The sequence below is a fragment of the Bolinopsis microptera genome, chromosome 8 (genome assembly GCF_026151205.1).
Source record: "Bolinopsis microptera isolate Bmic1 chromosome 8, MBARI_Bmic_1.0, whole genome shotgun sequence".
Classification (NCBI taxonomy): Eukaryota; Metazoa; Ctenophora; class Tentaculata; order Lobata; family Bolinopsidae; genus Bolinopsis; species Bolinopsis microptera.
This window is the reverse complement of record NC_087079.1, coordinates 5,719,715-5,791,803: the sequence shown is the minus strand read 5'-3', so window position 1 is coordinate 5,791,803 and position 72,089 is coordinate 5,719,715. Positions and strand designations below refer to the sequence as shown.

Genomic DNA, 72,089 nt, shown 5'->3' with positions numbered 1-72,089 from the left:
TAAGTCACGTGACCTCGTTACTAACTATAACGCGGTAAGTCACGTGACCTCGTTACTATCTACAACGCGGTAAGTCACGTGACCTCGTTACTATCTACAACGCAGTAAGTCACGTGATTTCGACTTGAAAAACCTTGCATTTTCTCCACCGCGGTGCGCACTTTTTTTCCTTAATTATCAGTCTAAAAACGAACCACAAAATTCGCGGCACTTTTTAATATTGACAAATTATGCTTGCGACGTGAATAAAAACTCTTGATTATATAATATTCAATATTGATAAACTGTAAAACTACCGCGTAGCACGGGGGTTTGAATTTACTTACCTAACCAACACTTTGTACCCCCACAGAAGGATCACACCGAACACACACTGACGATAGATAACGCAGTGAACATCATCAGTATCAAGTACTCTATAGACCACCGGATATTAGCCGTGCAGAGGAGCAACCAGTCTGTAGACTTCCTTAACATCCAGGAAAGTGAGTGTTTTGTATAGTTTGATAAATGTGACATTTAAAAAAACGTGTTGTGGGTTTTTTGTAAGTAATGCCAAATTTAGAGAAACAGTGAAAATGACGATGGTCCCCAATTCTATACTTTTTATTTCACAGCTTCACACGTCATGTTAAATAATATGTTGAATATTAATAATATGTTATATGTTAAATAATATGTTACAAGATATTATCCAGATACGGAGTTCAGTCAGTGTTGCAGAAGAGGGTCAGGGAATATAATAGGATTTAACTGGACCTGCCAGAACGAGATAGTCTTCATCAATCATCAGGCTATTGAGTTTTATCAGATTAATGGTAAGTTGTGCAATGTGCACTGTACACTATGCACTGTACACTATGCACTGTAAGTGCGCACTGCTGTGGTAATCCTGATGCACTTCCCTATAATTACTGTTGTTGCTCTTGCGGTTATGACCTGATGTCTGAGGCAAGACTTCGTTTTCCCAGGGTTTCAGCAAATATTGATTGTGCTTTAAGACCTGAACAAAGCTGTAGTTAAAAAGCTCACAACCGCTTACCTTGTAATACAGATTATATAAATAAAACAACAATTTTAAATAATCAAACCCCAACCTGACCATTTCAGCAAAACAAGGCAAAGTTCGTCACATCAAATCGTACTCAATAAACGTTAACTGGTTCGTGTACTCGCCCCAGTTCTGTGTTCTGGTGGTGTCCTCTACTCTGTGTGGTAACATTCTCCACCCTTTCTACTTCAAGACTCCACAACATGGCACCAGTAATATTCACAGACTGCCCAAGTTCCAGGTTAGCTATAAGTAAGGGGGCCGGGGGGGGGGGGGGGGGTGTCATCACCACTCCCAAATTCCACGTCCGTACATGTGTGTTAGGTAATAGGTTTGTGGGGGAGAGTAATATTGCGGTAATAAAAATGTGAGAGGGACTCGTGAGAATGTGCTGTTCTGTCGAGTTACGACTTTCGAGTTTCGAGTAGGGGTATTTGATTCGATCATATTTACTCTAGTAAATGTTAACGTGGATTCCATTATATAGAATATCACACAAACACTTTCCAATGAACAGCAGCTATACTATCTGGATTATCCTAACCATAATTAAATCAATGAACTACCTAATCATCAAATGAATTAAATGACTAAACTAATTATAACTAACAAACCATTATATCAGGTTGAACTACCCCCAGCCGGACCCAACCAGCGTTCCCAACTCCTAGAAAGGCAAGTGTCCATTATAACTCTGCACGGTAAGCTGTTCCTAGCTATAACCAAGAGTCCTCAGCTCGGCCAGGAGAGTTACAAGACCACGGAGATTTGTCTGTACGTCTTGGCTACCGAACAAATCGTCAATAAGGTCAGTTTTTTTCTAGTAAATTAATTTAACGGTAATTGCTTTTGTTAGTTAAAAAAGAATATTAAAACAATCCACGTCTAGTAGGTTAACATTATGTAATCCTGTGATAAATTTGATCTAACAACATTGGTTGACGTGATGATGGTAATTTTAAAAGGAAGTGTATTTGACTTGTAGTTCTTCTTTTACTGATAAGAAACCTTGTTAATGACATTGTTTATTGAGAGTGGTATGTACCCGCTGTCCTTGTACTAGGAGACCAAGTTTTGATTTCTTATCATTAAATTAATGTGTAATATTATATGTACAAATTCACCTTCGGATCATTCTTTAATCATTAAACATATTTGTTTTGTTTGACAGAAAATATTGATTATAATTTTAGTGTTTTTCTGGTATTTTTACCAACTCTTAATTTAGAACCCATTTTGTTGTAGCTCTTTTCACCCGACTGAACAACAGGTATAACATAAATCTCTGCTTCTAATAGTTCAACAATACTACACCCCAGGTGGCTACCCTGCAGCTAGGTATCACAGGAAGATTCGCCCTGAACTGTGTTGACAACATGATAGTAGTCCACCATCAGAACTCTAAATCTAGCATGTTGTTTGATGTGTGCTGGAGTCCCACCTCTAACGAGAGTAATAATGTTCTGCCTCTCTCTACTACCAGGACTCCTGCTTTAAAGATTCCTAACTTTAACCTCAAAACTGAGGGTGAGAATTAGATTCCTAACTTTAATCTCAAAACTGAGGGTGAGAATTAGATTCCTGACTTAAACCTCAAAACTGAGGGTGAGAATTGGATTCCTAACTTTAACCTCAAAACTGAGGGTGAGAATTAGATTCCTAACTTTAATCTCAAAACTGAGGGTGAGAATTAGATTCCTAACTTTAACCTCAAAACTGAGGGTGAGAATTAGATTCCTGACTTTAACCTCAAAACTGAGGGTGAGAATTATATTTAACCTCAAAACTGAGGGTGAGAATTATATTTAACCTCAAAACTGAGGGTGAGAATTATATTTAACCCCAAAACTGAGGGTGAGAATTATATTTAACCTCAAAACTGAGGATAAGAATAAATTTGACTTTAAAAAAAATGTAACGTAGAAACAACTTAGATTTGTAATTAACTAACGGTTCTCCGCTCACCAGGTCAGGTAGTGACATTCCGCCCTATTCTGCAGCCAATGAGTATAAGTCAGTTTACCCACGAGGAGAAACCTTGTGAGCTATATTCCTCCACTTGGGTGGTATTTCAGCCTGGAATCATCATTGACGCTAAACAAGGTAAAACAGAAATTAGTTGGTTTGTGTCACGTTGTGTGACAGAATCCCTCAATACAATGGTTAGCATTGTAATACATAGTGCCGCATGTCATGATTACTTGTTGTTGGAATTACTATTGTACAGCAACTGAGCAACTTCTCCTCGAAAAAATAAAACTATTTATTGCGTTATTACGTCACACAAACTTTAAAGAACACCACGTTTTGAGCTGACAAATTTTCCAAACTGACATTTTATTAGTCACCACTATATAATACATAATAATAGTCATTTAGTCATTAGTAAATAACAATACGAACCTAGAGAGGGATAACAACAAAGTATCCCACGCTGAACATGTCGACGCTAAATGCGCGACAGTTAAACCCAACACATCATACCCGACCCAGGATAATACCTGATACAACACTTAACCACCTCCCCTCTTCAGGGTTGCTATGGGAACTGAAACTGTCCGTCTCCAAGCTATCAATGCACATGGTGTGCAGTAAACCCTCGTTGATAAAACTGCTGCTCCACCGTCGGAACTACAAGAACACTATATTCAGCACTCTGCGCTCTCTTATCTTGACTCAGAGCACCCCGTTGAGTGTGCTGGGAGATATATTCGATATCTTGAACAGTGTTATTGACGATGTACTTATCAATCAGGTACTGTTGAACTTCGTAGTGTTGTGCGCTGGATGTTTTGTGGTAATTTCAACATTTCAGCTGTTTAAAACATTAACGCGTTATTTAAAGTGCCTTTAATAATTAGTTTGTTCTCTCTTTTCACAGTTCCAATAGCAAACGTCTCCAATAACATAATATCTAGAAATACCTCCTGACTCTCATGAACCCCAAAACACTACCTAACCTGCCCCACCCGACAGGACGAGATGTTAGAAGAAGTGTTCAGCCCCCTCCTCACCAAAGAAGAGCTGTCCCCCAGCTACAAGATCTCCGTTATAGTAGAATACATCCGCTCTCTCCGTCTCCACAAGCTCCGCATCAGCTACTACTACTACGAGATAATAATCCAGATCCTGATCCGGTGTAACCAACTCTTCAAACTACACCAGCTCGTTCAGTTCCAGGTTCTGGGTGACTCCGCACCTCTTGCCTGCCTCCTCCTCTCTCTTGACAAGACGTATGAGCCTGCATTCCTGCTCGGTATTGACATGTTAAAGCGGCTGAATGATACGAGCGGTATTGTGGAGGCACTGCTGCAGAAGAACGATGTGACGGCAGCTATACAGTACGCGTGCGCGCAGAATAAGGAGGATACGTTGGACTGCGCTAAGTTCCTCCAGTCTGCGGCAGATAGTGGGGATAATGTGCTGTTTTATTCTACCTACAAGTTCTTTTCCACGCGCAATGAGCGACTCCGGAAGAGCGCCGAGTTTTTACCGGAGGACGGGGTGGATGAATTTGTTGCTCTTTATAAATCACTTTTTAATGAGTTGTAGAGCATTTCCCGCCTAGATTAGCTGGCTTAATTACGCGGGATTTATTTTTATTTTTTTATTAAATCTTTTGAAAATAAGACCGTACAAGTGATGATTATTGTTCTGTAGAAAGTGATCACAGAACATCTCCACTATTATCCAGGTTTACCCCCCCCCTTCCCCTCCTCCTTCCCCTCCTCCCCCCGTACATATTAACATTTACTACTATTTTCATTCAACAATACCTGGCATTATCCTCAACGGGATGAGCTTGGTTTGAAGAGAGTCACCAGTTACAGGGGAAACATGGTTTTGTTTTGTTATAACCCCACCTATAATGTCTCAGCAGTGCACAATGCTTGTACTCCGGGTGTTACTGGTACTTTCGACTAATAAAACGTGCAGCACAGTTGTATTGAGTGCTGTTAAACGTGGCTAAGCGCTGTTAAACGTGGACATTATTACCCTTCAAATCAATGATTACGCACTCCGTCAGTCGGCTCCATAATAACGAACATTGTACTTTGTATTCTTGTGTAAATTTGTATTGATCCCGTTTGATGCGACAAGGAAAAATTCTCTTATCAGACAAAGGAATTTACTCAACGGTTCAATGTTACAACATCGTATTCATGATCTGATAAGAGCATTTTTCCTTGTCGCATCAAACGGGATCAATACAAATTTACACAAGAATACATTGCAACCATGCGACTCATAAACAATACTCCAATCCGGATTTTACATTGTACTTTGGTTTCCTAAAAACTAGACAACCTTCCTGTTTCCAAGAAATGGCGTGTGTCGGGTGAAAAGTGTTCTTATCTACCCACATAATACTACACACAGTTTGGAAACTTCAGTCTTTCCATTAATATTCCGCATTAAATCTGGCTCCATTTTCTTGGTTCCTGGCACGATACTGCGTATTTTGCTTCCGGTTTCACAATATAAGTTATATACATTTTAACATCGTCGCTCTGATTATTCATCATGGAAGTATTATCTTAGTTTAATGTTACATTTTACATAATATTTGAACGTTATTATTAAAATAACTCGTCAAGTCCAATAGTGCTGAGGATAAACCCTAGATAAAAACAGCGGCTGCTGTAGCTAGGTTATATCACATAACCTAGCTACAGTAGCCGCTAGCGTGTCACTATAAACTCTAATACTCAACAGCAAGTTTACGAAATAATACAAGTGTCGTGTTACGAGTTACCTCAACTGACTTAGGGCACTCATCTCTCTCTCTTTGACAAGACCTAGAGAGAGAGAGAGAGAGAGAGAGAGAGAGCTAGAGAGAGAGAGTTGCAGTTACAAATTCTCTAGTTACAAATTCTCTAGTTACAAATTCTTTAGCTTCAGCGTTCTTTGATGTGTTCTGCAGATTGATTTCTAATTTTACTTGACGGTTCTAGTTTCAGATATCTTGTAGAATTTCATACTGCTTACTTATTGGTAGTGATGATTGTAACGTTGTTATTATCACGTGTTCAAGTCTAGATAACTTTTAAATAATATTTTAGCTTTTAAGTTATACTCTGACTGGTTCACCATCTCCACCGACAGTAATTAAACAGGATATATAAGATATAACATTAATTTTGTCAACAGCAACTGCAGCACTAAACTACACCTCGGTTCTTCGCAAACCTGTGCTCACCCACTTCAAGGGCTTGCACTAATTTGCATACGTCACTTTATACGAAGCACCTGTCGCCAAATGGTTCGTGTTTTAACAGTTTAACAGCAGAATATTCAGAAAGGAATGAGAAATATGCTGCATAGTTTAGTGTAGTGGCTACAGACAGACAACTTACAAACAAACCGTGTGGTGGTAATGTTACAACTATTTTAACTCCGCGATGTAGTTATCCTAGTGTTGTCACTACTGTAACCCGTATCATCCACACAGCCTGTTACACTATAGGATGACCTAGTAATGTTCGGAATCCTATTTATTTATCTTGCTCTCTCTCTCTCTCTCTCTCTCAGCAAAACATCCCCGGAATGGGAGGAATTTGCATTGGTTGGATGCTCCCCCGTTTCCCATCACGTTTGTTGCTTCTAAGATAAGTTCCTGGTTTCACTGGTGATTGGTAAAAATGACGTTAGTAAAATTTGTTTTAAAGTTGTCTGTCAAAGTTTGGGTAGCTCTGTCTGGGTTGTTCTTTATGGGTCGCTCAACACTTGTATCATTGTGCAGCTTCGCGTCTTTTTTATGGGGCTTTTACCATCTCCGTCAGTTCCCAAGTTTTACGGTTTTATTTTCCAGAAAAATTCTTTACAGTGCGGTTGTGACATTGGAGTTTTTTTTGGCTATTCGGGTTTGATTTTTATGTTTCTATCTTGTTGAGTATGTTTTTTTCGGAATTCGGGCCTTGTATCGATGATTTTCAAGAGATTGGTCTACAATAAATGTTTTAACTACAGTACTGAGATTTATTTTGATTTGGAATATTTGTGTTAGATAAATTGCTAAATTTTTCCAACTTGTTTGCGAGACAGTAAAAACTAAAACACTGTGAAATGTGAAATATTTATTGATTTAGATGATATTGAACGTTGTTTGATAAGACTGTTTACACTTTCAAAGTATACCATGCTATTATTCAAACTTTAAAGATATTATTTCAGTTCAACATCCGCATAAATAATAAATATATAATAGTATAATACAAGTTTACATTAATTTATGAATTGAAACAATATCATGAAGCTGAACCTCTTATAAATCTAACTAATTATACCATTAGTTTATTAATCAGTTAATTAATCAGTTAACACTTATTGTAACAGATTCCCAATTACTAGTCCATGACATGATGAATCTACGTTAACAAGTTGCCAACCACGTCGCAAGTATGGCTGACAATGACATCTTCATGTCCTCAAGATGGTTCAGTCCGTACATTAGTTCAGTGGAGATGGAAGCCAAGATGAAGGGGGAGGAATACGCGGGAAAAGATGGGGTCTTCGGGGTCAGAGTGTCCAAATCTAATCCTTCGTAAGTGTTGGGGGTCATAGTGTCCAAATCTAATCCTTCGTAAGTGTTGGGGGTCAGAGTGTCCAAATCTAATCCTTCGTAAGTGTTGGGGGTCAGAGTGTCCAAATCTAATCCTTCGTAAGTGTTGGGGGTCAGAGTGTCCAAATCTAATCCTTCGTAAGTGTTGGGGGTCAGAGTGTCCAAATCTAATCCTTCGTAAGCTGCTTTGTGGTAATTATTGTTTAGAAGTTTTGAAACTACAATTGTCTCAGTCGCTAATATATATTTTTTGATACGACCCGAATGAATTGGTTCTTTACAATGGCCAGTAGTGCTAGACAAGACAGCGCCTCTATCTAAAAGAGGATCATGATTGTTTTATGAACTTATTGATCCCACTACTTACTATACGTTACCCACTACACTACCCTACATAAAGAAATGTCTTTATACCACGTACAAATAACTCCTTTATAATAATCTCAACACATTAGCGGCCAGGTAGCGCAGTTGGTTAGAACGCCTGTCTTACAATCGTTAGGTTGCGAGTTCGAAACCCACTGACTGCCTGGTCGTGGGGTGAGCGTCGTCGACGTTCAGCTAAGGATCATGAGTGGTCTATGCAGCCCCCCGGTCTACTCAGCCGAATACTCGAGAAATCGGGTGTGAGGGTTAAATGAGGAGCTGCACATTGCAGCAAAGTCTCGGACAAAGAAAGTATGGTACACACTACCTTAACCGTCACTGGCCAAAAAGATCCTTCGGCTTCCTGTAATTGGCTGGTTGCACTTGTGTAACATTGTGGCTGTTGGAATACACCGAAGTAAAATAAGTGTCTAGATAAAAATTAACCTCACCCTCATATATCTACAGAGACTTCGTGTTATCAGTGTGGAGGAACAACGCCATGACCAACATTAAGATCCTGAACCACGGAGACTACTACGACCCCTCCATCGGGGAGAAGTTTGCTAGCTTGTCAGATCTTGTGTCTTATTTCTACAAGAATCCTAACGAGTTGAAGGAGAAAAACGGGGATTGGATTCATCTGAGATACCCACTAAACTTTGACGAGCCAACTGAGGTATGTGCCTGAATTTTATAGTAGGGTATGTAGTGAATGTACATATTATGTCTTATAGAATGGTATGTATGAAGTATGTACTTAGGTATGTTCATACACAATATAATTATGATCGCCTTCTACATCAGTAATACGATTTGGGGATCGCTAACATTGATCTTGACCACTGAAAATCATAATATCTTGTTCTAAACTTTAATTGCTGAATTCCAGGGAGGCCTACTATAAATTACATCTAGGTTTTCGCACGTATATTAAAGGATGTGATTTAATACTCACTGCTGGTTGCCATTTATCTAAAATACCTACAAAACCTTACATCTGACACTGTCGGGTCACATTAACCAGCTCTTAAATACTTGCAACAATATGTAGATTGAAGTATAATCATTACAAATGCTGACCATGAAGGAGGAAGCCAGTCAATCAGTGCACGATAAACTGACGTTAAATTCCATCTTTAATATCATCACCTCAACGTCTGATATTCATTGCACCTCCTTTTTTTAGATCAAAGGAGACACAAATTTACGAAAACATACATCAACTTAGTGGCTCGGTCCTGTAAAACATAACCGTCGCCACGCCCTAAGTTTTTACTCTCGATTAGTGGCTACCACCAAACGTCAATCTCTTCCCAGGAGCGGTGGTTCCACGGCAGTATTTCTAGTGTCCAGGCGGAGAAGCTCCTCCAAGATTCCAAGGCAGACGGCAGTTTCCTGGTGCGACGCAGCGCCTCCAAGATGGGCTCATACGTGATCTCGGCGCTGGTGAAGCAGGATGTGTTTCATATCATGGTTCACTGCACCGAGAATAAGTACCACTTACAAGGTGTGTTACAGTGTTAAACCTTTCATTATTATTGGTACTGCTTCATACTTTACACTGCATATTTACATAATTCCATTACTTCTTAGAAGATGTCACCAAACCCTTCAACCCCATTACTTGGAGTATTTAACACCCTATTTAACACCCTAATTAACGCCATAATTAACACCCTAATTAACACCCTAATTAACACCCTAATTAACACCCTAATTACCAGGTGGTGAGAAGTTTGTGTCTCTGGAAGCGCTGATAGAACACTACAAGAAGTGGAGCATGGTGGATAACAGTGGGGTGGTGGTGTCTCTAACCACTGCGCTCAACTCTACCCGTGTCAATCTCTCCTCCTTTAAGAAGCGTAAGGACGCGCTGGAGAGTTCCGGAGTCGGGGAGAAGAAGAAAGATGGTTTTACTGAGGAGTTCGAGTATTTACAGCAGCAGGTTATTCCTTTGAAAGTGTGGTGGTCTTGAATATTTGTCCGAATTAAAGTTTACTAGCAGGAACCCGTATAACCCTAAAATGATGTCAAGACTCAAGAGACTAAAATAATTATTATCTATTTAATTCGCGTTTTTGACACCACTTGGGGGTCCAAATTTGGGGCTCTAAAACTTCTATTTCTTGGCCAATTTTTATTTTTTCATGCTGATTTGGAGGCCATCAAAGCATTTGGCCCAGTCAAAAAAGTTTCAGTTGTATATATTTTACGGTTTTTGCGGAAAGTAGCGTTAAAGTTGATGCCGTGGTGTCAGTAAAATGGCACGGATAAACATATATCGTCTCGCTTTATATATAGTAAGATTTCATGAAAAAGTAAGATTGTAGAACTAAGATCTCTAAGGTTGGCTCTCTTAGGGCATAATTGTTAAGTTGTTAGCTCCCATTATTTATCTCATATCTTTGTAGGAGATGAGGCAAACCAAAGACCGCAAGCAAGGACAAAGAGTCGAAAACAAAGCCAAGAACCGTTACAAGAACATTTTGCCGTACGACGAGAGTCGAGTTAAACTCCAGATTGGGAAAGAGGAAGACGGAAGTGATTACATTAATGCTAATTGGGTTAGAATTCCTGATAACCCTAATACGTAAGCAAATTATTATATTTTAACGGTTAAATACTATTATTAATTAAGTATCAAGTATTATTAATAAGCACTATTAGCGTGATTACAATTGGTTTGAATATGCGAATTGTGGTGATAGTGATAACTGATAATTACTTACTTTATACATTAGGATGCATTAGGAAACAATCAGAAATTTGAATGAAAGAACTACATTAGGATGTGTCAAACAATAATAGTTGTCTGTTTTATATCACCAATGTTCCATACCAATCACAGGTTACTAGTAATCAATAACCATTCCTTTTGTGACTAGTTGTCGAACTAAAAATAGATTTAAAAAATGTATAAATTCCTTATTTCTAGGTATATAGCGACACAGGGTACATTGAGCACAACTGCAAAGGACTTCTGGCAAATGGTTTGGGAGACAAAGGCTATCGTAATTTTCATGGTTACCAAAGAGGTATGAGATTCGATTTATTAGATCTGGGCTTCATTTGTTTGTCACATGTTTTGAATCTGATTAGTTTACATAATATAATATTCAGTTTTCTCGTTAACATTTAAATGAGCTACTAATGCACATGATGTTAAGAATCTATTTATGTTAAGAGTCTATTTTTAAATTCATGTATGTGTTTATTTCTTTAGTTCTTTATTCAATCATTAACTTATTCACTAATTTATTCATTTAACTATTTATTTATAATTATCCACTAAGAGTAACTGTAAAATTAGGTGGAGCGTGGAAAGAACAAGTGTTACAGATATTGGCCCACCAACACAGCTGAACCAGATACATACGGCAACATTACCGTCAAGTTGGACAGTGAAACACACGATGATACCTTCATCATCAGGAGAATGACTATTACACATATCAAACAGGTTAGACTGATATGTTATCAACTTATTTCTAAGACTATACATAGATTTTATTATTTTTCAGTGACTATCTATTTTACTTCCGGGTCACCCTCATCCGAAAAAAAAGCTAACGTTAGAAATAATAGAGTTTTGCTCCTTTTGGGAGTACTTATTGGAGTGTTGACTCCCCGATTGTTCAGCCGAGAGACAAGAGATCGCTGTTACATTACCAATATGTAGCATGGCCGGATCATGGCGTACCCAAAGACCCGGCGCCCTGTATCGACGGAATCAATAACATTGGCAGAGAACTTGATATTCACGAGAGTAGACACAAACATAGACCTCCTATTATTGTGCATTGTAGTGCGGGTAAGTTGCACTTCTTGTTTTATACCGAGAAGTATTTAGACTTCGAGACTTCTAAATCATAACTAAACAGAATGAGAGTTGGACTTTCTGTTCCATTTGTTCCGCGGAACAATATTTGACGAAAGTCGATTATCTTGAGATCCTACTGATAAATTTTCTTTAAACTTTCCAGATAGTTGTATGGCTATGAGACGGATATTCTGTGCGATTTTGGGCGAATTTCTATGTGCCAAACCTGAGATATGACTTCAAACACAAGAAAATATCTCAAAATGGCGGTTTCTAGCGGAACGCAGGCACATATTTCGAGATCCTACTGATAAATTTTCTTTAAACTTTCCAGATAGTTGTATGGCTGTGAGACGGATATTATGTGCGATTTTGGGCGAATTTCTATGTGCCAAACCTGAGATATGACTTCAAACACAAGAAAATATCTCAAATTGGCGCGTTCTAGCGGAACGCAGGCACATATTTCGAGATCCTACTGATAAATTTTCTTTAAACTTTCCAGATAGTTGTATGGCTGTGAGACGGATATTATGTGCGATTTTGGGCGAATTTCTATGTGCCAAACCTGAGATATGACTTCAAACACAAGAAAATATCTCAAATTGGCGCGTTCTAGCGGAACGCAGGCACATATTTCGAGATCCTACTGATAAATTTTCTTCAAATTTTCCAGATAGTTGTATGGCTATGAGACGGATATTCTGTGCGATTTTGGGCGAATTTCTATGTGCCAAACCTGAGATATGACTTCAAACACAAGAAAATATCTCAAAATGGCGGTTTCTAGCGGAACGCAAGCACATATTTCGAGATCCTACTGATAAATTTTCTTTAAACTTTCCAGATAGTTGTATGACTGTGAGACGGATAATCTGAGCAAGTTTGGGCGAATTTCTATGTGCCAAAATTGAGATATGACTTCAAACTCATGAAAACATCTCAAATTGGCGGTTTCGGAACGATATTTGACGAAAGTCGATTATTTCGAGATCCTACTGATAAATTTTCTTCAAATTTTCCAGATAGTTGTATGGCTATGAGACGGATATTCTGTGCGATTTTGGGCGAATTTCTATGTGCCAAACCTGAGATATGACTTCAAACACAAGAAAATATCTCAAAATGGCGGTTTCTAGCGGAACGCAGGCACATATTTCGAGATCCTACTGATAAATTTTCTTTAAACTTTCCAGATAGTTGTATGGCTATGAGACGGATATTATGTGCAATTTTGGGCGAATTTCTATGTGCCAAACCTGAGATATGACTTCAAACACAAGAAAATATCTCAAATTGGCGCGTTCTAGCGGAACGCAGGCACATATTTCGAGATCCTACTGATAAATTTTCTTTAAACTTTCCAGATAGTTGTATGGCTATGAGACGGATATTATGTGCGATTTTGGGCGAATTTCTATGTGCCAAACCTGAGATATGACTTCAAACACAAGAAAATATCTCAAAATGGCGGTTTCTAGCGGAACGCAGGCACATATTTCGAGATCCTACTGATAAATTTTCTTTAAACTTTCCAGATAGTTGTATGGCTATGAGACGGATATTCTGTGCGATTTTGGGCGAATTTCTATGTGCCAAACCTGAGATATGACTTCAAACACAAGAAAATATCTCAATTTGGAGATATTTTCTTGTGTTTGAAGTCATATCTCAAGTTTGGAACATAGAAATTCGCCCAAACTTGCTCAGATCATCTGTCTCATAGCCATACAACTATCTGGAAAGTTTAAAGAAAATTTGTCAGTAGGATCTCGAAATATGTGCCTGCGTTCCGCTAGAACGCGCCAATTTGAGATATTTTCTTGTGTTTGAAGTCATATCTCAAGTTTGGCACATAGAAATTCGCCCAAACTTGCTCAGATTATCCGTCTTATAGCCATGAAACTATCTGGAAAGTTTAAAGAAAATTTATCAGTAGGATCTCGAAATATGTGCCTGCGTTCTGCTAGAACGCGCCAATTTGAGATATTTTCTTGTGTTTGAAGTCATATCTCGAGTTTGGCACATAGAAATTCGCCCAAACTTGCTCAGATTATACGTCTCATAGCCATACAACTATCTGGAAAGTTTAAAGAAAATTTATCAGTAGGATCTCGAAATATGTGCCTGTGTTCCGCTAGAACCCGCCAATTTGGAGATATTCTCTTGTGTTTGAAGTCATATCTCAAGTTTGGCACATAGAAATTCGCCCAAACTTGCTCAGATTGTCCGTCTCATAGCCATACAACTATCTGGAAAGTTTAAAGAAAATTTATCAGTAGGATCTCGAAATATGTGCCTGTGTTCCGCTAGAACCCGCCAATTTGGAGATATTCTCTTGTGTTTGAAGTCATATCTCAAGTTTACCACATAGAAACTCACCCAAAATCGCACAGATCATCCGTCTGATAGCCATACAACTATCTGGAAAGTTTAAAGAAAATCTATCATTCAGATCTCTAAATATATACCTGTGTTCCGCTAGAACCCGCCAATTTGGAGATATTCTCTTGTGTTTGAAGTCATATCTAAAGTTTGGCACATAGAAATTCGCCCAAACTTGCTCAGATTATCCGTCTCATAGCCATACAACTATCTGGAAAGTTTAAAGAAAATTTATCAGTAGGATCTCGAAATATGTGCCTGTGTTCCGCTAGAACCCGCCAATTTGGAGATATTCTCTTGTGTTTGAAGTCATATCTCAAGTTTACCACATAGAAAGATAGAAACTCACCCAAAATCGCACAGATTATCCGTCTGATAGCCATACAACTATCTGGAAAGTTTAAAGAAAATTTATCAGTAGGATCTCGAAATATGTGCCTGCGTTCCGCTAGAAACCGCCATTTTGAGATATTTTCTTGTGTTTGAAGTCATATCTCAGGTTTGGCACATAGAAATTCGCCCAAACTTGCTCAGATTATCCGTCTCATAGCCATACAACTATCTGGAAAGTTTAAAGAAAATTTATCAGTAGGATCTCGAAATATGTGCCTGCGTTCCGCTAGAAACCGCCATTTTGAGATATTTTCTTGTGTTTGAAGTCATATCTCAGGTTTGGCACATAGAAATTCACCCAAAATCGCACAGATCATCCGTCTGATAGCCATACAACTATCTGGAAAGTTTAAAGAAAATCTATCATTCAGATCTCTAAATATATACCTGTGTTCCGCTAGAACCCGCCAATTTGGAGATATTCTCTTGTGTTTGAAGTCATATCTAAAGTTTGGCACATAGAAATTCGCCCAAACTTGCTCAGATTATCCGTCTCATAGCCATACAACTATCTGGAAAGTTTAAAGAAAATTTATCAGTAGGATCTCGAAATATGTGCCTGTGTTCCGCTAGAACCCGCCAATTTGGAGATATTCTCTTGTGTTTGAAGTCATATCTCAAGTTTACCACATAGAAAGATAGAAACTCACCCAAAATCGCACAGATTATCCGTCTGATAGCCATACAACTATCTGGAAAGTTTAAAGAAAATCTATCATTCAGATCTCTAAATATATACCTGTGTTCCGCTAGAACCCGCCAATTTGGAGATATTTTCTTGTGGTTGAAGTCATATCTCCATTTTGGCATATAGAAATTCTCCCAAACTCTTACACATTATCTGTCATATAGCCATCTAACTATCTGGAAAGTTTAAAGAAAATCTATCAGTCAGATCTTGAGAAAATCAAAATTATATTCTAAGATATTCACTAAAACACTCGATTTTCGATCTTTTTATTTGGAACAGATTTGTCGAAAGTCCTTCACCAGAATGAATTTTAATGTTGTAGAATGTAGCGCGCGGCGACATAATCCATTTAAAAGTGTTCCTATTTTCGCGCTTAACATTCATGCAACAAATTTATTTATTTATATTATTTACATGTTCATTCTATCACGCCAGGTTTGCCATCTAAAACGTACCGCGCGTATAGTTTCTAGAAATATTCAGATGTTCTTTTCCTCTGATCATCTAATTCGAATGAACTCTAAATTTCAGGTATCGGCAGAACAGGAACAGTAATCGTGCTGGATTGTCTGATAAACCTAATCGATAAATACGGAATATGTGTTGATGTAGACGTTCAGAGGTCCATCAGTCAGGTATGAGCTAAATCATATCTCTGCCCACTTGTTAGGCAATTGTGGTTGTTGTTTGGAATTTCTGAATGTTATGAAGTTTCTTATGTTAACTTTCTAAGGAAGTGTATCTATAATGTTAGTTTTAATGTTAAAACTAATCATGATGATCTGACAGATCAGGGAGAAGCGAAGTGGTATGGTCCAGACTGCTGCCCAGTATAAGTTTATCTACGATGCTCTGTTACGTTATATGGAGTATTATAGAGTGAGTTTCTTGTTTTTTATTAGATAAGTTCAATACATTTTTAGATTTAATATTATGAACTCGTTGTGCTGAGAATATATCCTTCTTGAATTTAGCGGCCTACTATTTTCTAATCTACTAATGTGGTTGGAATCACACCACTAGAGATTTTCACAACGAAAATGTGCTGCAAAATTGGTTATGATATGGAAATCTTCACAGGCTAAGGAAAAGGCAGCGGCAGAGAATTGCCAATCAGAATACGGCAACATAAGTTCTCTCCACTGAAAAATCACCAGACATCCTGATAAACAGATTGAGCCCCAGAGTTTTAGGGTCGGGTGTTCGTGTGGTTGAGAGAAGAACAGATGGACTATTGATCGCGGCTGTACGGATCACGTAGTTGTGATGCCTTATAGTTATGAGGCTAAAATCACCCCAGTTTTAGCTTTTTATAAGGCACGATTTGGCAAATCTTTTAGCCGCGGCCTTTAAATCGGGAAAGTGTAGAACTCGATACAGCTGTAGACTAATCAATGATGGTAAACTAGCGTGTAACAATGAGTTGTGTTAGTAATTAAGGATGGATCAGGATTAACTTTATTTCTTGTTTTGAATGTGATTTCTAGTTGATCTGCTTTTAACAGGAATCGCATAACGGTTTTAAGATAAAGTTAATTATGGTCCACCCGTATTAAGGTGGTCGGATGTAACCAGTACAAGTTGATGATGTGTTTCCACATTTATTTGCCGAGCACCCATCTGTAGAGTAATTTCTAGAAATGACTTTAAACTTCATGATTTTCATACCATATCTCTGTTTTTTTTATAAACGTTTGATCCAATTTTTGTGCTTCGATTTGTTTGCTTAGCTACTCATGTGAATATATAATCGTCAAAACATACCTTTGTGTGTTTGATCTGGGTGTAAATATGATACATGATTACACACGTGGTGTTACACACGTGGTGTACATTCGTAATCCATATTGTTATTGTTTAGAATAGATTTTCAGAATTATGTACTTTTCATATGTTTATTGATATAACGTTCAAGTTGAAAGTGTCCTACGCGCGATTAAATAAACAACGATTCATTTTCCTATGAATTACCAGTTACCTTGGCATTTGAGCTATTTCATTATCACATACCAAGTCTTATAATCCAGCAACCTACAGCTGTCCGGAGTTATCATCGTTCTTTTAGAGTTTTGGTGCTTATGACAATCGCACTTTTTATCAGTTGACCAAATTCATCGATTCATCATTTTAGTTTTGGATTTAAAGATGTTATTAAATTTTAATGCAACCAACTGTGTATTTGATTTTTATTTCGAATCAAGTTTTCTAAATAAGAATTTCTGTTGAGAAGAATAAAAATGACGAGTTTTCTTTGAAGATGCAGAAAACAAATAATTGTTTATACGGACATAACTCCTAGAGCAAAATTTAGAAAGCTGTGAAAAACAAAAATGCCAAGTTGTTGCAATTAGTGGCAGATATCACGGAACAGACGTCAACGGCTATCCCAGTCCCAAGTGGTAATTGTTCAGTCCTCCCTCTCGCCCATGAGCCCCCAGTTCTGACTGGCAGACAGGCTCCTTGGATGACCTGGGATTGGATAAGTTTAATTGTAAGGGGAAGCACTTCCCTTAATCATTAATATAATGTATAATTTTAGATCTCGGACAATTTGACTTCTAACATATAAAGAATATGCACCTTTGTCCTGATTCATGTTTCCCGCCGGATCGCTCATGGCCAGCTCCACTGCATTGTTGGCGATTCTTGGTTCTTCTGCACTGTTCATATCACTGAGGGTGTTATCAGATTGTTAAAACAACTGAATTGTCAATTATGTCGTTTTCACACACACACATACACCACTACAACATCCAACAGAAATAGTTCTAAATTTAATTACTGATTTGTGTACTTTTGTAACATGTGGTAAGTGGTTACTGGTTAGTGTAATAATAAGCGGACGAATCGTTAAATTCCTAATGATATATCATTATTCTTACTTAAATAAATTAATTCGTCAGTTTCAAACTTTACCTCTCAGCTGAGTAAGAAGTCGCCACCAATCCAAAGACCAATATAAGGGCAGATAAAACACGGAAACCAACCATGTCTCTGAAATTCTCAAGTAGAACTCTAATATCCAGGCTTACAAAGATATAAGTTAAGTAACATTAAACTGCTGAGTGACTCGCTTTTTATACTATAGTATTACTTTAAATCACGTGGTGTAACGATGACGAGAAAAAAAAGAATGACGACGGTTCGATAGCTGCAATATTTGAAGTTAATTAACAACTCTGCGTGATGAAGGCTGTGGTCATTTTTCTTTCCGATATTAATATATGTCGAAATTTTGTGTCTTTCTGTAGAATATATAGTTTAATATTGCTAAGTTTGTGGTAGTACTGGGAAGTATTAACTTTATATCCTCATTAATATGGGATTTTATTGTCCTCTTCTTAAAATTAGATCAAATAAGCATGACCATTGAACATTAAGCATTACCCGGGGACCCAAGGCCATAATGTTCACAAATAATGAGATTCGGCGGAATGATAGGCTGAGCGCCGCCCAGTAAATTAAGCATTGATATTAATAAGAATATGTTTATTAAGATTTGGGAGCCAATAATGGTCTTAATATATAAGGATCGTTAACATACCTAGGGGAGGAGTTCGCCGAACTCAGTTCGGAAAATTTTTATATGCTAGTATAATTTGTACACAGAAGCTGAAGCAATGTGTGAAGTGGCTTATAGTTATACACTTACAGTGTAACTGTAAGTGTGAAGTGGCTAAACTATAAAATTACCCAAAATTTGGTTCGCGTTATAATAAACGATCCTTTATAATAGTTACAATAAAAATTAAGATTAGCAATGAGGCATCGTTTTGATCTGAGACACCACAACTTAACTTAACTTAACTGGTAATAAAATTATGGCGAGTTACCCGATCTTATAACGTAATTCCGTGGCTAAAAACACCAAAGGTGACGTTAGCGCAATAATCAAACGAACGAGCTTATGCGACAATCGTTTGATTATTGATTATTGTCTTAATCGCACTTAAAGGGAGTGACATTGTACAAGGTGGCCCATAAGTAGCTGCCCACTTGTAACCCTTGAACAACAATTACGTAATTCGTATCAGAATTAAACTAAGATTTCAAAAATTACAAACATGTTTCAAACTAAGATTCTCTGAAAGTTTCGTAAAATTCATCAACAGTATCATACTTGTTGAATTTGATCCCTCCTGAATGATTCGAATGAAACGTGTAAGTAACACTTAAAAAACTTAACCGTGCTGAGCTCTCCTACATGTATTATATCATCAATTTAGTATTATTGATTCAGTAAAATAAATAAACATGCTAATTCATAATTAATTGGTTTTCATTTTGGAAGAAAGCAAACATATCATATGAAAGTAAAGCTAAATTAAATTTTCCAACAAATGCTATGATGAGTGATGATCATGTAAGTCAACATATTGTTATAATATCATATGAGTAAGTAATAGTATGTTCTAAAATTGACTGTGATAAATTTTCTAAATAATCTTAAAGGCGTAAGTGCCGAGTCCAGAAAACAAGTATGAAGTCTGCAATTACTAATCTAGCTTATATTATTTGGGGTTTCCTTGTCATTTTCATAATCATCGGAGTTCTCTTCCTTATCGTTCTTCCCGGCCCAGATTTCCAACCATTTTTCAGCTTTTTCAGATTCGTATCCACACTGTTCTTGATCGATCTTAAACCCAAATCCGAGATCTGCATAGTCAAGGTAAACAACGCATGCTAAACAACTTTCTTTTCTCTCCAACATCTGGGTCTTGAACGTGCCGAGGAAGACTCCTTTGTTGCGTTTATATTTCATTCCTCGATCAATTCTTTCAATTGTGCCGTTTACCATGATATTCACGATTGATGCAGTGGCCATTCTTCCAAGCCCATGGACTGGTTGTCCGTATTTTTCCAGGACAGCTGAGCATCTTGTGTTCATCTTAAGGCCCTTTCCTTTATTTATCGACCCTACCTTAATTTTAACCATTTCAACTCGCATTTCAACAACACTTTCTGAACAAGAAACAGCAGCTTGGTCTCCCGTAAAGCAAGGAAGAATACTTGCTTTACTCGGATCATATAATTCCTGCTTACAGCTTCCGAAGAAGTCGTCCCCCTCATTTTGATATTGAGGACATTGAACGTTGGTGTACCCATAGCCCTCCATATCCCAGTCTATGAGTCCAAACATCCAGGAGGGTATAGCTTTGCCATGTTTGTAACCAAGATTTCGGCAGATCATGGTTGCTTCATTGTGTCCAAATCCGTCAGAGCAAACTGGTCGGGGTAACGGGTTTATAAAGTCTTTGTGGCTTACAAACACAATACCCTGGTTTTCCTTGAGCCCTCCTTTTAAAGTGATTTCACGGTGTCCCGATGGGAACTTATCTTCCTCCTCTTCCGAATCATGGTCAATACTCGACATGACTTTTTTGATCCAATCCACATGATAAGACACATCAGTGTTGGCACCAAATGCGTCGGGATCAGGCTCCCAGGTCCCGAAACTGACCAATCCCAGCACATAGGTCTTCCCTTCAAAAGTATGGAACAGAGGTCCGCCTGAGTCCCCACCCCATGCGTGTTTTGTGTTGGGCTTACCTTTAATCCCAGTGCACATGATCCCTCCTGGCCACTCCAAGCCTTCGAATTCACCTGTTGTGTAATACTCTTTACACTCCTCTAGGTCCGCTACATTATAGGTCAGCTTCTGCAGGGTTTCTGAGAGTCGGTCTGTTTCGTCTGCTCCCCAGCCGATCAGAGTTATTGGAGCATCAACAGCGTAGAGGCTTTCTTTAAGGGGTCCTGAGGTTGGTGGCAGCTCAATTGTGCTTTGCACTTCTTCGTCAATACTTCTTGTTAATACCAACAGGGCTATGTCATTTGAAAGCACATCGTTATCGTAGCCTGGATGTACAATGACCCTGCTAACGGATATCCACCGCTCATTCTTGTCCCAACTGCTCCATTTGTGGTCTCCGACACCGATATATATCATGTGAGGCCCAAATGGCTCCTCTCCCCTATTACCTCCCATTACGACGCAATGTGCGGCCGTTAGGACCACCTTTTTAGATATCAGAGATCCTCCACAGGTGTATCCGTTAGAACGGAGACGGACCTGAAAGTTAATTAAACATATTAAACATAATGAATCAAACATGTGATATTTGGATATTATGTGCAGTTTTTATGTTGTCATTGTGTTGTAGGACCAACTGTAGCAACAGCATTGTGTTGTAGCAACAAGTGACTAATTACTGTACTCGCGTTCATGTTAATGTAATGCCCTGTTCAGCTGACACTGCACAAAGGTTAATTAAAGGGGTGCCAAATTTGAAATACGAAAAGGTCCATGTAGATCATTGCTGGCTCCTGCAAAGTTTGTAGAAATCAAACTCCTCAAAATTTGTGTAGAACCATTGAATCCGCCAGAATTTTGTTTTTTAAATGCTGGACTTGCAAGGTAAAACGACTTACCATAAAAGGAAACTCTCCCTCCGTTGCGTCATCGCCGTAGAATATGCGCCCATTTGCGTCTGATGCATCCCCACCGTTAGCTGCAACAACTGCAAGCAGCATACACAGTGTAACCAATACCTTTCTCTGTAAAAAGTTGCATACTCAAAATGATATAATTATAAGTCTCAGTATTTGGATAAGGGGAAAATTTAATAGTTAATTAACTGAATGAAACACAAATTTGACTTACCATGCCAATATCCTTCAAAAACTGTATCTCGTAAAATTCTTGCCTTCTAAATGCTATAAGGATATAAGATTTGTAAAATAACATTATCATTGGTAATTTATATGTATGATGTAAAACTTAAAAATAAACGTGGTACAATTCGTGTACATGGATACAGGATTTTACCTTTAGTTACTGTTAAGTGAAAAAGATGATAATTCAACTTCAAGAGCCCGAATTAATAGTTTGGTTGAGTTCGTTAAAACTTATCGTCCATCCCTAAAAATAAAAAGTCCAACTATACCAATGATGGGTAATATTAAATTACTTTTAATTGTTAAAATTTTTTATTCCGTATTTGTGTGTGAATCAGAAATAAGGTCGAATATAAAAATGCTACAACAGGGAAATGCTGCAGAAACAATATTAAATTATTGAAGACTTGTTACAATAAACACACTGAAAATAACAATGAAGTCTGGGTCGTGACCTCCACCATTGTTTTGATGATCTTCACGATTGCTCCTGATGATCACTTTAAAGATGTTAGAAGGTATTGAAGTAATGGTACAATAATTGATATTGTGTATCCCAAGCACGTAAACGAGTATCACCACTTTGTATTGAACTGAGTTGCGATTATATCATTTCATTGGTTAAACAGCTACGGAGTACAGGCCACGCTTCTTCTACTTACAACTAATATGCAGAGTGGGGTAAAGCATAGTTTTAAACTCTTGAGATTTCAGGTTGTTGAGTTATTAGGTCAGTCGGTCAGACCACATTTTTACGCTCTCGCGAGTAGCAATTGACGCACTTAATTCAAGATAATATCTTCTTCTGATTGGAGTTAAACGCTCATCTTGGGCATTGAAATGGTCAGAATCATCACATCGTGTGGGGTAGAGCGTGATTTCAAAGTCTTCAGACTTCAGGGTGTTGAATTATTAGGTTAAAACATATTTTTACACTCTTGCGAGTAGCGATTGATGCACACTCATTACAAAATATCTCAGCTTCTGATTGAAGCTAAGCACTTATCAATATCATGGGCATTAAAATGGTCAGAATGATCAAATTAAGTGGGGTAAAACATTTTCTTAGGGCTAGAGGTTTTAGTGAAATTTTACTGATATTTCTTGGAAAACAACTTTTTCCTTACTGGGCCGCGCTCAGCCTGTCATTCCGCCTAATCTCTATTCTCTATGTTAATGAACATAATAGCCTGGGGTCCTCAGGTAACTTTTTCCTTGATTGACGGTGTCAACCCATCGAGATCGTTGCTCTGCGAAGCAAGAATGCTAGTTTGCGTGGCACGTCGAAGCGGCGAAGTCCTCCATCTTTTTCCTGGCGATTAATTAAAGTTCATTTAATAAATATTTTCACCATTGCAGTGACCATACTTGCGAGAGGCAGAGCGGAAAAATAAGGTTTAACCTAATAATTTAATAACCTGAACTGCAGTGGCGTAACGTTGCCTGTTAGCGCCCCCCCCCCCCCCCCCGCCGAAAAAGCGCCCCCCTGTTGGCGCCCCCTCCCCTTTTAATGCCCCTCCCTTAAATTGAACAAATTAGGTGATTTTAGAGATTATGCCGGTAAAATCTCTAAAAAAGTTTGTATCTAGAGCAAAACGCGCAGTTTTGCTACTGCTAGTACTTAAAAGTTTAGTTAAGTTTTCGAAATTGTCCTGACCTATAACATATAAAGTCTGAAGACTTTAAAACCATGCTTGATGCTAGTTTGCTACTTAATCTTTACCTGGGGACCTCATGCTATCATGTTTCCGAATAGACTAGAGATTAGGCGGAATGACAGGCTGAGCGCGGCACAGTAACTTAATCTGATCATTTTTACTATTTTAAATTTAATGCCCATGATGCTTATTTCCACTTAGAAGCGGAGATATCTTGAAATAACTAATAAGTGCATTAATCGCTATTAGCGAGAGCGTAAAAAAGGGAACTGACCTAATAACTCAACAACCTGAAGTCTCAAGACTTTCAAACCATGCTCTATCCCACTCATTGTGATGATTCTGACCATTTTAATGCCCAAGATGAGCGCTTCGCTCCTACTAAATCGCTCGCCCAAATTTTAAGAAAATTCTTGTTAAACGGCCCTTTGGTTGTGAAATTGATCTGAATCGGTCTATTTTTGGACGCTGATTCCAAATCACCCCCATGACGTAAAGTAATAATGCTTCCCTGGAGAGTTTAGGGCAAAAAACCGTTTTGGTCACGTGACAGGCTAGTAAAACTAAAACATGGAATCGATTGTTTAGGGCTCGGGTTAGGGTTAGGGTTGTGGTAAGGGTTATGGATAGCTTCGGGGTTATGGTTTGGGTTAGGGTTGGGATTTGGGTTTTGTAAAACCGTTTTGTACGGCTGCAAAACCATAAAAACCAAAGTCACGTAAAATTTTTGGGCGAGCGAATTAGTAAAAGCCTGAGCGCTTAGCTGCAATCAGAAGCTGAGATATTTTGAAATAAGTGCAATGTGCATCAATCGCTACTCGCGAGAGCGTAAAAATGGGATCTGACCTAATGACTCAACAACTTGAAGTCTCAATACTTTAAAATAATGCTCTACCCCAAGCCCACTCAATATGTTGATTCTGACCATTTTAATGCCCAAGATGAGCGCTTAGCTCCAATCAGAAGCTGAGATATTTTGAAATAAGTGCATCAATCGCTACTCGCGAAAGCGTAAAAATCTGACCTAATAACTCAACAACCTGAAGTCTCAATACTTTAAAATAATGCTCTTCCCCACTCAATATGATGATTCTGACCATTTTAATGCCCAAGATGAGCGCTTAGCTCCAATCAGAAGCTGAGATATCTTGAAATAGGTGTGATAATTGTTACTCGCGATACTGCTAGTATAGTAAAATCGGACTTTTGGCGATTTCTCAAAAACTAAGTCTCTTAGGCCTTAAGTATCTTCATAGCACTAATATAAACATGCATCTTAGGTATATTTTGGTACATAGCTGAGGTATGTATCTCAATCAGAAGCCGAGATAATTTATAGTGGGGGTCGCGATATGCCGATATGGGTGCGGTCAAAAAGGGCGTGATTCCGAGAAATGCCCCACTGGTGAAAAAGTGTACCCGAATAATTAGTGTTATTTAGGGTATATAAGTCGGATTACATCGAGAAACTTAGCGCCAGTCCCAGCAATTGCATCATTAAATTGGCTGTAAACAGTAAAATAATTGGAACTAGTGTGTCTTTAACTAATTACGTAAGTCGATGCTTAATTAAGCTCGTCACAAATGTTAGTTCGGTCATTAATGAATATCAAAAGTCAAATAACTCAGATATTGGTACTGAGACGTCTTATAGAGGGTGTCAAGAGTCGGAAACTGCCAGCTGTTCTGACATTTATAGACTTTAAGAAGGCTTTCGACAGTGTACATCGTGGGAAAATGCTAAAGATTCTAGAAGCTTACGGCATTCCAGTCAAAATCGTGCAGCTTATACGGCTCATGTACGAGAAGACAATGGCCAAAGTCCTAACTCCAGACGGAGAAACTGAATTGTTCGAGATACTTGCAGGTGTGTTACAGGGTGATACCTTAGCACCTTACCTCTTTGCAATAGTCATCGACTACTGTATGAGGCAAGCCATAGGCGATGATGCGGAGCGACTTGGACTCACCCTCGAACGTAGAAAAAGCAGAAGAGTGGGGCCCAAGATCATCACCGATGTGGACTTTGCAGATGATATAGCACTTATATCTGAGGACATGGACAAGGCTAACGAGTTCCTGCTCAGAGTAGAATCGGCGGCAGCAAGCGTGGGACTACACATAAACGAAGGCAAGACCAAGGTCATGACACTGAATATGGAGGATCGATCTAGCGACCTACAAAGTCGATCCGGGGAAGCCATAGAAAATGTAGATGATTTCATCTACTTAGGCTCCTGGATTGAGAGCACAGATAGGGAGATAAGGGTTAGAAAGGGAAAAGCGTGGGGTGCCCTACATAGACTGAAGGATATCTGGAAATCCAAACTCTCAAAGAGCCTAAAGATTAGATTGTTCATAGCGGCTTGTGAATCAGTACTGCTCTACGGATCAGAAACCTGGACACTGACAAAGGCTCAAGAGAAAAGTTTGGACGGGACATACACAAAGATGTTGCGTATGGTGCTGGGTATCTCATGGAAGGACAAGGTCAGCAATATAACTTTGTATGGTAGCCTCCCAAGGCTGTCAAACAAGTTACGAAGCAGGAGATTAAAAATGGCGGGACACTGCATCCGACATCCTGAGCTACTTGCCAGTGATTTAGTCTTATGGGAACCTACGCACGGTAGAGCACAGCAAGGCCGACCAAGACGAAGCTACTTGTCTATGTTACTGAAGGAAGTTGGGACAAACTCTAAAGAGGAACTGCGAACCCTGATGCGGGACAGGGATATATGGAGGGGGTTTTCTGGCGTAGATCGGACTTAGCTCCGACATAGTAGTAGTAGTAGTAGTAAAAGTCAAATAAACAAAGTTTTTGTTAAATGTAATTCATTTTGATACAGCAATATATAACAATATAATAAAATTAACTATAAAGTTATCTCAAATATATATAATATGTAAATGTAATATACCTCTGTGTCACGTTAGAGCAATTTACAACTAACTATTTTAGTCATTTAAATTGATTTTCAAGTCACCTAAACTGTGGGAAATATATTTGTTCTTTATTTTGAAATGATCACTGATAAAAGTTTTTAAAATATCTACGATGCATTCTAATACGTTATGGAATTAAGACTGTTTCTTTAAACAACAAATATTCAAATTGAACTGTCTACAATAATTATGTTCAGTTTTAACGTCCATATGAGATTACTAGCTTACACTTCCGCCACAGTTTTACAGCAGCCTCTGCCTCATCAGCATCTCCAGAGCAAACATCAGAGACTTTGACAGCAGACACAAGAGGGGCTCCGTTCAGACGAGCAAGGCAGACTAAGCAAGTGTTGTCCTTAACAGACTCCGGGTCAACCTTATTCACAAAGTTCTTGTAGAATACTCCTCTCTTCCTGTTGTACTTTAGCTTGCCAGAGAATTGGGTCACTTTTCCATCTGATGACACGTTCATTATTACTGTGTTCACCTCCCGTGCGAGCCAGATCTCTTCTCCTAACTTCTCTGCAGCAACTTTACACACCGACTTGACTTTCATGACGGATCCCTTTTTCTTGAGTGACACTTTCATGGCAGCTGCTTCCACTTCAAACCGGAACACATCATTGGAGCAGGACACGGCGGCTTGCTCACCGTAAAAACAGGGAACACTTGCTGTTGATGGCATGTACTTGTCCATTGTGCAATCCTTGAAAAAGTCTGAAGCGTCAGCAGGACAGGCAACATTTGTGTAGGAGAAGGAGGAGATTGATTCAGCAACATCTTCGTTGATCATGAAGTCATATGCCCATCTGATCTTGCCATACTTGAAGCCAAGATGCTTACAAACGGCCATTGCGTTCATATTGGTAAATCTATCATTGCAGATTGCAGAATATTTCATCTTTTGACCAATAACAATTATACCTTCGTTTGGTCCGTTACCTCCTTTCAACTTTAGTGTGTAACCCGTTTTGTCTCCATCTTCTTCCTTGTCATCTTCCTTGTCATCTTCCTTGTCATCTTCCTTGTCATCTTCCTTGTCATCTTCCTTGTCATCTTCCTTGTCATCTTCCTTGTCATCTTCCTTGTCATCTTCCTTGTCATCTTCCTTGTCATCTTCTTTGTCATCTTCCTTGTCATCTTCCTTGTCATCTTCTTTGTCATCTTCCTTGTCATCTTCCTTGTCATCTTCCTTGTCATCTTCCTTGTCATCTTCCTTGTCATCTTCCTTGTCATCTTCATTGTCATATTCCCCGTAATGTCTCTTGATCCATCCCAAGTAATATGACACATCCGTATTGACATCAAGAGTATCTGTTTGCGGGGTGCTAACTCCAAAGCTGACCAACCCCAGTATATACAATTTGTCTTGGTACTTTGAGAAGAGTGGACCACCTGAATCACCCGCCCAGGAATGGCTGGTCAATGGCTTGTCCTTCATGTTGGTACACATGTTACTGTCATGTAAAGTTTGACCCCAGTACGCAATGCAATCTTCTCTGCTTGCAATGTTGTAGGTCAATTTTTGAAGAGTGTTGGAAGAATCTGTTTTCTCCGTTCCTCCCCATCCAATGATCGTTATATCATTTCCAACTCGGTACAGCTCCTCTTTCAATTCTTCTGTAGGCAGGTTGATAGCGCTTATCTTACCGTCAGCACCATCAAAAAGCTTTATCCTCAACAGAGCTATGTCATGTTCTAAAGTTGATGGATTGTACTTCGGATGGACGATGACCTCAGTCACTTCTAGAACCTGCTCGTTGATGCTGAAATCGTACAGTTTGTGTTCCCCTGCAGTCAAAGTAAAATCGGAAGGTTTAAGAGCGCCCCCGCTATCATCTACCGCACAGTGCGCTGCTGTTATCACCATATCCTTTGAGATAAGGGCTCCGCCGCAACCATACTGGCCACCATGTAGGACTCGTACCTGAAAACACATTCCATAAATCGATATAAAAGAAGAGCGTCAAACAAATCATTTAGGAGAGCACCTAACATTTATGGTATTTTAATTTTTGAAAAGCGAGGTGAAGTAATGTTGACAATATTGATCAATCTTAAAAGTAAGACTAAGACCAAGCATAGCAACCATTTATTTCTCAACTGAATTTTCAAACTCAAACAAACCATGAACGGGAATTCTCCTTCTACAGCATCATCTCCATTGTAGATTTTTACATCAAAAGAGCCATCGTTCTCGCCGAGCAACTGGGGGCGACGCCCGCCCCTTTGTCCAAAAGCAAGTGCAAAGCATAACGATAACGTTACTATAACTTGTCTCTGAAAATGTTAATCATATTGGTACATTATTTAAGTAATCACATTTAATTTTATCTGAGGGAAAATGAGATGATGATAAATTGGATATCACCCCCTTCTATAATGCTAAGTCTAACCGCATCTTCAAACATTTTGTGTGTAATTATCTAATATCACATTGATTTTAATTACCATTACTGTTTAGTCCTTCACTGCTCGTTTACAAACGCTACAAAAGTATGTTGATTAGATGGGGTTATGAAAGTTATATGATTTAATATTATAAGTATAACGGATCACCATGGAATCTTAAACTTAAAGCTTAAATAAGTATTGAATTAAAATACAGAAAAAGTTATAGGTATACTCCCATCACAAATCGAGGAGATAATCTAAAAATAATGGTAATGAACAAATCGCAGAATATTCGTAGTTATACCTAAACTTTGTATAATTTTAAATTTGAAAGAAACAAACTGTTTCATTATAGTCCATACGGACTCACTCTAAAATCATTACAGAATTTTTAGGTTTAGTAGTTTTAGTGTTTAGTAGTCGGTGCTCAGGTTTTAACGGGTGATACTCGTAAAATATTTGCTCCAAATACAGGACCGTCGACGAGTCCAACTCGGCACGCGTCCTGGTAGGTTATAAACCTACAACTCAGGTTTAGTAGTCCGTACTCAACACAATTTAAAATAACAACATTGACAATTGACAGTTCTGATAATTACCATTCCTATATAGGCTCGCGGCTCCTATAGAAGCGTGATTTCAGAACTTGGTTGTGATCACCATTGCATTTACATCAACAATTACTCTCATCATACGTTTCAATCTTATTTAAATGTATGAGGTAACAATTTGATCCTCATCGTCATGTCATGTCCTCACTTATACTTATAAACACTATATTAGATGTCCTCACTTATAGTCACTTTTGTGATTACATTTACAGTTTTAGTGTAATCTAACTACGTTAATTAACAAACAAACAAACAAACAAACAGCTAAACTTAATTAACGAGCTGAACACGTAAACAACTGAGGAAGACGCTATCCCTATATGAAGATGCAGCTGAAGACGATTTACACATGTATTTTGAAAGCTCCTGCTAAAACAAACTTTTCGTGTCACTTATATGTTTTAAACAATCCCCCTCCAGACGATAACAACTGCGTATCTACAAATTGTAAAAATAAAACAATCTCCTCTAAGTCTAGTTGTTTGTTTGTTTGTTTGTTAATTAACGTGGTTAGATTACACTTAAACTGTAATCACAACAGTGACTATAAGTATAATAAGTGAGGACATTACATGACAGAAGAGAAGGGATTGTCTACCTCATCCTGATAGCTTACAATAACGGAAGAACCTTTAACTGTACGTACAATTAAACTTGTACAGTTGTACGCAGCATACGCGTACTTATAGTTATAGTTATACTTATACTATAATACGCGTACTAATAATAATATATACTACAATATTATACTATACTATACTAGTATACTACTCTTAGTCTCAGCTTAATTGTACGTGTTAAAGGTTCACGCGCGTGACCCACTGACCCGTCATTTTAAGCTATATAAATATAATAAATTAAGTCAGTACTATAAAATTATACTACTAGTAGATTGCAGATTTGCAATATGTACCATGCTTTAAATTTTACTAAATTTAAATTTTTCTTTAAGATTCGTTCGGTATTACCCATGACCTAGCTCGCTTTTAGTTCTTTCACGGATTCTTTCACGTTTCTTTCTGCAATGTGCATGAAGTTTGAAAAGAGCTCGCCACATACAATCACAAAAATTGGCGTGCCAGATAATCACTCTGGGATAAAGATTAGGGATTAAAAATACTTTTCCCAGTAAATTGATCACATAAATTTTAAAAATGCAAAAGGGCCTCTGGCCTTGGCTTTGCTTGAAGTTGAGGGGTAATAGTATGCCGTGTGAAACTGAAATTGTAAATGTAAATGTAATGATCTGTATCAACAGTAATTCTGAATCACCCGGCATGAGTACCGCCAAATCTCTATTCATATATTCATGAAGTTTGAACAGGTATCCCCAGGTATCCCCAGGTAATTATAACACATGGGCTGCATTTGAAACTTAACCGTCGACATTAATGATTAAAAACATGACTGCTGGCCGATATCACAACGGGAAACAAAGTAGTCAAGTGCGAGAATAGAAACTGCCTGACAATGATATTGTGTGAAGTAGCAGTACTTCTTTTATAGTTATAATGACTTTCAATTTTGGGAAGGACCTTTGCTCACTGCTCAGTGCAAATAAACAATAAAACATGCAAGCATTGGTTAGTGTTAGTGTTACTTATACTAGAACACTAAATTTGATAAGAACTAAAGAACACTAAATTCAAAGTAGCGTGCTTTGCTTTACATACTTTTCTTAACAGGAGCGGCATAACAGTGTATTAATCATATTTATTAAGTTAGTTTTTATTTGTATTAATTTTACAAGGAATAGGTATAACTATAAAAGTGAAAATTTAGAATCGCAATACAAGTATTTGTAAAATCTATTCACCAGCGAGAGTAAAATCGAAGGCAGACTGAAATTAAAATAAAACAAAGCAAATTTTGTTATTTTGTTGAATAAGTATGGGAGTGTTATAAAGTTGTTGTACTCTATAAGTGTATATTCACCTACAAGCATAACTGCTTGGCGTGATGAGGTACATCTTTGATTGGTCGAAGGTCTTTCAACAACACAGCATCATCACTTTCATAGTAGTCCCCGGCTTATGACGGGTTCATAGCGGTATTAAACATGTTTTTCTGGGCCCAAACATTCTACGCTCCTACTATCCTATTACTGGTCTCTTGACTAACTCCCAATCATCTGTCCATATGGTATTGTTTCTGGACAAATAGATGGTATACGATGCCCTCAGGCTGATCTCAGCGATCTTCATGCAGGCCTTCTTCTTCTCTTTGTTGTTTACGTTCAGGTGGTTCATAAAGGTTGGGAGGCTATAGTTGTAAATGCCTCGAGCTCCCACTTCTACTGTCTGGAGCTTGCAAGCCCATCCGTTGGCTTCTATCTCTTCTGTCAGCTGCTGATATCTCTTCATCTTTCGCTTCTCTTGATCAGCAAAGTTCTGCTCATTTCCACAAGTCAGCTCCATTAGATAAACCTTCTTTGCTTTATCTGAATAGATCACTACATCAGGTCTTAGTGGTGTAGCTGCAATGTGCTGCGGGAAGTTCCTCTGTCTCTCATCCTCATCAAATATTATCTTCCAGTCGTTGGCATCTGAAAAGAAATATCTTTGGGTCTTATGATGAGTTGGGTCAGCTAAGGTAACCTTCTCGCGCTTATTGCCTGCCTTGTGAAAGACCGACGGTGCCCTTTTCGATTCCTTGGCGATGTCGGAATTAAACTCTTCAATCTGTGATGAAACGGTCTTCATGATTTCACGTAGGACCTGATCATGGCGCCATACTATAAGTATAAATATAATGATGAAAAAAAAGTAAACGAGTGTCAATTTGACGGATGTTACTCGTCTAAATTTCTTCGAAGTAGCGCGCGCCGGGCCAGACCATTATAAATATGATTACATTATTGGACCTTATTTGGACGGACATTACATGAACGGACATAATTATGAACGGACATTAATATGAACGCTCGAAGGCATTCAAAACCATCAAAAATCCGAACTTTTTTCAATTTTTTTACGTTTTTTTAATTTCAGCAAATGATTTTTAAATCCATTTTTTGTACAGTAAGTAAGAAAAGGAGTCATTAAGCAGTAAACATGTTAAAATATGTGTACATGATCAGTGTCTAATGTCACATATCATCTTTATCAAATGGGTTTTCGTGCATGAAATAGTCCATGCTTCTGTGATTTCTAGCTTTAGTAATATGAACTATAATAACGTCGGACAATGTCCTTGGCGACACGATTTACCGTAATATCTAGAGGTTGGAACAAGTTTGACTTTGTCATGTTGGCGGGGACTAGCTCATGAACTATGTTGTTGAGTGCCATAATTTCGTTGACTTTTTCCGCCAAGTGACCCTTGATAACATCATATACTAGTAGAGTTTTCTGTGCCTCCGGCAGACCAAAGAGAACCTTTCCGTCGTTAACTTACGGCACAATAAAGTTTTCATAGTTGTCATATTCTGGACAAAAAGTTCGAAATGGAAAAATTTTTGAAAAAATTTCAACGGACTTTAACTTGGACGGACATTAATTAAACGGACTTTATTTGAACGGACATTAAGATGAACGCTAGGGCCTCCAGCGTTCAAGTAATGTCCGTCCAAATAAGGTCCGATAAGGTAACAATGGTCAAGTGTCAATCGAAGAAATTGAGAAAACTCTTATTTAACTATAAAAGAGCCTGGAATTGGAAGTGTTGTCACATGTTTCAGTTTGAACCACCGTTAGCAGTTTACCTCAATCATTAGATTATACGTTTATACTCGACTTACTCGACTTAGGGCGGCTTCAACGTCCGAACAGAGATAGTTTTTTTTCCAAATCTGTCTATCCAGTATGAGTTTGTTAATCTCCTTGCTGTCGTCAAGCCCCGTGTCCTTCCGAAGGATGTCAATATATGTGAGGTGTGGTCTTCCCCTTCGACGATGTCCTTGAAGGGGTTCCCAGAAGAGAAGTTGATGACTCAGAAGTTCTTCATGTCTGGCTAAATGACCTGCGCGTGCGAGTCTCATCCTCCGTGCAGCTATCTTATCAGATGCTCTGATGAGGTGTCCATACACCTTGGCGTTAGTCTGCCGCTCTTTCCAGTCAATGTTAAGTGCCATCCTCAGCATTCTCGTATAACATCCATCAATACGTTTTGCGAGGGTCTGGCTGACAGTCCATGTTTCAGAGCCATATAGAAGGATGGACTCGACTGTAGCCAGGAAGAGTCGTATCTTGAGATCTCTACGCATATCCGACTTCCATACAAGCTTCATTTGGTGACACGCTCCCCATGCATTAGCTTTCCTCACTTCGAAGTCCTTCTCCGAACTCTTCATTCTACTACCCAAATATACAAAGTCATCGACTTTCTCAATGTTCTTCCCACTCCCAGCAACCAGAGTCGGGTTATCATCATCTCTTATGTTGATTCCCATGTACTTAGTATGTCTATACCAGCTTGTAATTGCACCTCCGCGTCTTAAGTTATTTTACTCAATGTATCCATTTTATCCCCCGCTCATGTATCAAGCAATAAATGTGTCCACTCAACGGTAGATATCATTTCGGAGCACGCGGGTCGCGGTGGCTGTTAAACCAGTAAACCTATTAAGTATGCACCGCAGATGAAATTTGCGTAATGAAAAAATAACAAATATAATGTGAGTTATTGCAAATGCAGTTAATAACTGCAATGATATAATATGGAATGTCTCCACTCTTCGTACTTGCAACTTTATAAACTATGAGTATGTACTCACAGTGCCCCTCCAAATACGCCGGACAGACCTACAGACCCTTGGTCCACCGCATGAAAGAACACGAACGATGTTACAGACTCAACAACGCCATCGACGAATCCACAGACAGAATCAAATCAGCCCCTGCACATCATGCCCTGACCACCGGCCACACCATCTCCTGGAACAACATCGAAGTCCTCAAATCCCTCACCTCACGCTCCCAACTTGACCTCACAGAACACGCAGCTATACAAATACGACAACCAGCTATGAACAGAACAGACCGCGCACCCAAATGTAGTTCCCTCTGGGACCCCATTCTTCCTAAAATTGCCAAATCCTTAAAGTCCAGACCATCTGGCATTTCCTTCTCAACCTCAACAGAAGACTAAATTTTTATTGACATTGTACTGTAATTTTCACTTTCCCACCCACACTTCCCCCACCCTCCATCCCTGACACCACTCAATCACATATAAGCATTGTCCACCACATCACATTCAGCTGACGACGATTAACACATGTTTATTGAAAGCTTCTACAAGTTAAATCATCGTATCTCTTATATGTTTTTAACCCAACTCCACTCAGTATGAGTATGTATCTCAAGGTTGTTTGTCAAAAACGGAAAACCGCTTACATTTTTATGTTGAGAGATTCATCCTACTTCAGCATAATCATTTTCCTCGAACTATGAACTAAAAAGCCACGAACAAATAAAAACACATCAATTTGTTTAGTAAAATCTAAACTTAATAGTTGTACGCATAGTTTTACATTGGAAAATTTGTAGGTTATCAATATAATCCGTAAAGAGTGTGTCATCGTAATTCGTATATCTCGTATCTATACAATAGCATACTGTTATTTAACATAAGCTCAAAAACATTTTTTGTACAAAATATAAACATCAGCATAGAGTCATATATTGAAACCACGACAACCGGAAGATGGTTTCCATGGTAACCGAAAATTTTGATTACCACGGGGTTTCGGTGATGTTAATAGTGGCGACAACATACAAATTCAGCCAAATTTTCACCATAAGTGCTATCCATAGAAAACAGAAAAAAGAAAGTATAGTACAAATCACCATTCATTTGCAAATATATAACTTTAAATTTAAAACATTGAATTTTAAACAAAATAAAACGCTTTAATTAAGAATAGAAAAACTGAGTCAGATAAAACCAGTTGGGGTCGTGTATCAAACTAGTCCGATCCGCCCGAGAAAAACTTCCCAAATTTGTGATAATATGAACCTAGAGGACGTTTATTCAAATCCATCCCCTAAAAATAAGTTAGATCCTACAGTCCTTGTACTTCTACGTCTACAGGCGTCCCTGGGTAGTTATTACCGTTCAACATGACCGTCAAAGTGTGTTTACCACCTTGACTTGGTTCAAACAGAACGTTAATACCGGCGTCAGTACTGGCACCCAACTGAAATAAAGAATATATAAAATAAAATATATAATTATTATACATATATAATAAATAAAATGAGTGGTTATTGTGCGTCTCATATTTTAATGGCGCACCATAAATTTAGTTGACAAGTTTTCAATTTTTGTTATGAAACTGGAATGTGACTGAATCCAAATAAAACTTGAAAAGATAAAGGGAGTTTTACCTCACAAGGCAGATCGCTTCCATCAGGTCCCTTACAAGACACCGAAAGTCCGCTGTGGTCCTTCTGTGGGATGGGCAGGGTAATGGTCGCTTTCTGTTGGACTTGGGTTTCCGTTCCGGCGCCACTGGAGGTTGTGTCTCTGCAGCTGATCAGCTCGAGCGAGATACCACCCTCATCTCCCTGGGGTGATATTGGTTAAGATGGTGTGGATCAGGTGGATATGTAGGTCATTGAGCACGTTAAATAAGCGACACTGGCCAGTTAAGTGGCCAGTTAAGTGGCCAGTTAAGTGGCCAGTTAAGTGGCCAGTTAAGTAGCCAGTTAAGTGGCCAGCTACACTTCCTTTCTAAGGCTATACGTATTGTATGCAGTTGATTAAAGTCGAGGTGAATAGCTAAATACAGTAGCGTGGAATGTTGAATATTTCTAATAGTACCTGTGGTAGGGACTTTATGTCAATGAGGGCAGGACTGCCGTTGATGCTCAGCCCGTTGTACTTAACGTCTACGTTGTGTACACCAGGTACCTCCGGTTTGAAGGCAATAGCGTAGGTTAGGTTAGGTTCTTCAGTGATTTCGCACTCGAACTGCTTACCGAACGGATCTACTCCAATGGCAGTAAGTTCTCCTTTGCCTGCTTCTTGGGTGGTACATCTGAAGGGATCGTGTTAAAATATTCGGCTTGTTTAAGGGGATAGATGTAATAGAAATTTATCAGAACCCAAACTAGTCTTGCACTGGGCCAGCGGAATTCAGGATTATATGCTTAGTGACAATAGAAATTAAGCATATTATTTTGAGCAAACACATTCCCCCAGTATTTCTATTTGTTGGCAGCTGAACTGTTCCGGAATCAAAGTATCGCTGCATACAATTTCTGTAAAGTTCCTACATGTCAGCTTGGGCTGGCAAGTTTTCCAGCAGCTACAGAATAACATACAAAACCTACAGAATCACAATCAGTACAGTGAACTGATATCAACTATACGTGATTCTGCCGCAACTGTTACAGCACCAGTTAACCAACCTGAACGATATAGCTCCCTTGCTGCACTTGATGTGGTCAGCTCCAGAGAGGATGTAACAGAGTCTAGCAGGGGCAGGTCCCTTTACTGTGAAGTAAGCTGGGGATCCTGGGATGTGCTTACCGTCCCACATGATGTTCAGAGCGTGTCGACCAGGATCTGATCAAGGGAAATTGTTTAAACTTGGCTAGGAGTGGTAGAAATATTCATTGGTAACTTCTTTTTTGATCGGCGGCGGCTTTAGACGTTTTCACTTGAAAGAAAACTTGAATCTAATCGATTTGACAAATGAGTGGTGGGAATGGAACTATTTGGATGATAATTACCTGTAGGTTTGATTGTAATCTCGTACATATCTCCGGTCTTCTTCATATCACAATCAATGGAAGTTCCAGTGTCCTCATTTTTGCAGGTGACCTGAGTTAAACATATTATCATGTGATTGAGCAATTACCATAGTATACTGCAGTAGCAGGGAGGTGTTGAGTGTGCACTTCACTGCATAGAGTTTTTTGCTACTGAATCGTAAGACCTGTACGGCTGTGCTGTTGTTGAGTCTTATTTGAGTATTATTTCAAGAATCTCTTCTTTCTAAATAGACCGACTGATGACCCTCATTTTAACATTATTATCACTCAATCTATTTGGAAAAAGTTAAATATTTTCTTAAAAGGCTCATCAACTTGTCACGTGACACAACAAAACGTAGTCACGTGACAGATTGTGCAGCTCCTATAATGAGATTTGCAGCGTTTCATCCGGTAGGCCGGGTGAAAGCAGGAAAAGCAAATTAAAACCTCGGAATTTACTCAGCGAAAATATTACAAAGCAGGAGGTGAGACTAGTATGGAATAACTGTGTATAGTACAGTGTACAAGGGGGTAACAAATTTTGTGCACTCTCTAGTTGCAGTCCGGGGCACAGTTAGAAATGAACCCTTGATAAATCCCACTGAACAAACCAAAATTCCAACAAACCAATAAATCCTAAAAACAAACCTGAAGTTTTCCAGGACCAGCAAGTCTGCAATCAATAGGAATCCTAATAAACTGGTTAATCTCAAGTTGGATGTTACTGAGATCAGGGGTTCTCACGGTGAAAGCACCCATCAGCATCAACAGTACGTCGCAAAGCTCGTAAATGATTCGTCCGTCTACCATATTAATCATTATCTCAATCGGTGATCCGGGGATTTGTTGGCCGTCCCACATAACTTCCAGGGAGTGAAGTCCAGGCTTGGTGGGCTTTATTGTTATCAGCTGGTCGCTACCGGACTGTGGGTTTATGGTTGTTACTATCATGTTATGGCTGGTACGCATTATATTGTGAATTATCATTATTATTTGTTATCGTGGAGCGTGTAATATTTCTCATATTATGCGTGTAATGTTACGCTGTAAACATGACGCTGCATAATACTAACTATTGGTTTGGCCGTTAAATACATTAACGGCTATAATTTATCGGTAGTAAAATTGCAAGTTTTGAACCTTCACCAGTGTTCTGTAAACTCTCATTTTCCGGCAACCATACGGCTATGAAACTAACACATTATAATATATAACTTACACAATACACATTATAATATATTTATATTTATAACTTAAAACCAATTTTTACCTTCTTGCAGTCGCAAGGTACGAGTTGTCCATCAGGTCCAGTGCAGGCGGCGGTAAGTACACCAGGTCCAGCTCTGGAACAGTCGATAGCAAACTGTACTCCGTCCTTCACAACCTGAATAGTAGGCACAGTTCAGTTTCATGCTCACTGTCACTTACAATAGTTTCCTCAGTGTGTAAGAGGCCAGTCATGACAAAGTCATTTGCCTATATCTTGAATAATATTGGCTGACAAGCACTGATGTGGTTCCATTTCATTCAAACAACTCAGACTCAAGTCCAAAGAATAGTTAAAAGAACTAAAGGGGACAAGATTATTTACCTTGACAGCCTGTGCGTTCTTCTTGAGAGTGACAGCGTTAGCACCGCTTGGTGGTTCCACCATGAATCTGAATGGAGACTTGGGCAGATCCACTCCGTTGAAGGTGATGTGGAGTAGATGAGGTCCTGTTTCCAGGGGCTTCACAGCTATCTCAACAGCACCTAGTAAAGTAGGGTCATGGGTATTTTTCAATTGATGAAGGGATGTATAAAGAATCCCTTGATAAAAATACATGTCTAAATGTCTAAAAATAGGCTGTGGTTTAGACTTGTATAGGGATCTATACTATATCTATATCTGTAAGTTATTTTAACCTAAAATATAGACAAACTAATCGGCCTCTCAGTTCAAAGTAGACTTTTACGATTCAACTTAATTAACAGTTAACAATAATACTTAATTAACAATAATAACCTTGTTTGGTGGGTATAACAGTGACTGGGCAAGGAGTTTTAGTTTTCTCCTGCATGCAGGATACCTCTATGTTACCAGGGCCAGCAGCACTCAGATCAATAGGAATCTGAAAGTGAACAGTTTTAGGTTACTAGCAAAATAGTTTATCGATGTGATTCAAAAAAAGAAATTCATTTTTTTGAAGGAATTGTTCACAAATGTTCAAAAAAGGAAAAGAAATAACTTGAAATCTAACCTTCATGGTCTGGTTGAGCTGTACGGTGATATCGTCGAAGTTAGGATGTCTGACTCCCTTAGCTCCCTTAGCTCCAGCGTCCACCTCCCATGGTGCAAGGTCCAATACAAGACCCATGCTGTCTGGGGTAACGTGTCTGATGTTGACGATAGCAGGACATCCAGGGATGGATCTGTTGTTGAAAGTGAGATCCAGGGTGTGGTCTCCATCTCCTCTTGGTTTGAATGATACCTCAATATCTCCGTTGTCCAAAGTTGTGGTCCTCACAGTGATGTTACTGCTATCAGGTCCCTTGCATGTTCCGAGGAGTTGTCCCTCGCCAGCCTTGGACACATCGATGATAAGAGTAACTTCATCTCCCTCCTTGAGAGGTGACTTGGGGCCTCGCTTGATCTTGCAGGCGTCAGCACCAGTGGGTTCCTTGACCTCGAATTTGTATGGACTTCCAGGTAAGTTCTGTCCGTTGAACTTGAGATGGACAGTGTACCAGCCGGGTTCTTTGGGGCTGACTTGTACTTCCTTTCCGTTAGGAGTGTCCACAAGTTTGCATGGGACATGTTCAAGGGTTGAGTCGTGGATACAGGTAACCTCGATCTCTCCCATTCCAGAGAAGGTAAGATCGATTGGGATCTTCATGTCCTGTCCTCTAGTTATCTTGACATTTACCAGGTTAGGAACAACCACCAGAGATCTGTCGTCGAGATCTAGACAGATTGTGTTGGATCCATCTCTTGGTTTTCCGCCGTTCATTGTTACATCAGCAGGTCCTTGGATATCCATTTCGAATGGACATCCGGGGATTGGATGACCGTTGAACAGTAGGTTGATGATATGGATTCCTCTTTCAGTAGGCTTGAACCTGATCTGTGCGAGTCCAGTATCCTTATCAACTTCAATGTCAATTGGCACAGTCTTACCACTTGGTGTCTTGGCAATACCAGTAAGAGATCCAGGTCCGGCTTGGCTGAGATCGATAACGAAGGACAAAAAGTCGCCGTCAGGGGTGAACAGCTTGCCATCCTTAGTTGGTTTCATGAAGCATGCATCAGCACCGACTGGTTTCTTGACGGTGATGGTGTATGGTCCACCGGGAAGATCTTCATCATCGAATGTCATGACAATGGTGTGTGGTCCGGAACCGTTTGGTTTCAGAGTAACGTTCTTGATCAGGTTAGGTCCATCAGTCACACGGACTGGTTCTTCTTCTCCGGTTGTGTCGTTCCTCATGATAACAACAAAGTTACCTGGGCCTGAACCACTGAGGTCAACTGGAATGTTGATCTCTTGATCTGGTTCGACCTCAAGACCATTGATGTTAGGTAGACGAGCTCCCTGAGCACCTGGTCCCTTAACGTTAATACCGCGAGGGAAGTCCTTGGGGTTCTTTCCGCAGAATTTGAGATCCACTGAATAGAGTCCTTCATCATCCGGTTTGAAAACACAAGACTTGATACCGTTTCCGAGATCCTTGATGGTAACAGGAACTCGTTTGCCTCCAGGGATTGGTTTACCAGATTTGTCGATTGGAACGATTTCAACGGTAACATCATCTCCAGGTCCAGCGTCACTAGTGTCGATCGTGAACACATTGTCGTGTTTTGCTTTGGGATTATCGAGACCGTCTCCAGCACATTTCACCTTGTTGGCATCAATACCAGGTTTAACTGGAACAGTGAGAGGGGCACCAGGCACCTTATCCCCGTCAAACTTGACATCGACGTTGTGGTTTCCAACCTCTTCAGGAACGAAGGTAACGTCGTATGTTCCATCTTCATTGTCGATGATCTTAACTGGAACCTTGGATCCACTTGGAGATTTGATGACAACACCAACATCTCCTGGGCCTGCTTCCGACGCGTCGATCTTGATGGTCGAAGGAACTCCGGTCTTAACGTTGTTTCCGATTCCATCACCTGAAAGTTTAACCTTGGAGGCATCAGACGGTTGTGGTTCCTCAATGAGAGGGAAGAATGGACCTCCAGGGGCTTGTGCACCATCCAAGGTGACGTTGATGGTGTATTCTCCGGCTTCTTGAGGAGTGTAGGTAACTGTCACAGTTCCATCTCCGTTGTCTTCCACATCAATATCACACTTAGAGGGTCCTTCAACGTCGAAGTTAAGGGCTCCTTCAGCTCCGTTAGGTGCAACAGTGAACTTGTTAGGTTTCTTGGCATAGCCCTTCTTGAGACCCTTGCCAGAAACGATAACCTTCTCAGCGTTGGGGTTAGGAGCAACCTTGACAGCGTATGTACTGCCGGGGATTTCCTCTCCAGCGAAGAGTACCTTGACCTCATACGGTCCCTTCAATGAAGGACTGTATTCGCAATCAAATATTCCCTTTCCTCTCTTGGTGACCTTTACACCAGCATCGAACTTAGGATTAGGAGAGGTAACAACAACCTCCACGTCTCCATCGCCTGCTCGGGTAGCATCAACCTTGAAAGTGCCAGGTTTACCTGCAACGAGTCCTTTAGGTTCAAGACCAGGTCCACTTGCTTTGCACTTGCTTGCATCTCCGTTGGGGAAGACATCCACTGGAACTGGGGCACCAGGCACCAGATCATCGTTAGCTGTAACAACGACTTTGTGGGGTCCTTCTTTGTGGGCTTGTATGAAACATCGAACAAACCGTCACCCTTGTCAACAACTGTGCAGTCGACTGGTTCTCCGTTGGGTCCGATAACAGCAACCTTGATGTCAGTATCTTCCTCATCAGGACTCTTGGGTCCGTCTTTGTCTCCGACTCCGGGAATACCTCCATTCTTGACTGTCTCCGGCTCGTAAGGTGACGCAGTGAATGGTCCTTTTCCGGCATCTGTGGTGTCAATTTCAAAGCTTGTTGGCCTGTCTTTCTTGACGACTCCATCAATGCTATCACCGTTAATCTTAACCTTACTGGCATCGATCTGGGGTTCAACATGGAATGGAATACTTGCGAGTTTCTTGCCATCAGGCCCGATTATGTCAGCAACATAGTCGCCCTCTATTCCAGGAGCTGCCTTTACGGAGTAGGTTCCGTCAGGGTTCTCGATGATTTCTACTGGAACAAGATCTCCGTCAGGTCCAACACACATCACTGTCATATCACCTCCCTCTTCAACTGGCAGAGGTCTTCCGTCAGCACCAAGAGGTCCAAGAGGCTTTCCATCAGGACCAAGACCAGTAGCATGAGTTCGATCATTGCCAGGACCAACAGGTTTACCATCAGGTCCAAGAAGTGGCTTACCATCAGGTCCAAGAAGCGATCCGTCAGGTCCTAGAAGTGGCTTTCCGTCGGGACCTAGACCAGCCTTAAGAGGCTTGCCGTCAGGTCCAATGAGTGCATTACCATCAGGTCCGTACACGGTTCCATCGGGGCCAACTGTTGTTCCAGGTTTGATAGGATTACCGTTCTCATCAACAAGAGGATTACCGTCTTCATCTAGAAGTTCTCCTCCTGGTCCTCTAAGGGGCTTGCCGTCAGGGCCAAGACCAGCCTTCAGTGGTTTTCCATCAGGTCCCAATAAAGCTTTGCCGTCTGGTCCGAAAACTGTTCCATCAGGTCCGACTGTTGTTCCAGGACGAACAGGTCGACCATCAGGTCCAAGTAGCGGGTTACCATCAGCACCAATGAGATTGCCATCAGGTCCAACCAATGGCTTTCCATCAGGTCCGAGTAGAGCTCCGTCAGGTCCAAGAAGTGGCTTTCCATCAGGACCGAGACCTGCCTTGAGAGGCTTACCGTCTGGTCCAACAAGTGCTTGACCGTCTGGTCCGACCAAAGTTCCATCTGGTCCAATACCACTGCCAGGTTTCATTGGTTTGCCATCAGGTCCACAAAGTGGCTTGCCATCAGGTCCAAGAAGAGTTCCATCAGGGGCTACCATTAGCTTGCCATCAGGTCCAACTGCGGCCTTGATAGGCTGGCCGTCTAAACCTTTAACAACGGTGCCATCTGGGTGTCTAACAACTCCATCAGGTCCAACGCATGGTCCTGCTCGTACTGGTTGTCCGTTAGGTCCCTTTAATGGTTTTCCGTCAGGTCCAAGGAGATTTCCGTCCTTGTCTGTCAAAGGAAGACCGTCGGGTCCGAGACCTGCTTTAAGTGGTTTTCCGTCAGGTCCGAGAAGAGGTTTACCATCAGGGCCGTAGACAGTGCCGTCAGGTCCGGTGGGAGGTCCATTTGGAGGAGCACAATGTTCGTTGATAGGTTTGCCAGCTGGTCCGATGATGGGAATTCCATCTTCTCCCATGAGTGTTCCGTCAGGTGCACACATCAACTTACCAAAGTCGTCCATCATACAAATCTGAGGCAGACCATCAGCGCCAGCAATTGGGAAGCCATCTGGGCTCCTGACAACGCCATCAGGACCAACAGATGGTCCAGCGTGTATTGGCTTGCCATCAGGACCACGTAGACGCCTTGCTCCAGGTCCAAGAAGATTTCCGTCTTGGTCAACCATAGGTAACCCATCTGGTCCAAGAGCTGCTCTCAGAGGTTTGCCGTCAGCTCCAATGATTGGCTTACCATCAGGTCCCAAGAGGGTACCATCTGGTCCACACATAGGACCGTTTGTTGGGATTCCAGCCTTGATTGGCTTGCCATCAGTTCCAACAAGAGGTGAACCATCAGGTCCAAGTATGTTGCCATTATCGTCAGTCAAAGGAGCACCAGGAGCGGCATGTAGCGGCTTTCCGTCAGGTCCGAGTATTATGGCACCGTCAGGTCCAAGTATTGTGCCATCAGGGGACACTAAACATCCAGCCTTCAGAGGCTTTCCATCAGCACCCAGCAGTGGCTTTCCATCTGGACCAAGGATATTTCCGTTCTTGTCAACAAGAGGTATTCCATCTGGTCCAACTCCAGCCTTCAGAGGTTTACCATCTGGTCCCAATAGAGCCTTTCCATCTGGTCCCAAAACAGTTCCATCAGGGGACACAATTGGTCCTTTCACTGGTTTACCATCGGGTCCCAACAAGGGCTTGCCATCAGGTCCGAGCATGTTACCATTTTCATCAACTAATGGCTTTCCTACTCCAACTTGCAGAGGTTTACCGTCGGGTCCTAACAAAGGTTTACCGTCTGGTCCAGCGAGTGTACCATCTGGATTCATAGATGTTCCTCCTTTGATAGGCTTGCCATCAGGTCCGAGAAGTGGTTTACCGTCAGGTCCAAGGAGATTGCCATTAGCATCCTTAAGTGGTTTTCCGTCAGGTCCAAGTCCTGCTCTGAGTGGCTTGCCATCAGGTCCGAGAAGTGGTTTACCATCAGGTCCCAACAAAGTACCATCGGGACCAACAATTGGACCACCAGATGCAGGTTTTCCAGAAGATACTGGGTTTCCAGGTTTGATGATAGGCTTGCCGTCTGGTCCAAGAAGGTTACCATGTTTGTCCTTCTTGGGCTTGCCATCTGGGCCAAGAGCACATTTTATAGGTTGACCATCGGCTCCGATCAGAGGCTTTCCATCAGGTCCAAGAAGATTTCCGTCCTTATCTACAAGAGGATTGCCATTCTTGTCAACACCACATCTAAGTGGCTTGCCGTCCGGTCCGAGAAGAGGTTTACCATCTTTGTCGAGTAGAGCTCCATCTTTGTCTACCTTTGGACCACCATTTGTTCCGTCACCGGCAACCAATGGTTTTCCATCCGGTCCAATCAAGTTACCATCCTTATCAGTTATTGGTTGGCCATCGGGGCCAAGCATAGCTTTGAGTGGTTTACCGTCAGGTCCAAGTAAAGGTTTTCCATCAGGTCCGAAAACTGTGCCATCAGGACCAACAGATGGGCCATTGCCAACATTTAGAGGCTTGCCATCTGGTCCGACTAATGGTTTTCCGTCTGGTCCCAGAAGTTCACCATTTGGTCCAAGCCTTGGCTTGCCATCAGGTCCTAATCCAGCCTTGAGTGGTTTTCCATCGGGTCCTAAGATGACCTCGGGGCCTTCACCAACTGGTTTGCCATCGGGTCCTGTAAGAGGCTTACCGTCAGGTCCCAAAAGATTTCCATCCTTGTCTTTTTTAGGAGCTCCAAGAGAAGCAAACACTGGATTTCCGTCTTTGTCGCAGATTGGTTTACCGTCAGGGCCAAACAGTTTACCGTCAGGTCCAACAGCTCCTCTGTTGAATGGCTTACCATCAGGTCCAACGAGTGGCTTTCCGTCAGGTCCCAGAAGATTACCATCTTCGTCAAAGAGAGGATTGCCATTTTTGTCGAAACCACATTTAAGGGGTTTGCCGTCAGGTCCTAGGAGAGGTTTCCCATCTGGGCCATACAATGTACCATCTGGTCCGATGTAAGGTTTGTCAGTGGCGTTGATTGGGTTACCATTTGCATCAGTCAGTGGTTTCCCGTCTGGACCGAGGAGATTTCCGTCCTTGTCTGTATCAGGAGGACTCATCAGAGCTTTGAGCGTTGTTGGATCTGGTCCCAGACCTGCTCTAAGTGGTTTACCATCTGGTCCGATGATAGGTTTGCCATCAGGTCCATATACTGTACCGTCTGGTCCGACAGCTCCCTTGCTAAGCGGCTTACCGTCAGGTCCGAGCAGTGGTTTACCATCTGGTCCAAGAAGATTACCATTCTTATCGAACAATGGCTTACCATTCTTATCAAGACCGCACTTCAAAGGCTTTCCGTCTGGTCCTAGGAGAGGATTTCCTTCTTCGTCATACAGGATTCCATCAGGACCAATGTAAGGCTTGCCAGCCATCTTGACAGGGTTTCCATCCTTGTCAACAAGAGGTTTTCCATTGGGTCCAAGAATGTTGCCATCTTTGTCAGTGCTAGGAGGAGCTTTGTGGTCCTTAAGAGGACGTCCATCTGGTCCCAAACCGGCTTTCAGTGGTTTTCCATCAGGTCCGAGGACTGGTTTTCCGTCAGGTCCGAACACAGTTCCGTCAGGTCCAATTGCCCCACCTGTTAGAGGCTTACCATCGGGTCCCAAAAGTGGCTTTCCATCTGGTCCCAAGAGGTTTCCATTTTTGTCAAATAATGGCTTTCCATCTTTACCGAGACCTGCCTTTAGAGGCTTGCCATCAGGACCAAGAATTGGTTTGCCGTCAGGTCCGTAGACTGTGCCATCAGGGCCGATTGATGGTTTTCCGCCAAGCTTTACGGGCTTGCCGTCAGGTCCAAGAAGTGGTTTTCCATCAGGTCCCAGGATACTGCTGTTATCAATTGGCTTGCCATCAGGACCGTATACGGTACCATCTGGGCCAATTGTGTTTCCAGGAGCAAAGACTGTGCCATCAGGACCAACTTTTGGTCCTCTGCTACCTGGACCGGCTCTTAATGGCTTTCCATCAGGTCCCAAAAGAGGGCGGCCATCTGGTCCCAGAAGATTGCCATTAGGATCTGTGAACGGCTTTCCATCAGGAGTCATCATAGCCTTAAGAGGCAGACCATCTGGCCCAAGGATTGGTTTTCCGTCGGGACCATACACAGTACCGTCAGGACCAACGTGAGGACCAGGTCCGGTCTTGATTGGAAGTCCGTCAGGTCCAAGAAGTGGCTTACCATCAGGACCAAGGAGATTACCATTGTGGTCGTAAAGGGGCATTCCATCAGGTCCGAGACCAGCTCTCAATGGTTTTCCATCGGGGCCTAGCAGAGGCTTACCATCAGGACCATAGACAGTACCGTCAGGTCCGACATAAGGCAACTGTCCAGGCCTGAGTGGCTTACCATCAGGTCCCAACATTGGGTTGCCGTCTTCGCCTATCAGATTTCCATCCTTATCTGTCCTTGGTTTTCCTAATCCTGCTCTCAGAGGATTACCATATTTGTCTGTAAGAGGCTTGCCATCAGGTCCGTAAATTTGTCCATCTGAACCAACAGCTCCTTTGTTGAATGGCTTGCCATCTGGTCCGACTAATGGTTTTCCGTCTGGTCCCAAGAGGTTTCCATTTTTGTCAAATAATGGCTTTCCATCTGGACCCATACCTGCCTTAAGAGGCTTGCCGTCAGGACCCAAAAGTGGCTGCCCATCAGGACCGTACAATGTTCCGTCGGGTCCGATGAATGGCTTTCCATCCCCTGGCACTGGTTTGCCATTTTTGTCGAGAACAGGCTTTCCATCAGGTCCAAGGAGGTTCCCATTTTTGTCAGTCTTGGGGTTTCCAAGAAGAGCCTTGAGGGGCTTACCGTCAGGTCCGAGCAGTGGTTTGCCATCTGGACCATACACAGTTCCATTAGGTCCTACACCTGGGCCGTAGCCAGATCCAGGTTTGATCGGCTTTCCATCTGGTCCGATGAGAGGTTTTCCGTCAGGTCCCAGGATGTTACCATTATCATCCAACATGAGTGATCCGTCTGGGTTGAGTCCTGCCTTCAATGGCTTTCCATCAGGTCCTAGGAGAGGTTTCCCATCGGGGCCATACAAAGTGCCATCGGGACCAGCATAAGGACCCGGTCCAGCACCATCAGGTCCACCAGGAGCGGAATGCAATGGCTTTCCGTCAGGTCCAAGAAGTGGTTTACCGTCCGGTCCGATAAGATTTCCATTCTTATCCTTAAGAGGTTTACCATTTGATCCAAGTGCAGCCACAAGAGGCTTTCCGTCAGGTCCCAAAAGAGGCTTACCGTCTGGGCCATAAACAATACCATCGGGACCAACAACTGGACCTGCACCAAGCTTCACTGGTTTCCCATCAGGGCCTTTAAGAGGCTTGCCATCAGGTCCTAAAAGATTTCCATCCTTATCAGTCATAGGGTTTCCATCTGGACCAAGCATGCATTTCTGTGGCTTGCCATCTGGTCCGAGAAGTGGATGTCCGTCAGGTCCATAGACTGTTCCATCAGGTCCAACAAATGCTGTGCCATCACCTGGTTTGATTGGATTTCCGTTCTTGTCAGTCAATGGTTTTCCATCAGGTCCAAGCAGATTACCGTTCTCATCGCACAATGGCTTTCCATCAGGACCAAGACCTGCCCTAAGAGGTTTACCGTCAGGTCCAAGGATTGGTTTTCCATCTGGGCCGTACACTGTTCCGTCAGGTCCAGTAGTTGGTCCATAAGGTCCTTGTCCCAGCTTAATAGGCTTACCATCAGGGTCCGAGAAGAGGCTTACCGTCAGGTCCCAACAGATTTCCATCCTTATCTGTGAGAGGTTTACCATTTGGTCCCAGTGCACATCTCAGTGGCTTTCCATCAGGTCCTAGGAGAGGCTTTCCGTCAGGTCCGTACAGAATTCCATCAGGTCCGATGTAAGAACCTGGTCCAGGACCTTTCGGTCCATTAGGTGAAGTCTGGACTGGTTTTCCGTCTTTACCTTTAACGTTCTGGCCATTAGGATTTAAGATGCAATTCTTGTCGTCAATATCAGGATTGCCATCTGGACCAACTCCAGCTTTGAGTGGTTTCTTGTCACTACCAGTCAAGGGCTTGCCACTTGGCATCATAACATCACCATCTGGAGATACGTACGGCTTCATGCCGTTTTTGAGCAGCTTTTCATCTGGTCCACGGAGTGGCTTACCATCAGGTCCGAGAAGATTTCCATCTTTGTCGGTCTTAGGACGACCAACTTTGTCCTGATCAGCTGTCAAAGGTTTTCCACCTTTGCCTCCTCCAATGGGAGAACCATCAGGCTTGTATACGGTACCATCTGGACCGGTGAAGGGATTCTCACTCGATGTTACTGGTTTGCCGTCCCTGCCAGCCAAAGGAATTCCATCTGGTCCAAGAATGTTGCCATTGTCATTTACCATTGGTCTTCCATCTGGACCGATTCCTGCCTTTGTTGGTTTACCACTGGGTCCTTGTACGGGATCACCATTAGGCTTGAAGACAGTTCCGTCTGGTCCAACTCTAGGGCCGTATTCTCCTTGACCAGGTTTGATTGGTAGTCCATTTGGACCAATGAGTGGCTTTCCGTCCTTTCCTACCATGTTTCCATTAGGATCTTTCTTCGGCTTGCCATCATTACCAATTGCAGCGTTCAAAGGCTTTCCATCTGCACCTTTCAGGGGTTTACCATTAGGTCCCAACATAGATCCATCTGGTTTAACGCTAGTTACACTAGGGCCACTAGGTCCATTAGGATTGGGGCGGACAGGTTTTCCATCAGGTCCCTTGAGAGGTCTGCCATCAGGACCGACGAGATTTCCTTTAGCATCAGTGACTGGTTTTCCGTCCTCGCCGACAGCAGCACGATTTGGTTCACCGTTGGGGTTTTTGGATGGGGAACCGTCAGAATCGAATACCTCACCGTCAGGTTTAGCGTAAGGTCCTGTTCCTGCTTTAAGAGGTTTACCATCACTACCTCGTATTGGTTTCCCGTCGGATCCAAGAATGCCACCATCCTTGTCATATTTCGGGGTACCTTCAGGAGTCATAGCTGCTTTTGGTGTAGGGCGACCATCACTTCCAATCAGAGGCTCACCGTTGTCGTCGTATATTGTTCCATCAGGTCCGATGTGAGGACCTGCACCTGGAGTGAAAGGTTTTCCAGCCTTGTCAGTCACTGGCTGTCCAGCAGGATTCAGAAGGTTACCTTCCTTATCAACAAGGGGCTTTCCTTTAGGTCCAATGTCTCCTTTCTGGGGCTTTCCATCAGGCCCAACTAGAGGCTTTCCGTTCTTGTCGAAGGGAGTTCCATCAGGACCAACAGCTGGTCCATAAGGTCCACTTCCAAGTTTGATAGGATTGCCATCAGGAGCAATAAGTGGGGCACCATCAGGACCAACAAGGTTATTGTCTTTGTCGGTGACGGGCTTTCCATTACTACCGAGGGTAGCCCTCAATGGCTTACCGTCCTTTCCGCGGAGTGGTGTTCCTAATGGAGTATGAACTTGTCCGTCCTTTCCTATATACGGGCCACATGCGGCTCCAGGTGGACTATCTCCATCGTTTGGTCCTTTGGGCTTGATGTTCAGCTTGTCAACTCCAAGATCTTTTGGGTTAATCTTCAAGTCAAGACCCTTTCCTGATTTGTTCGTATCATCACTTGGTCCTTTGATGGGCTTTCCGTCAGGTCCTAACAATGGTTTTCCATCAGGTCCTAACAAATTTCCATCCTTATCTGTGAGAGGTCCACCCATGGGTCCAAGAGCACACTTTAATGGTTTGCCATTCTTATCAAGAATAGGTTTGCCATTCGGGCCGTAGAGAGTTCCATCAGGGCCAACCCTTGGACCACCTCCGACGCCATATGCTAGTTTATCCAGATCGAGAGACGGTTTAACATCAACCTCAACAGGACATTTTGGTGCATGTTCACCTCCAGCCAGAACATCAAGTCTGTGTGGACCTTCTTCCTTTGGTTCGTATTGCACGGCAAACTTGCCATCACCGAGATCCTTAACTGTAGCAGGAACTGGTTTATCATCAGGTCCCAGGATAACAACGTTGATGTCAGACGGTTGTTCATCTGGCTTGGTATCTTCTGCTGTATCTTTACCGAAAACGACAGGTTTGTCATCAGGGCCAAGAAGAGGCAGACCGTCAGGACCAATAAGGTTTCCTTCGCCATCCTTGCAAGGTATACCTTCTGGATTTTGTTCGCAGACGAGTGGCACATTGTCAGCTCCGATGACTGGAAGTCCTCCGGGTCCTTCAACATCACCATCAGGAGTAACAAGTGGGCCATATGGTCCTCCGCTGGATGGAACAGGCTTGCCATCAGCACCTTCCAAAGGCTTACCGTTAGGTCCAACCAAGTTTCCGTCTTTGTCAGTCTGAGGCTTTCCTCCAGGAGCCGCTCTAAGTGGCTTACCATCAGATCCAAGTAAGGGTGCACCGTCAGTTTTGGTAACAGTTCCGTCATCACCAATGTGGGGGCCTGGGAAGGCGTCAGGTGCTTTGATTGGAGTACCCTTAGGTCCCTTGATAGGTCGGCCATCAGGTCCCTTGACTGGTTTACCATCGGGTCCAACAATATCACCGTTGTCGTTGGTTAATGGTTTGCCATCAGAACCAAGTGCAGCTGTGAGTGGTTTGCCATCTGTACCCCTTAATGGTTTGCCATTAGGTCCATAAAGTGAACCATCTGGTCCGGCACTGGGGCCATCAGATGCAGGGCTCACTGGCTTACCGTCTTTGTCCGTCAGAGGCTTACCATCAGGTCCCAAGAGATTTCCGAAAGCATCGGAGACTGGTTTGCCGCTAGGACTGAGTTTGGCTGTGAGTGGTTTACCGCCAGGTCCAGTGAGAGGCTTACCGTCAGGTCCATATACTGTTCCGTCAGGACCAACTTTAGGACCGAAAGGACCATCACCTAACTTGACTGGTTTTCCGTCAGGTCCAGAGAGTGGAGCTCCATCAGGACCTAGAACACTGCCAGAGTCGTCAGTGATAGGTTTTCCATCAGGACCAAGTCCAGCTCTGAGTGGTTTGCCATCATCACCTGTGATTGGCCTTCCATCAGGACCATAAAGAGTTCCATCAGGTGCCAGGAATGTAAGTCCAGGACCCTTTCCTTTCTTGATAGGCATTAACAGAGGCTTTCCGTCAGGTCCAACGATATCACCATTGTCATTGACTTTAGGTTTTCCGCTTGATCCCATAGCAGCCATGAGAGGCTTTCCGTCTTTACCTTTCAGTGGTCTACCAGATCCATCAGTGACGGTTCCGTCAGGTTTCACAATAGGTCCGAGACTTCCAGCACCTGGTTTGATGCACTTTCCATCAGGTCCAACAAGAGGCTTACCGTCAGGGCCACAGAGAGCACCCTTCTCATCGATAACAGGCTTCTTGTCGCTGTCCAAACCGCATTTCAAAGGATTGCCATCAGGACCACACAGAGGTTTTCCACTGGGGGTCATAAGAGAACCATCTGGAAGAACCGTAAGACCCAACGGTGTTTTGTTGGCCTTAAGAGGTTCTCCATCAGGACCAGTAACAGGTTTACCGTCAGGTCCAAGGATTTCACCCTCGTTGTTGCAGAGTGGCTTTCCGTCATGCATTTGTCCAGCTTTGAGTGGCGTGGCGTCCTTGCCTAGAAGCGGTTTACCATCGCTACCAAAGAGAGTTCCGTCAGGACCAGCAGTGGGACCATCAGGACCAGTACCAGGTTTGACGGGACGACCGTCAGATCCAATCAGAGGTTTGCCATCTGGTCCAAGAAGGTTACCCTTGTCATCAGTCTTAGGAGCATTGGGATTTCCAGCGCCTCCAAGAGAACATTTGAGAGGTTTGCCATCTTTGCCTTTGATCGGTCGGTTCTTATCATCTTTGATTGTTCCATCAGGAGCGATGAAGTTGCCAGGAGTAGGCTTTCCGTCAGGCCCAAATCCTGGTTTACCTGCACCAGGTGCTGGTCCTTCTTCTCCGGGTTTGGTACCAACTTTAATTGGGGTTCCTGATTTAACGGGAGTGGTACCGTAAATAGGTTTCATCGTTGGGGTACATGACAGAGGGGTTTTGTCCTTGCCATTGACAGAAATGGAGAATGGAGCATTGCCAGCTTTTTGAGCATCGATTGTGAGAGCACACAATTTGTCCTTTCTTGGTACCTTGTCTTTCTCAAGTCCATCACCTCCGATCACAATCTTAGAAGCATCAACACTTGGTTTGATTTGAATCTTAAGTGGACTCTTAGGTGCATGTTCACCGTTGGCTCCCAAGATATCGATGTTCATCGTGCCAACAAGCATTGGTAGAATTGTGATTTCAAAGATCTTGTCGGTACGCTTCCTTACGTCACATGTCATAGGTTCGCCGTTGGGCCCAAGAATAGTGATCTTCATATCTTTGGGTACGTTGTCTTTTCCGATTGTGAATCCAAGCTTTGAAAGGAAGTCCAAACTAATAGGACCGGCTCCAGCATTTGTGGCATCAATGACAAAGGTCATAGGCTTGTTGGCTCTAACAGGCTTATCAGTGGTAATACCGTCCCCATAGATTCGAACCTTGCTCATATCAATGAAAGAGCTAACGTTGACCTTAAGTGGACTCTTGGGTACATTCTTTCCATCATACTGCACCTTCAGATAGATAGGGCCTTCAACCTCAGGTGTAAAGGTGAAGTGGCAAATACCAGATGACTTCAGTACTCTGACATCAATAGTGATAACTTTGCCTTTCTTGTCCTTGATTGGGTTGCCCTTATCGTCACACACGATTACCAATATGTCCTTCCTAGGTTTATCAGGATTGTCGTTATCCGGGTCCCCGATAAAACCGAACAGAACTGGAGCAGGTCCAGCATCTGAGCAGTCAACTGTGAACTTGTATTGTTTGTTAATCCTAGGTGGGTTCTCTCGGTCAACAATAAGCTTGATCCTCTCAATATCCAGACTGGGTTGGACTGTAATATCGAATGGCGAGCCTGGCACTGCAGTACCAGAGAAGTATACTGAAATTACATGAGGTCCGGGTACTTCAGGGGTGACACCATACTCTGAAACTCCATCAGTGGTTCTGATCAGTTCAAGTCCAGAAGTTACGGGTTTGTTGTCGGGTCCGATCACGGTAACTTTGAGGTCACCTTTGCCAGCCTTGGACGAATCCACGAAGAGCCTGCCGGTCATTCCTACTCGTATTCCATGTAGGGCATCACCGTTAACAATAACCTCGCCGGCATCACCAGGAGGAACCACAGTGACAGTGAACGGAGACTTGGGGATCTTGCATCGACCGTAAGTGACTGTCACCTTGTAGCTTCCGACCATCATGGGAGTGTAGTCAATATGGTATGTACCTTTGCCGTCATTGTTGATAGTGGGTTCCAGTTCAGTGCCGTCGGTCTGGAGAATCTTAACGCTAAGGTCTCCCTTGCCAGCACCAGCAGTGTGTACCTTGAACCATGTTGGTTCTCCAACCTTACACCTAGACAGTCCGGGGCCTTCGGTCTTTACTTTGCTGATATCCACAGTAGGCTTGATGTTGACCTTGTATGGAGAGTTTGGCAGAGGAAGACCACTGTATTTGATGGTAACTGTGTACTCTCCGAACACACCAGGTTGGTATTCTACTTTGCAGATACCCTCCTTCTTGTCGTTGTCCTCCACGATGGTAAGAGGTTGATGGTCGGGTCCGAACACCTCAATCTGAGGCTGACCACGACCAGCTTCTTTGTAGTCGATGATAAATGGAGCGGGGTCACCAGGCAAAACACCTTCACCGGTGATACCAGGTCCAGATACCTTGACTTTGTTGGGATCGGTCTTCTGAGATCCGTATATTCCCACTTTGAAGGGAGATTTAGGGACGGAGCAGTTAAGAAGGGTGACCTTGATGGTGTATTCACCATCATCCTCAGGGAAGTAGGCTCCAGAGTAAGTAAGATCCCCGTTGGAAGTCATGTCGACTTTAACGGGTCCTTCTGGTCCGAGAACCTCCACCTTGATCTTGTCTCTTCCGTTTTCTCCAGCCTTTGAAGCATCTATCTCGAACTCTGCTGGCTTGCCCAGCTTGAGGCCTACTCCTGTGATACCTGGGCCTCGAGCGATTACCTGCAGGGGATTGGTCAAAATCTGATAAAATAAAAATCTAACAAGATCTGACAAATAAAATCTGATAAATTTCTAATCGGATTACCACATTACTGGAGTGGAAAATATGAAGTTAGATAATTTTGTAATAAACTTATAATCATAATTCAAAGTTATAAAAAACCATAATTTTACCCATAGTTATGACTTAAGAAGCCGTAGCATGTTCCTACTTGAAAAATTTAAAATATCTTGTTGCAAAAAGACTGCAAGGTTTCCTTTGCAAAGCTGGAAATATGTACGGTCGGGGAAACCCTACATCTCAGTCATTAGCCCAGGAGACGGAGTTAAAAGTGTTTAAAGCAATTAGGATAACTGCTCAGCTTAGAATAATTACTCAGTACTTACACGGCCTGGATTTACACAAGGGGCTCCTTCTTTAACCTTGGCGTTGGGGAAGTACGACAGGTATGTCATCATGGACAGTTCGTCGACCTGAGGTGGAAAAGGCGGTTTAGAAAAAGAAAGTGAAATTAAGTGTTAGTAGTGAAAGTGAAACTTGCTGTAAACATAGGGTAACGACTGTGATGATAGAAGTGGTATTGAGGAATGTCGATTGTCAATACTCAATAGACTGGTCTGGTTGTAAAAAGGAGTGTCGTATACACGTGATCACACTTCCTCAGCCTTGAAAATTGTCAGTTGGAGGCCGTGCAGCAAACTGGACACAGTCAGGGAAAATAAGTACTGTCTGAAAACTACTTACATTAGGATCCATCATATCATCTGGTTCTATAACGCGAGGTATGTCCATCCATTCCTTGGCCATTTCCATAGCTCTTTCAATGTTGTCTTTAGCAGATTCTGGTTCCATCTCGTTGAAGTCAGGTACAAGTCCAGGGGCAAGGGCGTTGACCAAGCAAGCCAAGATCGTACCTGTAAAATATATGGTGAGGTATAGGGAAACGAGTATTAGTACAATAATTGTACTTGATTTGAGTGAACGGGTATAATTTAAGGTGCGTCCTCAAGAGTGGTTTTAATTAGAGATTTTTGTTCAAGATTCGGCAAATGTTAGACGTTAAAATTAGCCAAAACAATTTAAATGTTCTTACCGTTGTTCCAGTCATTGTTAAGGTTTGTAATGCTTTTACCCCAGGGGTTAATTTTGCTGTTGACCCACTTGATAATACGATTCTTGGGACCACCTTTGCCGCCGTCATCTTCAAAACCGGTTGCAATCTGGAAATATGAGATTTAGAACATGAAAACTGAATAATTTTAGACAAAAAGTGGAAGTATGGATATCGTTACTGTCAGTGGAAGTCTCATAAATTTTATTTGAGATTTTCTACTTCGCAGAAACAACACCCAATTGAAGTCGCATTGAAAATCTGATAATCATTAAAATATAGAATATTCAAGTGGAGTCAAACACCGGTCTAATACCCGACTGAGTAAAAATTATCACAACCAAATCACATATTATTTTAGTTGATATTAATTAAGTATAATTAATATAATTAATTAAGTATGAGTCCCCAACAAACCTGGTAGTGAAGAATGAGATGCCAGACCATACCGAGAATAAGTTTCATGTTTCCGTCGGCTACATCCTGATTGTCAATGTTGACCATCTCAATACCTGGGTAAATATCAGGGGTTAGTATCTGGTAGTATGATATGATGTAGGATAAAGTAGGATAATGTAGGATATTGTGTAGGGTATAGTGTAGGGTATATAATATCAGGGGTTAATATCTGGTAGTATGATATAATGTAGGATAATGTAGGATATTGTGTAAGATATTGTGTAGGATATTGTGTAGGATATTGTGTAGGATATAATGTAGGATAAAGTAGGATATATAATATGAGGGGTTAATATCTGGTAGTATAATATGATGTAGTATAATGTAGGATATTGTGTAAGATATTGTGTAGGATATTGTGTAGGATATTGTGTAGGATATAGTGTAGGATGAAGTATGATATAGTATAGGATATAACGTAGGATAAAGTAGGATATAGTGTAAGATATAGTGTAGGATAATGTGTAGGATATAATGTAGGATAAAGTAGAATATAGGATATTGTGTAGGATATAATGTAGGTTATAGTGAAGGATATATAATATCAGAGGTTGATAATTGATATATATTGGAGTAAAATATTGTACAGACTAACTGTATGACATGATCTGTCATAAAATTATGTGTCATTATCCAAATTTGATCATATTTGTTTAGCGGGATTTGATCGCATTTTTTAGTGAGAAATAATGTGTTCTAATCGACATATTAATGCTTATAACGTATCTGGGTATCTCAGAACTGCCATATACCACAAATACTTGTCAGAGTGATATGTAGAGCAATCAGGAAGAAGCTTAATTACATATATACACGGATAGTTAATTGGAAATGTCCTCTCAGTCGATTGAAACATTATTTGTCTATTATTGAGTATTGGTCGATGTAACCATGGTAACGTACCTTCACGATTCATAAAATCGAAGCAGATCTTGACATTTTCAAGTTTTTGAGCACGAATTCGAGGTTTCTTTGTGAACCGAGCCCCGATTCCCTTGCCAGCGAGTTGTTGAAGTAAAGAGACTAACTTTAAACCATCTCCAAAGTCGTCGTCTAAATTCTCAATCTGAAAAAAGTAGAAATTATTTTTGATTTATAAAAAAAGGGGATATCACATTTTGAGGTCGGACAAAATGACCTACAGTGTTGTGAATTTTAAACTATGTTCAGTATTCCGGACCCATGATAAGTGGACATCGTGCTTAGAAATTTGTTTCAGATCTGAATGTGTCGTCAAACAAGTCCACAATAATTGAACATTAGGTAAATATCATAATAAATAATATCAACATGAGGTCAACACAAGGTTAACCCAAGGTTAACACAAGGTTAAAATGAGGTTAAATGAGGTTAAAATTAGGCTAACCTGGTACTCGGTAGTCTTAAGGTTCTCGTTGACCCATCGGGTGAAGGTACGTGTCTGAACACGAACCCATCCCTGGTCCTCAGATATTCGCTGAGCGATAAAATCCTCTTCCTGCGCGTGAGCGTCGTCGTGACTCATCTGAAATTAGTTACATTTATCATCACCGAAACCACATTTCGCTCACTTTATTGTTATATCCCAACACCTTAAAATCTCATATATTTTCAGAAATGACGACTGTCGTGTCACATACGTAAACCTGGTAAAACAAGTGTTAACTTTGTTGGCTTTGTACGGTTCGCCTAACAAACTGACAGGTCGCACAATATTATGGTAAAAATATTTCCCCGGGTTAGAGCTGACACCCTGTCCGGTGAGGTCACGTGACTGCCGTGTCATCAGAGGACAGACGGGTGGTTTTAACAGCCCCCTCCCTTGCATCCCCACCGGATAGCAAGGGAGCAGAGTTTCAATCTGGGGGCCACTCATCACCTTACCCAAGTTTAAATGTACCTTAATTTAGAGACGGTGGTAACGAGGCAAAACTTTACACACGATATATAGCTAACAACTGCAGAGGAAGCGCAGGATATGTGTTTAACTTAACAAGCTTATGCAGCAGGCCGGCAATACTGGGTGGTGTGGAGTTGCGCAGCTTCTTCCGTTGTGTGCGTGTTCTACCCCGCGATAACCAATAATCGGGCCGGACAGTAGGGTAAATTCAAAAGTTACGGAATATGTTCGGGAGAGAAAAGTCTTGAATTTGTTAATTCAGTTAGCAGTTAACCAGGAAAACCATTCAGTCGAAATTTATGCTCAAGGGACTGTGACAGGACCAGGATAATGAAATAATCGTAGATATGCGAGCGGTGAATTGTATCTAATGTAGCGGGTTGCTATATTAACAGCTAGCTACAGACCTGTTCTCACTATCCCACGGTGGATGACACTGTTACGAGACTTGCGGACTACATGTGATTTACGCTGTATCACGATAAATGCAAGTATTGCTGAAGCACTATATATAGTAAGTTTTAAATTTTCGCTACTTGTGTAATTCTTGTAGAATATATGCAAAATTTTCCAAAACAGTTCAACACCCATTTCTCCCAATCGCGACCTAACTTCACATCACAAAGTATTTCCACATCACCACTACAACAGGTCCCACGAGACTTCCACAGTGCTGGAATCTGGTCACAATCCAGGAAACAGGTGCACAAGAGCCGCAACGTGCCGCAAAGTGCCGCAAAGTGCCGCACAGAGCCCTGGAACGTGTTGAAATCTCCAGCACTGCACGATGAAAGCCTCAAAATTTAACTGCCGGCCCAACCAGACTCGTCCAACAGATGCAAGGTATTTATGCACGCCCCCCGTACTGCTAAAAAGTGATACATTTTTGTGGTGATCTCAGAGAATCCGGGAAGGCTTGGAACGATCAAAATGTTTGGAATTTGAGGGTGAAATGTTAGGGTGCTAGTTACTGGACTCACCTGATTTGTGAAACGTAAAAGCAACGGCCGGACGGAATATAGTATATATTAAATTTTAGGAAAATGTATTTTCCTACCCATATATTTTACGACCGGATGGGTTCATTTTCTCTGAGTGCGGCAAGCAACAGGCAAGCTGCTAATTGGTCCGATCTGATCACGTGTTACACAGGCCAGCCAGCTCACTGGTGTGATGACGTCACGTGATCTGTCACGTGACGTCACGTGATCTTATTACCCGGCTTGACAGTTCTCTGTATACGGCGAAGCTTAGTTTAGATGCGCGGATGTGAAGTGGACCGGTAGTGCTATGGTAAAACCTTGAAACTTAATTAGACGCTAAACTGGAACTTGATATTCACTTAATTAAGGGCAATTTGGAACTTGATATGAAACTAATTAAAGGGTAATTTGGTAATGTAAGGGCTTGTCTCTGACTCTCAAGGGTCTGTAGAGTAAGTTGCTTTAGGCAATTAAATTAGCACATTATTAGGACGATTAGATGAGCTGAACTTTGGAACATGATTAGAATTCAATTATGAGTAAATAGCGTTCCTGCAGGATATATATAACTTAGCATAACTAATTAGTGTAATTTAATGATCAGACCAAATTAACACCCAAGTAATAACCTGTTAGAATCCATGACTTAAACACACTCAACTTTTTTACAACTTACTTTTACCACAAGTTTTTATTTTACAACTCACTTTTACCACAAGTTTTTATTTTACAACATATATCGAATACAAATTAGAGATGACTTAGATTTTAGTCTGCTATAACTAGCATTCCATGCCTTTACAACACAAATATTCCATAGAAATTTACTAAAATTAATATAAAGAAATTAAGTAATGACAATACGTTACTCCCTAGTACAAAATATGCTATTGTTTAAAAATATGTTGCATATTTAATGAACCTAACCGTGGACACTGGATAAAACGTGTTGGGTTCAGTGGTCCTGTCAGTAACAACTTCTCAGCACTAACAGTGGCCAGTCTATACTTTTATGATATTAGCTTAATTAGTAAGTCGGCGGTCCGACGAATTAAGAACTTTAAAACTTTTTAAAACTATTTTTAGAAAAGTTTAATATTGAGACTTCAATAAAAGTATGGAAGGAGGGATTGAAATCGAGCGAGAAAGCACAAAACTAATGTTTCATTCGGCAGGCCTTAAAGAATAATGAAAGTACCGAGATAATGTTATGATTTCATTAAAATGTTCTATTCTAGTAATATTCAAGGAGGGATTTGAATTTATCTAATTTTGACGCCGTACTGCACTTCCTTGCTACTTCAGCCCTGCAATACGATTATGTATGCAGTATTACGTTATTGGAGTGTAAGATGAGCCGTACGTTAGTAAGCCTTACTGGATCAGACCACTCCTTTTACAAACCTTCCTTTCGGAGTCTTTCTGACTGATTTTTATATTCTTCATAGAGGACCAAATAAGGGTAAATATTGCTGCTTACTAGTCAATGTAAATTCTTTCAATGGAATGGATTTATTTCATTAACCAATGTTTATTTCATTCCGGCAAATTACTTTTTTGGATGTGATTTTTATACAGATATAGGAGGATGGAGAAGCCGTAAAAAATAATTTTCACGGCCTAAAAATCCTTAAGACTGCTGAAATTATTAAACCCCGAGTGATAAATGTTTCTAAATAAATTTTGGGGCTCTCGAAGGTTTGAGAAGCCGTAACAAGCATTTTTGTAACCTAAATATCGTTAAAAAACCACTAGTGATGATTGTTTCTTTTTGGGGTTTTTTAAGGTTTCCTAATTTGCTGCTATTTCCAGCTGATAACGAAAACTATTAAGTGATATTCTAAGAAAAGCGTTTTTTGTAAATTAACCTCCAGCATGGCAAAAAGGTTTATTTTTGTGAGACACCACATTTCAGACGACTCCTACATGGACTCACTTGGACATCAAGGCAACACTCTGACCAGACTTTAAGATCAACCAGAATCCCGCTATCAAACCACAACCTTATCTACTGATAAGATTGTGAGAAACTCCCCTATATCAACTGATAAGACAATCAGAAAGTTCTAGATGTCCAGTCACAACAGAGCTCAGAGAAACCTTGACGCAATTACAACTTAACCCCAGTCAAACTCACAACATAGTCTAACAAGCTCCACAGCAAGGATCAAGAGGAAGCAGCAATTACACAGGTGCTTTGTACAGCCACATTTCCCTGTACTTTAACCCTATTGTTTGACTGTAACTAATATGACTGTAATATTTACATTTATTACACTGTCGTACGCCGAAGATTAAGATCCCGGACCAGTCTCCCGTACACAACTGTGTAGTGTGTAACCTGGCAGTGTATCCAGCATGGTCACATTCCAAGCTCTTAACCAAGAGAAAACATGACTCTCACCGTACTGGTTTTAAAAATATCATCCCCTAAACTTCATGAAAGATGATAAATTCCTTTGTCTAAAGTATCCGCAATTAGACGTCTGATAATTATGCTTATTATTATGAATTATTTGTTTGATATTGGCTGTTGCATGCGTAAATCTTACAAACTCTGACACTCTAAATCAGGGACTGAGCACCTGGTAACTATAATTAGTATCAGGGTGGACCCGGCTGCGGTTATAGAGACAAAGCCGGTAAAAGTCGGCACATCGGCCGGTAAAAGTGACAGAAAAACACTCCAGAGTAGGTTAGTTTGAGGGGCCGGGTTTAACTCACCATTGGGGCTGATCCCCTTGAGCCCGAGGAAGAGGGTTTGGGTTTTCTGTTCCATCTATTAGCCATTCCAGTGTGCGCAGGAGAGGCTGCAAAACAGAACAAAAATAAAGAAAATAGTGGAAGGTGATAACAGCTCGCAGAAACTTTGCTGCCTAGTCAGCTGACGGAGGGTGAACACGTGACTTTAAGCCGACCAATTGGAGCACAGTCCTGGCGAGGAGCGGCCAATGAGACCGACTAGCGGGTTATGAGATGTCAATGCTTTGCAATTGAATGTGACTGTACCTGTCAACCCCTCCGGAGTAAAGCTCACACTAGAAAATTCTGAAATATTTGTGTACACGTTAGGTGTAGTGTGTGCTAAATCCGGCTCTGTGAGATTCACCCCTACTTCCTCCCCCTCATATCAATCAGTCAGTCAATCTCTCCAATCATACTCCATCATCACCACCACACCACACAGCAAAACAGCGTGTTGTAGTGCTAAGTACTGCAGCACAACACTCTTGCTAGTTGGAGCTTGTCGCTGCCCGGAGACTTGCACTGTTAGCCTGGAGACACTCCATTAAGAGAGCCTACAACAGTGTTATGAATTGTTTGGAGATGGGCTGCAGCTAAGTTGGGGTGTGTTGTAGTCCAGTTTAATTTACTCAATTAAACAGTTAATAGCTCTGATAAAGTGGACAGGGTTCCCTCAGTTAACCTCTCCCTCTTTTGGAGACTTGATGGGGCTTTAAAAGAATTTGATACCGCTGAAAATACTAATTAGGATCATCTTCGATCAAGAGACCTTGCTGCTTGTCGGTATATCAATCAAATTGTGCTTTCATCACTTTCTCCCTTACAGGGCAATATATTTGGTCACATTGTCTGATGGTATTCTAGGAATGTAGTTGATAAGAAGTGCCGAAGTAAATCTGGCACAAGTGGGACTCAAAGTACTAAGTCAGTGATTCTGAGGCGTATCATGCTGCCAGAACTTCAATTTGTGACAAAAATTTGTGAATTCAAGTGATTTTCAGAGAGGTTATCGTAGTGCAAAGCACTTACAAAGTTTAATTTGTACCAATCTGAAGTGATTTGCGTGAACAAGTATTCAAACTCAGGCCATTTCTTGTACAAGTTCAACAAGTAGCTGGAACCACGTTTTGTACAATAGCGATTGTACTGATTTTAATGTTCCCTTATAAGTTTACAGGATGATATATTTATGATGATCACTTACAAGCCATTACAGTTTAGTATTCAACATGCTGGTCCCTACTATACATATATATATATATATATATAAGTAGCTTTAACCTGTTAAGAATGTATGGGTATAATAGCAGACGCCCAGCCAGATATAGCATTATCAACTCAAAATAGTTTTACAAAATAAATGTATTTCGCTAACCAGATATATCTAGCTTAACGATCACATTTGCAGTTTTACGCGATATAAAAATAGTATTTATACTCTGATACAAAAACTAAAAGACGTGTTGTTCCAGATAAATATCTAGTGTTACTTTGTTAAAAATTGTATTGTCCGAGATGAATATCTAGCGTTACTTTGTTAAATATATTATTGTTCCAGATACATCTAGTTTTACTTTGTTAATTAATATAGTATTGTTCGAGATAAATATCTAGCGTTACTTTGTTAAATATATTATTGTTCCAGATAAATATCTAGTGTTACCGCTACTTTACTCTGATAAAATAGCTTAACGCTAAATATAACTAACCCGGTTCTACCGAATCAACTACAACAAAATATTTTACCAGATGAATCTAGTTTCCCTCTCAGATAAATCTAGCTTCCCTCTCAGATACACAGCTAGTTTAACACCGGGTAAAATAATAGATACGCCTAATATTCCAATGTGACGTACCCCCGGCAAGACACGAATCTTGCCGGGCCATATAAATTTACGTCCTGATAAATATCTGGTTTTATTTTGGATAAATATCTAATTTTATTTTTATAAACAGCGTATTAACGCTCAGATAAATCAAGCTTTACTTAAGAACCACGCCTAATTTAACGTACCCGGCCGGGCCGGCCTTGCCAGCTGCTTGCATCCCGCCGGTTTGCGGAGGGAACACCCGTGTCGTCCCTCGTAAATCCATGTTTCTTGGTTCGAGGGTTGGGGTTGTCCTCCCCCGACATTAAGTATTTAGGATCCTGTCACCTCAGCAGCACTTATAGAGCAAAGTTTAATAAATTTTGTCACCTCGGCTGTATACTATAAATATTATCAATTCACTGTAATTATCAGCTGCAATTGTCACAAATGCAAATTCAGTAGCGAGGATGGAATTGGATACACAAGAAAAATATGTAAAACAAGGATAGTTCTGTAAAGTTCAGCTAGGAAACTAAAATTTAATAAATTAGAACATCTATTATCAATAAAATTAAGCAGAACAATTAAAACCTAGATCAACAAAGGCTCCTGTGACTACAACTAAACAACCTAGAAGTCGACCCGTCGACCGTCTAGAATTTGCTCATTAGGCGATTAAATTCTGTCCAGAATGGTCCAAAAGGGTCCAGAATGGTCCAGAAGGGGTTAATAAGTTTCATTCACTAAACTCATTGTTCGAATTTGGAGAAAGGATAACCTAGATAATGATAATGAAATGACAAAGGTTTTTTCCTAGTTATATCCAGAAAAGCCAGATATGATATATTACGATCAATATTTAATTGCAAATATCTCGGGGCGGCTGACATAATAAATACAATTTTATATTTTAAGATTTAGAACGAACTAAAAATTGAAAATAAAAATAAAGGAATATTTTGCCATCTGCTCGTTCGTTATAAGAAAATACAGATAAGAGGAGATGAAATGAATGTGAATCATATATCTGAATATGGGTTATATAAATATAAGTTAAATAAATTAGATTTATATTTCTATGATTTTGCAATAAGTTAATTTGAGAAATTGGGAAATATATCCTTAGGTTAGGTAACTGCAAAAATGAATTCCGCGGAATTGTTCATATTTAGGAGATGAAATGAATTATTATAAATACCTGGAAAAATCATAAATGCCTGGGAAAATGTGAAGTGTGAGGTAATCGTTGGATGGGTAAAGATCTCAAACAAGTAATCTTAATTGTTCGGTTAAAAAACAAGCGAGTAAAACTGTCAGAACCGATAACTCGTTGTTCTACAAGAACAATTTCAAAATATGAGCTGCCAGTTTAGCTGCTATAAACAGAGTAAATATCACACGTTAATAGGGTGAAACACAAACGGAGAAAAATGAGTGACGTGACACACCCAATTTTACCATATCTTGAGTTAACTCAATACTCAAAAAACAACGTTTAACCTTGAATGAGTTATGTTTAATGTAAAGACTGCTGCTAAGTGACATTTACACGGTTTAAACCTCTGTTGTAACATTCATAATAAAAACAATAGAAACATACTTTAAGTCTTAGAAGTGTTTGAACCAGTGAACAAGTGTTTGAACCAGTGAACAACTTGTATTATTAATTTCGACAACATGGAATTCTGCGATGAGCGATCACCGAGTTGTTGCTAAATATCACGCAGAGAGGAGGAGGAGGACGAAAGGTTGCGAGTCGGATATATGACCTTCTCTGAATTAGGGGCTATTACACGTCTAGAAAATATTTATGCGGCTGTCTCACAAGTATATTATGTAGATTATGTAATACAAGATTGTCCGGTGTGAATATTATAACTTATCAGTTGATTTATAACAACATTTGGATATTATGAGAGGTGTCATGTACAGATGAACGAGCAGTTCCGACCCTGAGCCAAGCCGTACAAATTATTCAATTTGACAGCAAGTTCGGTAACAAAATAAACAAAGTTCAAACGGACCCCTGTCTCAGAGAACAAATCACGAAATATGGTGAAATGAGTGTCCAGACCCCCAACAACCTGGCTGAAGGGAAGGTTCAAATGACGGAAGGGATCGTGATAATAATTGAGTTAGCTCACACTAGGAACACTAGGAACTAAAGTCATCCAATCGCTTTACAGCAGCCTGAACGTCACCTTGGTAAGGGTACGTTGGTAAGGGTCACGTTTATGTGCCATAATCATGTCATCTTCCTGTCATTGTAATAACCGTTTTGTATGAGGTCACTGCATACTGAGCGTGATGTAATCTTAAACCCTGGTGGTGGTGGTTACTGAATGTTCTGGAAATAGCACAGGTGTGGGAGACTTTTACACAAGTCTTATACCCTTAACCTCCCTCCCTCCCTCCCTCCCTCCCTCCCTCCCTCCCTCCCTCCCTCCCTCCCTCCCTCCCTCCCTCCCTCCCTCCCTCCCTCCCTCCCTCCCTCCCTCCCTCCCTCCCTCCCTCCCTCCCTCCCTCCCTCCCTCCCTCCCTCCCTCCCTCCCTCCCTCCCTCCCTCCCTCCCTCCCTCCCTCCCTCCCTCCCTCCCTCCCTCCCTCCCTCCCTCCCTCCCTCCCTCCCTCCCTCCCTCCCTCCCTCCCTCCCTCCCTCCCTCCCTCCCTCCCTCCCTCCCACCCTTCCTCCATTCCTCCCTCCCTCCCTCCCGCCCTCCCTCCCTCCCTCCCTCCCTCCCTCCCTCCCTCCCTCCCTCCCTCTCACTCAAAATAAAAACCCTCCTTCCCCTTCAAAGAAAACACAACACACTGGATCATACTATAATAGACACAGTAACGTAGCAGAATGCTAAAATAAGCTTGCAAGTAAACTAAAATGCACGTACTTATGCAGCCCCCCGGTGAAGTAGCTCAACAGAGGGGAGGTCCCCTACTACTCTACTAGTGCTCTACTACAGGAGGACCGCAACTACTAAACATCTGAATTTGTCTCGGAGAATTTGTCAAGCATGATAATATATGCCTAATTACTCTTCTTAACGTCATGGCTACATGTTTTATCAGGCTCCTCAACGTGTTCTCCGAGAGTGGAATAGGAAGAGTTAAAGGACCAGTTAACTCAAAAAAAAGTTATCCTCATATTTTGACAGATTGTGACAAATAGCAAACTGAGCAACGAGTCGAAATTCCTAAATCTCTAACTGCTCTCTAACGCGTGTAATTACCGTTTGTATTATTTTGGCGATGACGTCATAAAGTCCCTTGCGCGCACAGAAGAGCTCGTGAGACTGTATTTTACAGGTAAAAATGGACATAATGCAATGGTTCTCCCCCAAATAACTCGAAAAGTAAGTGTTTTAGGGTACATGTTGCTTCATAAGTTGTATATAAACATGGCCATTCTGCACAATTTGCACCCATTCAAAAATCTGTAGGGCCTTCATAGCCCAATTTACAAGATACCCATATTTTTGCATGATTTCTGGAACCGGAAATCAGTTTTTCGCCAATAACTGAAAAAGTAAGCACTTTAAGGCATCTGTTTCTTCGTAAGTCATATATAAATATGCTAATTGCGGTTCTTTTGCACCCTGTCTAAAGACTCTATCACGATCCTATCGAAAATGGGCTCAGCACCACGCCCAAAATGGTTTTTGGCAAATTTCTCGAAAAGTAAGGATTTTAGGCCATGTGTTGCTCAGTAACTCCTATATAAACATGCATATGCCGCTTCGTTTCAGCCTATTTAGAAGTCTCTACGACCTTCAGAAGCAAAAGGTCGGTTACGTTATTGGGTTAATATCGGCGTGGTCAATATGTCTCCAACCGAAAATCGTTTATTCATACTTTTGGGAAGGTCTTTGCAAAATTTCGTGAGTATACGAAAATTTGCAGGTTCAATTCCATAAATGTCCATAAATGACTGGACTACACAAGTTTAGAGTTAACTTTAGAGAAACTCATAAATCATTATTATCTAAAATTAAGCTGTCAGTGTCCATGATCAACCTATGGCTACAATGTTTTACGTGAAAATTGAAATGTAAAAATCAGGAGTAAATAGTAATATAAAAAGTGTATTTTTAGATTAAAGTGCTATCTCATAGTTTAAGAATTGTATAGATTAACGTTTGTCGTTTAGCCATCTAAGAATCGATCGTGCCGTAATACATATGGCCAAAGAATAATAGGGTCTTGGAAATTCTATAGTTGTTCAGTGGGTCGATTGACTGAACACGTTTGCACTTGGTATTTAAATTTACCTGTAGTTTATTTATGGTAAGTACCGATGATCATACAAGTAGGACGATAACTAGGTAAGTCAAATTCAAAACACTCCGCACACTGTACACTCCAATCAGTATTTAGTAGACCGGGTATTTTTCAGTTCCCACGGCACCGTTCTGATAGGAGCTACTTCTACTAATGGTCCCATGAGAACGGCCGTAAAATAGCCAGACTTCTTGTCTCCTGTACTGTCTGGCACGTGTGGATTAAAGTAAGAAATTTCGCTATGCTAAAAATATAATTGCTCTCGGAACTATGTCTTTTAGGACAGCGAACCATTCGACTGCTCGCATTCTTCCGAACAACTGTAATATTATATTACAGAGTTACACTCTGATCAGCTATATTTAATATATAGCACATTATTTTGTGTATTAGTTTCATGGACTGGGGAAAAATAATCGGTACAGTCTCCCTTCGTTTTAATGAAGCAATGAAAACAATCAAAAATTATCACATATGACATAACTTGTAATAGCAGAAACTTTCTAACCGTACATTCACCAGCCACTGTTCAAGAAGTTATGTCACTGTTTAAAATCCTGACGTGAGCACTGTACATCCAATCAGCTATTCATATAGTTAGGGTGATAGCCAAAACTATAAGGATTTTGGAGAACTAGGGAAATAGTCATAACTCTAAAATTTGAGTGAGTTACACGTGTTTTATTGACGATGATAAACATTTGTGCATTGTATTACGCTATGCCAGCGCGCACTGAGGGACTATATGACGTCACGCGGCCACAGCTTATTATTGCAATAACACGCGTTACACGTAAGCTAGAGAGTTGGTTCTTTCGGCGATACAATTTTTTACCAGTTTGTCACAGCTGATTTAAATCTTAGCCAAATTGGAGACTACAAATTTTTCAGTTAACTGGTCCTTTAAACGAGATAGAATTATACAATTTTCGTAAGATTTGTAAGAATATTATAAAATATTACAGGATTTACGCGTGTAATGGACTCAGGATCAGAAGCTCATGTCATGTTTAATCGAATATTCTGACGATCATCTTGTCAATGGATAAATGGATGAAGTTCAATCCGTAACAGAATTAGGCGACCTAAAAGCCAGAAGGTGTGATTATGATTTGGATTTCACCTGGTTTTCTTAATTTATCGTTGATTAATACCGGATGATGAAAGGTATGCTCCAAAATACGACTTTTGCCGAACACTTAAAGTTAACAAAGAATGGTTGTGGTCCGAAATTAAGAAAGGGTTGCGACAAGTACTCACGACCAGCTAGTCTTGATATAAACTATCAACAATACAAATAACCCGAAATCTACTTCACAGGTCGTTCCTGGGTGGGGATCACTGGGAGTGCCTTACACGGGCAAATAGAAGATAAACTAATAAACAGACTTTTGCTGCACCCAATACAACGTTGTTTATCAATCAGTAGCCTACAAATGATATAATTATAACATTAGTAAGTTATTTGCTGCACCCAACGTTGTTTATCAATCAGTAGTCAATAATTGCGTAATAACGAGCTATGTGCGCATTCGACTACTTCTAACGTTTACTTAATTGAACTTGCAGGCTCATATTTCAGGCCCTTAACAGTAACCACCTAGTTGTTATACCCTGATCTTAAGATAATATCCCATTCAGGGTATAAATCCTACACTTTAACAGCCTTGTTCGAGGCCTCATCAAACATCAGTTAGTGTAACTTTACAGCTAACAAGCTGGTGATTGCTGATTGTTGAGCTGTTTAATAAACAGTGTTTATACAGTGTCTATTATATTTGGGGCTAGGAGGGGTTGTGATAACGAGCTGTAGAGTACTTATTACTTAGTATCGTGCAGGCTGCAGCTATAATATTCAACATTTATTAAACAGAGGTGTAAATAATAGGCAACAGAACAATGAATAATGATAGATATAAATCAAAATGATAGGTAGTTCACACTCTACTGTCCCTATAACGTCATGTCCTAGTACTTTGTATCTCATATCTTGTATGTTCTTTAGTACTGTTGTTAGGACTACGGTTAAGATGAGGGTTTGGGTTGAGGTTTGGGTTACACTGCCTGGGAACATATCTTTGTTTAGTTTAGGCCGTTTAACGTGAACAAGGATCTGAAGCTTATTGAGTGATTAAAAAGTTATCTTATGCTTCAGTAATCTTATAACTTTATGACCTTATTTTCTGATGAAATTGTGTCCGTGTAAATAGAATGCGTATGAGTCAAATGAATTATGATTTTGAGTATATGGAAGTAAGCGGTTGATTTTACCGCGACGATAATATTTTTAACAGCACATGAAATTAACAGAATATCATCTTACATCACGAAATTGAAAACATACTTTACGAAGACGGGTGGGCACCTTAAGATGTAAAATAAAGTAAAGCTACAGAAAAGGGAAAACACGGCAAAACACGGCACTGTACGGCACCACTTCACGGCACCACACAGGGCAGTGTAGTGGTGCCGGCGGACTGAAACACTGTGAGAAAGGGTCGGTATTAAGAGATTGGTTTGTAAGATGACACCCGTATAACAGTACAACAACCAGCTGGTCATACCAACACCTGTAATATATAACCTACCCCCCCCCCCCCCCCCCCTACAGTGGTCACTTCAAGTTGGTGTTAAAAGAGGACATTCTTCCCGACACAATTCTACCAGAATTAGGTTTCTATTCTACCACCTGCTGGTAAGAATTAGGATTTAGGATGTTTTGTGGGTGAGTAAGTGTTAAAGTTTGGGTTCAGTTCAGGTGTGAGGTTATGTTTGTGGTTTAAAATAAGAGGGGCAAACGTGGTGATTTGAAATTTAATACAGCAAACTAATAACGCTAGCGGGCCATCCAAAATGAAATGAAGATAAATTCTACAAAGAAACACAGTCCAGCTCATTTGAAAATCTCAGCAAGTCATTAGGATCAAAGGTCGAGGAAGGGGGGTTTTCTCGGAAACAATCCTCGAAATCCCAAGCTATTAATCAACACTTACTACAAAGTAAGTAAAAGTAAGTTATCTATCAAGCCTAATTACGAGCTAATTAGAACGCACTACAACACTTATAGGGGGCTGGAGAGATAATACCAAACATTCCTACACAGTGTGGGAGCACGTCACGTGGGTATGCGGAGTGTTTGCTTTGTGTTCCCATCCATTGTGAGGCATGTTAATTCTTGCAAATATTTACACGCATATTGTAGGGGTCTGGGGGCATGGTAGCGGTTTGATATATACATGGCAGCGGTTTGATAACTATAGCTTGGCCGCGAAACCTGGCCGCTAGAAGCTCCAAATTGCAATGAAATTGCTCTGAAAACTGGAACTTTAGATAATAAAATATAAATAAATCCACACACACACACAACAAGAGTAGTAGCAGTTTAATAACTAATAATATGTTGTTCCTTTACTCACAGCATATTGAAATATGCAGGAAGCGCATCGAGAGCCCTTGTCTCAATAAACAACAAGGCTTTATGTCCTTCAACATTTTTAATACATGATCTGCAGTAGACATTGTGAAATGTTTCTGAAATTCGGGCGTGAAGGCTAATGAGGCGGCTACCCGGGGCTGAAGATGGCATGCAGGTGTTGTTTTTTTCAATTTATTATAAATTAATGACATATGTTAAAGAAAATAGCATGTTTTAGCAGAGTATAACCAACTTTAATGTTATAAATTCTAGGACCACATACGAGATAAAACTCTTAAGTATTATGACCGTTTTCGGAGTATAACCAACTTTAATGTAATAAATTCTAGAATCACATACGAAATTTTAGGATCACATACGAAATAAAACTCGTAAGTATTATGACCGTTTTCGGTGTAGTGTTCATTACATACAATTTCCGTGAGTATAAGTGAGATTATAAACATTGTCTCCATAATATTCACACAGGCCGCACCATCAACATTGCTGGAGTTCCAGCGGAATGTATGCGGAATAC

The 72,089-nt window shown here is 40.9% G+C and overlaps 4 protein-coding genes and 1 long non-coding RNA gene across 6 annotated transcripts in view; 2 read left to right on the top strand and 3 right to left on the bottom strand.

Annotated features, from left to right (window-relative positions):
• The window catches only part of LOC134819774 (regulator of MON1-CCZ1 complex-like), a 90,552-nt gene extending 85,830 nt beyond the window's left edge, over nt 1-4,722 (top strand). For both annotated transcript variants that reach the window (XM_063829915.1, XM_063829914.1), the window contains exons 2-9: nt 353-485; nt 699-818; nt 1,111-1,292; nt 1,677-1,859; nt 2,371-2,578; nt 3,020-3,154; nt 3,586-3,806; nt 4,028-4,722. In XM_063829915.1, coding sequence (XP_063685985.1) covers nt 353-485; nt 699-818; nt 1,111-1,292; nt 1,677-1,859; nt 2,371-2,578; nt 3,020-3,154; nt 3,586-3,806; nt 4,028-4,603 — 1,758 coding nt within the window. In that variant the 3' untranslated portion in view covers nt 4,604-4,722. The remainder of the gene's footprint in view (nt 1-352; nt 486-698; nt 819-1,110; nt 1,293-1,676; nt 1,860-2,370; nt 2,579-3,019; nt 3,155-3,585; nt 3,807-4,027) is intronic.
• Nucleotides 4,723-7,371: 2,649 nt separating this feature from the next.
• On the top strand, nt 7,372-17,509 carry LOC134820030 (tyrosine-protein phosphatase corkscrew-like). The gene is made up of 11 exons (XM_063830209.1): nt 7,372-7,595; nt 8,448-8,658; nt 9,300-9,489; nt 9,707-9,927; nt 10,394-10,572; nt 10,918-11,017; nt 11,293-11,442; nt 11,622-11,793; nt 15,803-15,906; nt 16,061-16,150; nt 16,352-17,509. The coding sequence occupies exons 1-11, from the start codon at nt 7,453-7,455 to the stop codon at nt 16,415-16,417; spliced, it is 1,626 nt and encodes a 541-aa protein (XP_063686279.1). The 5' UTR covers nt 7,372-7,452; the 3' UTR covers nt 16,418-17,509.
• A 77-nt stretch (nt 17,510-17,586) lies between these two features.
• LOC134819147 (uncharacterized) lies at nt 17,587-18,327 on the bottom strand. Its single transcript, XR_010160731.1, has 3 exons — nt 18,188-18,327; nt 17,852-17,943; nt 17,587-17,740 (listed from the first exon to the last, which is right to left on the bottom strand). It is a non-coding gene; the product is annotated as an uncharacterized LOC134819147 (long non-coding RNA).
• Nucleotides 18,328-26,430: 8,103 nt separating this feature from the next.
• On the bottom strand, nt 26,431-29,045 carry LOC134819730 (uncharacterized). Its single transcript, XM_063829832.1, has 3 exons — nt 29,002-29,045; nt 28,678-28,830; nt 26,431-28,477 (listed from the first exon to the last, which is right to left on the bottom strand). Exons 1-3 carry the CDS (start codon nt 29,002-29,004, stop codon nt 26,750-26,752), a joined length of 1,884 nt encoding a protein of 627 aa, XP_063685902.1. The 5' UTR covers nt 29,005-29,045; the 3' UTR covers nt 26,431-26,749.
• Nucleotides 29,046-34,982: 5,937 nt separating this feature from the next.
• LOC134820108 (mesocentin-like) lies at nt 34,983-64,214 on the bottom strand. Its single transcript, XM_063830329.1, has 19 exons — nt 64,066-64,214; nt 57,811-57,948; nt 57,348-57,510; nt 56,403-56,497; nt 55,968-56,094; nt 55,619-55,788; nt 55,261-55,347; nt 48,527-54,873; nt 42,159-48,411; nt 39,499-42,126; nt 39,264-39,369; nt 38,850-39,010; nt 38,529-38,642; nt 37,907-38,182; nt 37,235-37,325; nt 36,911-37,067; nt 36,321-36,537; nt 35,885-36,064; nt 34,983-35,694 (listed from the first exon to the last, which is right to left on the bottom strand). The coding sequence occupies exons 1-19, from the start codon at nt 64,183-64,185 to the stop codon at nt 35,560-35,562; spliced, it is 17,565 nt and encodes a 5,854-aa protein (XP_063686399.1). The 5' UTR covers nt 64,186-64,214; the 3' UTR covers nt 34,983-35,559.
• Nucleotides 64,215-72,089: the final 7,875 nt, after the last annotated feature.

Coding starts and splice junctions, on each gene's coding strand:
- LOC134820030 (XM_063830209.1), top strand. CDS start 7,453: ATGGCTGACAATGACATCTTCATGTCCTCAAGATGGTTCAGTCCGTAC. Junction 11,443..11,621: donor CTATTACACATATCAAACAG/GTTAGACTGATA, acceptor CCGATTGTTCAG/CCGAGAGACAAGAGATCGCT. Junction 16,151..16,351: donor GTTATATGGAGTATTATAGA/GTGAGTTTCTTG, acceptor AAATCTTCACAG/GCTAAGGAAAAGGCAGCGGC.
- LOC134819730 (XM_063829832.1), bottom strand. Junction 28,478..28,677: donor AAGGAGAATTCCCGTTCATG/GTTTGTTTGAGT, acceptor ATGTGTTTTCAG/GTACGAGTCCTACATGGTGG.
- LOC134820108 (XM_063830329.1), bottom strand. CDS start 64,185: ATGTCGGGGGAGGACAACCCCAACCCTCGAACCAAGAAACATGGATTT. Junction 38,643..38,849: donor AGAACGCACAGGCTGTCAAG/GTAAATAATCTT, acceptor CCTACTATTCAG/GTTGTGAAGGACGGAGTACA. Junction 38,183..38,528: donor TACCTTGCGACTGCAAGAAG/GTAAAAATTGGT, acceptor ATAAACCCACAG/TCCGGTAGCGACCAGCTGAT.